The following is a 72089-nucleotide window of genomic DNA, read 5'->3' as shown; positions in this document are numbered from 1 at the left end:
AAAAGTGTCTTAAACTTGTTCATTTTTATAGCAACAAAAATTTGAAAAACACATTAATTGATATCATAATCTATAATGTTCTTTTTTTCTACTTAGATCACTTTCACAAATACATATATACCTCACATAATGGCATGATCTTCCATTAATGAATTTAACCCTTCTAAACAATTTTGATCTATAACAATCTTTAGTCTTTGAGCTATTCAACTCTATTTCTAAACATGGATAAACCTTGGTTGTGTGGTCAAGAGTTTACATGTGATAAGCATAGTTGTCTCAAATCTTGTAAAGATGTTAGGTTAATGACTTTAAATAATGTTAAAAGACAACAATAAATGTGGGTTATGTCTTAAAATTGATTTTAAATACTTCGTGATGTGTATGATAGATATTCAATCTTTGGTCGAGTGAATTTAAATACTATATTCTCTTATTTAAATGATTTAAAATTAGATCCGATCTTTAATGTATGTAAATAATTTTATTCTTTACAGATAACAACTAGATAGAAGGAAAATAAATAAACTTAAATTTTGAATTTAAATTTAAAAGTTCTTAAAGTTCTTAGGGGAAAGGACCTAGTAGTTGAGCATGTTCCAATTGTTGTGAGGGTTGTTGATACCTTTTGTTCCAAAAATTGAACAAATAAAACCTATTGTTTGAAACAAAAAATATCATTTTTTGTTAGGAAATGTACCAACAATTGTTAGGAAATGTACCAACAATTGTTAGGAAATGTACCAATAGTTGTTAAGAAATGTACTAATATTGTAAAAAGTAACCAATCAGGTGATGCCACATCAGCTGCACAACTATTGGGGTCTCTTTTGCACGCCTATTGGTCTCACTTTTTTTTGGGGTTGTTTTGGACACCTTGGCAAAAAGCATGTTGATGTGGCCCTGAAACCTTAGTTATAAGCAGGGGACTTGCCAAGTAAGTTGCTGTAAAAAAATCGGAGTGATTTGAAATTTCCAAGTAGGATTTTGAGAAGCGCGAAGTTAGGGTGCACAACTACTGGGTCCTTTCCCCTAGACCCCCTGCAAAATTGATGCTACCTCAAAAACAAATAAATTGTAAGATGAAAATCAATTTCTGAGAATGAATGCAAATAAGAAAAATATGCATTGAATGAAGTATCAAACTGTTGAAGTTCTTCTCATCCATTGACAAGGCTGCGATGAACCACGATCCAAATGATTCAGAAGAAGATATTTCTCATCGCTCCTACTGTCATCTCAACTCTGGCAAACAATGCCAAGGCTAATATCAAGTCGCTTGCAATACCCGATGCGAAGGAATCGAAGAGTGGAGACATCTCTACTCTGTGTAAACAGGGCCGATTGAAAGAAGCGATTGACGTTTTAAAGAGCATGGACTTCCAGCGAGTTTCTCTAGACATCTCAGTCTATATATCTCTACTACAGTGCTGTGCTAACACAAAGGCTCTGCTAGAAGGGAAATTAATCCATGCCCATGGCATGCAAGCAGGATTTCTTTCTCAGGTTTATTTAGAAAACAAACTTTTGATTATGTATATCAAATGCGAATGTCTGCTAGATGCACGTAAAATGTTTGACAAAATGGCTGAGCGAAATGTAGTGTCATGGACTGTAATTATTTCAGCTTATGCGAAAAAGGGGTTCGGGGAAGCGGCACTCAGTCTTTATAGCCAGATGAAATCAACAGGGTGCCAACCTGATCAGTTCACATTAACCAGCGTTATATCGGCATGTGGTTCAATGGCAGATCTACAACAGGGCAAGGAATTGCATGAAGAGATAAGAAGAAGCGGGCTTGTGGTTAATGTCTTTCTGGGGAGTGCTCTTATCGACATGTATGTAAAGTGCATGAGTTTACTCAATGCACGCGACGTGTTTGACAGAATGCCTCAACGAAACGTGGTGTCATGGACTAGCATGATTGCTGGATATGCTCGGAATGGATGCGTTGATGAAGCTCTGGTGCTTTTTGAAAAAATGCCTAGCAGAGACTTGGTTTCGTGGAATGTGATGATTGCCGAATATGGGCAACATGGACGATTAGAGAAAGCGCTGGAGCTTTTTCAGAAGATGCCTGAAAGAGATGCTGTTTCTTGGAATGCTATGCTCGCTGGGTATACACAGAATGGTTTTCTTGATGAGGCTTTGGATTTTTTCAACAAAATGCCTCAGAGAAATGTTGTCTCTTGGAATACCATGATTGCAGCTTATGGTAGGCAAAGCCATGAGGTTAAGGCTTTGAATCTCTTTAAGCAAATGTGGTTAGGAAGGTTTCAACCTGATCGGGTTACTTTCGTTGCTGTTCTTTCTGCATGTGCCAATTTGGTCATCCTGGAATATGGCAAGGAGGTTCACGGAGTTATAATTACTAGTGGGAGTCAGTCCAATGCACTCGTTAGGAGTTCACTTGTAGATATGTATGCCAAATGTGGTTGTGTGGAGTATGCAGGAAAAGTGTTTGACAAAATGCCTGTACAAAATATTGGATTATGGAATGTCATGATTGCAGGTTATGCACATAATGGCCAAGTTGATGAGGCTCTGAAACTTTTTCAGCGAATGACGGAACGAAATGTGGAGTCATGGAATTCATTAATTGGAGGATATTTACAGAATGGGTTTTTTGTTAGAACTGTGGAAATTTATCAGCAAATGCAACTTACAGGAACGAAACCTGATTTGGTTACAATTATAAGTGTTCTCCCAGCACTTGCCAACTTGGCAGCTCTCCATCTAGGCAGAAAACTCCATAAAGTTGTTTTGAGCAGTGGATTGATGTCTGATGTCTTTGTGGCGAGTTCTCTTGTGGACATGTATTCCAAATGTGGGAATATTTCTGATGCTCGCAAGGTGTTTGATGAAATGTCTCCAAAAGACGTGGTCTCATGGTCTGCTATAATTGTAGGATATGCAATGCATGGAAATGGTAAGGAGGCTCTCAAACTTTTCGAACAAATGCTACAGCTTAACTTGAAGCCAAACAGTATTACCTTTGTTGGTTTGTTATTGGCATGCTGCCATGCAGGCCTGGTGGATGATGGATGGAAATACTTCAATTGCATGAGTGAAGATTACCACATCACCCCTGGTATAAAGCATTATTGCTGCATGGTTGACCTTCTTTGCCGCAGTGGACGTTTGGATAAGGCATATGACTTTATCAACAAAATGCCAATAAAACCTGATGCTGCTGTATGGAGTTCTTTACTTGGTGGCTGCAGAATCCACGGAGACATAGAACTAGGTGAACAAGTAGCAGACCATCTCTTTAAGGCAGACTCTAAAAATCCTGCACATTATGTCTTGCTATCAAATATCTATGCAACGTCAGGAAGCTGGAACAAAGTAGAACATGTTAGAAAAATGATGAATGACAGAGGAGTGAAAAAAATGCCAGGATGTAGCTGGATTGAAATCAATGACAAAGTGCATGCATTTGTTGTAGGAGACTGATCACACCCAAAGTTGCAGGAAATTCGTACAAGATTGGAAGCCTTATCCTAGCAGAGAGACGAAAGCAATATATCTGAGATCAACATGGAGTGGCTTGATGTGGCAGAGAACCAAAAGAAATCTGGAAGACTACCTTGCATATGACAATGTGGAACTGGCCACTTCTTTTGGACCTTTGAACATACCCTCTCTGATGCCTACTAGGATTACCAGCAGCTTTGTGCATGGGGAAACTACCACTCTGCTACGAAGTTCATCTCTGAGACTGTTTCGAGTGAAATTCTTGTGAGGGAGGCCATCCGATTCTCTCGGTTTTTGGAAATGGACATGAAGATAAAACCTATGTATAGTAACAGCGAGAATAATAAATGTTGTCGTTCTACAACACTTATACCAGGTTCATCTGGAAGAGCAATGTTGATCAATTTGTTCCTAGGGATACAAGTTAATTCCATCATATTTTAAATGGTACCGTTGTTGATGCACAATAAGTAAAAAATTGAACAAGAGAATCTTTAATGAAAATGATGCCGGTAAGTATCATCGGTCCGAAATGGATTAGTCAAGTTGGTTAAGAGGACTGACAACCTCACTAAGTCACTTTGTTGAGAGCTACTAAGCGACTGGACATAAAAGAAATCCATTTTTATAAGGAAAACGATCAAACAGCGAGTTGAAAGGGACACGGCAGCAGGAAATAAGTACAGAGGTCACTTGGGTGATCCAGACACGCATGGAACTTCTCATCATTAAAAAAGCAGGCATCTAGGACGGGGTTGATTAGAGTCGAACCCATCATTGTTGAAACAGGGCATAGATGATGTGCTCGATCGCACTTGAACTCATTGCATATAAGCCAAAACAGCATGGTTGTGGCCTCGAGAGTTTTGCAATTCATATCTCGTCTCTTGTGGTTTCCAAGGTACGTAGACTTCTTCCCCTTATTATCTTGTAAATCATGGGGTTATAAACCGTTGTGAACATGTAGAAGGGGTTCTTTCAGTTTTTTGTGACTCTAATTTTGCATTTCTACAACATTCAGGTGGTCTTGAGCATGTTGTAACCGGGAAGGATAGGAAGTAATGGCATTGCTGTTTTGGTGTTTGGACATAAAAATCACTGTGTAAGATGTCCATGAAGGTCTCTAGAAAATAATAAACGTCTGTAACCAACAAGAAGATGGCGGTAAGAGAAGGAAATCCTCACTCTTCTGGGGTTTCACCCACATTGGGTTTTTCCAGGTTCAATTCTTGTGTTCTCACCTTTTTCATGCTTCCTTGAGCTCTCTTAATGCTGTTTCAATCTTCCTTATTGTTGTTTGCACTAAAGATCTTTTTTTTTTATCAAGTTTACTTCAAGAATCAGAAAGTAGATTAGTCAAGAATTGATTGGGATATTTGAGGTTCGTGTTTGATAGAGCAAAGACTGAAATATCCACCCTGTTCACAGATCAATTATAAGGGATCTTTAATAATTCACCAGGTTGATCTTCAAGATTGTTGCATTGAAGTTACAGATTATTATCATCATTTCAAGAATATGCAATCTAAAAAGATTTTCAGGGTGAGAATAAGCAGCAATCGACAAATACTTGCACAGTTGCACCAATATAAGCTTTATCCACATCATCTGTCTTCATTAAAAACCAAATATTTCTTGTAAATTACTATGCTTAAAAGTCGGGTACGCGTTTCATGATGGATACCTAGTACAAAACGAGGAAGATCTTCTAAACAAGAAGCTGGATGCTCTCTTCGCACTTCATCATTCGCAAGATCTTTTAAACAACAGGTTGAATACATCCCTAGACCCTCATGATTCCACCGTCTTACAATTCCAGCTAATAATAAATATAAGTCATCATGAATAAAGTAGAAAACGCCACATATATCTCATTGAAATTATAGACTATGTGAGTGTATATGTTTAAAACTCGATGGACTAGGTCGTGCCATAGAGATTGGTTTAAGATGACAAAAGGCTGTTGATTGCTGAGCAGTGAAGGGTTTGGTGATCGGAGGTGATGAATAAATGACGGATGCTAGGTAAGATCCAATGTATGTGCTACTGTTTAGTGGCACAATTATGCATTTATGGTATGTGTGCAAAATGGTCTAGAATTGTAAAAGTCCCTTACATTTTACCTCACTTTGGTGTGTGTATGAATGCGTATATGAATATTGAATTTTGGAATTACATTCTGTTCTCATCATTACCTACAAAAACGCACTGTCTTTGAACTTTCCACAGACTTTATTAGTTATGTTTGCATCAATTGTTATTGCTGAAATCTATAAAAGTCATGTGTAGAATGCAAAAAGCATAAAGTTAAGCTGTAGTAAAAGATAAATGTTGGAACAAGATGCGATGGCACATGTGGTTTGCGTGGAGATTGGAGGCCCCAGGTGACCTATAAATAGGGTTGGATATTCCACTCTATTACTCATGAAAAATAGATAACCCTAATAAAGTCTTACACCAATCCAATGATCCAACATACAACTGAATTACTGAATTACTAGTAGAAAGGATGTAAACCACCCTAACAATCTTTACACAAACCTGCAACTTGTCATATGCTCATATCATATAATTAACCTTTGCATAATAGTGCAAAGTCAACTAGAAGCTATTTAAAATAATGCTCTAACTAACTTGCAAATGAAATAAAACATGAAAGAATATTCACAATGTGCACAAGACACATGATTATAGATCCCATTTATACAAGTTTTATGGTTTTGAGTCTTCTTTAGGATCATCTCTTGTTGTACATTTTGATTCTTTGAGTAGGCTTTGGCATGAATGATTTGGTCATTTGAATCATAGGTGTTTTCAATAGTTGAGCACACAAGATATGGTGATTGGTCTTCTCAAGATTTCATGCACCAAAGGAGTTTATTGAGGTTGACTACTAAGCAAACATCATTAGGATCCCTTTCCCAAGCGTAATACCTTTCATGCCAAGACACCCCCTTGAGTTGGTCTTGGTGATCTTTAGTCATTTCTAACTCCATTTGCAAGGGCCGAGTATGTGCTCTTTATTGATGACTTCTTGTGGTACACATGGGTGTGCTTTCTCAAGTGCAAGATTGAGGTTTCAACTACTTCCAAGATCTTCAAAGTGTTTTTGGAGAAGCCATTTAATCTTTCTATTCTACATATACACAAAAATTAGGGATGATAGGGGCGAGCATGTGAACAAAACATTTAGGATTTCTATAGTGAGGATGGTATTCAACATTCACCCATAGTTCTTTGCACTCAATAGAATGGTGTAGCCAAGAGGAAGAACACGATTTAATAGGAGATCACCAATTGCATAATTCAATTCAACTAAACGACCACTTTTTAGATAGTGCTAACTACATTTATGACAATACATGTCCCACAAGTTACCACAAAATATGACTCTTTTGAAGGCTTGATCATGTCAAGCTTGATATTTCTTCTTTTTGAGTATTTTGTACTAAGGCTTGGGAATTCATTTTGAATGGTCAATTTAATGTTGTGGAGAAGAAGAGTCAACATTTGATTTTTGTTGGCTATTATGAGGATGTGAAGGCCTATAGGTTGTTTAATCTTATCACTCAAGGTGTTAATTTGTGAGATGTTCAATTGGATGAAAACTTCACACAAATGGACACACCATCATATATGTCTCCTTCACTACCTACTCTTCCATCTTTTGAGGACACTTTGGTTCTTAAGGATGGTGAAGACAATGGTCCTAATCCACAACTTTTGAATGCACAATCTATACCTTGTTGGGCCTAAACTACTCTTGAGAAGATTGTATTGAACCTTTGGTTGTTGTTCCTACCAATTCTCATTACATTTGTTCATAGACAACAAGTGTTAGTATTTTGAGTCATACACTTTCAAATGATTGTTAGAAGTTTTCAAATGCCACGAGCATTCCAGAGGTAGACAATACTATGGCCAAGGAGTATTCTTTTTTGATGAAGAATAATATAGAAGATCTCATCTCTCTTCCCAAGGAAGAAATTTGGTTTGGTGCAAGTGGGTATACTAAACCAAATTTGTAGTAGATGAGTCTATTCACAAGTATAAGACACGTCTTGTGGGTAAGAGATTTTTCACAAGTTAAGGGTATTGATTATTTTGAGACCTTTGCTCCCATCTTTAAGATGGATTCTATTCATTATGCAATCTCTCTTTCTACATCACAAGGATGGTTAGTTTATTAGATGGACTTGAAGAGTGTTATCTTACATGGTGATCTTCATGAGGAGATCTATATGGAGTTTGCCTTCAAGTTTTGTGCAAAACTCTTCATCTAAAATATGTTTTGTCATTCATTGTATAGTCTAAAACAATGCCCAAGTGATTGGTATGAGAGGATGTACAACTTTGTGTTTTCTTTTGGTTTCTCACATTACCATTTTGATGTAAATTTACACCTGGAAATGAGGAGCATCTTTTAATACTTGTTTGGTATGATTTTCATAGGTGGCTCCACTTTTATGATCTAATGTGTTCAAAGGGCATAGATGTATATTTATATATAATAGATCTCAACTTTTTGTATTTCTTCCTTGGTCTTTAAGCTCTTCAGTCTTTCAAGGAGATTTTCATTTGTTAGTAGAAGTATGCTTTTTATTTTCTTCAAATATTTGGCATGGATTCTCCCATTATCACTTTGATGATAATTTACACGTCTACATGATGACCATATTATGGTACTTGTTTGTATGTGGAAGACTTGATTCTCATAGATGGTTTCACCTTAATGATCGAGGTATTTAAAGAGCATTGATGGAGTAGTTTGATATAAAAGATCTTGAGGTTCTATATTTCTTCCTTGGGCTTCAAGCTCTTCAAATCACAAAGGCTATTTTTATGAGTAGTAGAAGTATGCCTTTGATTTGCTTTAGAGATTTGGTATGGATTATTTTGCATGATTGCCCCACTCCATTTCAAATAGGTGTCACACTATCTACTAGCTGCACTATACATAAATTTTATGCTACATTTGTATTAATAATTAGATGACAATCTTTTATCCTTGACATATGGTCATCTTGATATTTCCTTTGTGATTGGTATTGTTTCGACCCTTCACAAAATGCCCCTAAAATTTAAAATTCTGGGGACTCTAGCAAGTGTTTTTCATTTTGTATAGTCAACAATTACTTTATGTTTATTTTTTTATTATCCATTTGTTAAAAAATGAATTATCAAAGTTGCAAATACTTAACAAGACTTAGAGGTCATTTTGTTTTCATTTTTGCTAAGCTTACCAAGGTTTTACCTTTGTAAATTGTAAACCTTTTGTATTACCCAAAGACCTTTCACCTTTTGAATTACAAATTACAACAATTTTCAAATATATGTATTAATATGCAAACCCTAACAATTCTCTAGAACTAGTTGGTGAACATTAATGACACTCATGTGAATGAGTTTATAACACCAAGGTAGGGCCTATTTTACTCATCATTTTTTTCTTGGCAATCCACTCTAGACCTAAAACGACTTTACCCTCCCCCCTCTTTTGAGCCATTCACTAGACATTAATTGTGAATATTGGCTTTTCCTCAAATTCCTTTCCCTTTGTTATTTTAAAAAAACTTAAGGTTTTTTAAAAATGAAAATTTTGTTTTCCCTTTATTAAATTTGATCATACAAATGAGGTGTTTTACTTTTTTTTATATTTATATTTTTAGTTAAATCTTGATTAAATTAGACATTTCCAAAAGGTTGTACCTAGTTTTAGAGATTTTGTAAATGAGGTTTAAATTTTATTTCCTCATTAAAAAAAAGTAATTCAAAACTTCTTAAATTATTGATGAAACCTTTATAATTCATGTGAATTCAAGGAAATATGAATTTTACCCTTCTTGAGGTATCCCTCCTATTTTCAATTTTTTTAAAACTTGTGGATAGCAAACCAACACCACATGCTTGCATGTAAGGGTAACAAATAAATAACACTTAGCCAAATTTAGGACTCCTACAATGGGTAGGCTGATACTAGCTACCAAAAAGTAGAATGCAACGAAAGCAATTCAATATTGTGTTCCAACATGCAAGTGGAAGGAGAAAACAACATAGAAAAAATTAGTGCTTTGTAAAACACAAGATTGTGTCATGAGTCGATTCCCATCCTTAATTTTGCAACTCTTGCAAAACACAAGCTAGCAACTTAGGTGCTGAAATGCAAGAGAAAAACCATAGTTATTTTTCAAGTTGTGTAAAAAATAAATGGACCTTGCAAGTTGATGGGCAAGTGATGCCATTTTGCAACTTTGCAAGTTGCAACCTAGGCCCACAAGCCATAATGAAATCAAAATAAACAATGTTGATAGGAATGCCAAACAACATTGCATTTTGCAAGCTTTTGCAAACTACAACCTTAATCTGAAGTTCAATTTGCAACACTCTGGCAAAATATTTGAATAAAATGTTTTACCCTTATGAATAAAAAATAAATACTTTTAAACATGGATGATATTATAAATAACATAATTGAATTATAGATGTCTTGCTTTTCAAAATTGTTGCTCCCACTCTGTCTCAAAACGCGATCGTTGCTCCAACGACATTATTGAAGCATGGATCTGTCATTGGTGTGCCTACTGTTGCTCCAACAAAAGTTGACGCTACTATTGGTGTGTCTGCTTCTATGCATGAAGCTACTATGTCTGTTGTAGCGCCCCATGTGGGTTCGTTGGGGTCCAATGCTCCACATGGCCCCCTAAATGTGGGTGGGTTAGGTGTTGATGAGTGTATGGAGTTTTCTTATGCCTCTCAATCCCATGATCCTTACAGGACTTTTCAAAAATATGTAATGTCCCCTAATTAGTTATACTTTATATTAACCTAAATTTGCCCAAATCTAGAATAGGTAATTAAGTTTATGGGAGTACCTTTGTATATTGTTTTCTTGCAACACAAAATTAGAGAACACATATGAAGTAATACTTATAACTTGAAACATATACTAATGAATTAGATTGAATGATACAATTCTTTAATGTATTATTACCATTAGTATTATATTTGTTAGATAAAATCAGATTGTAGGTTAGTTGCCATTCTTTATTATTCAATTCTTAGTGCACTAGGGTAGGCTAGGTGGATGCTCGAGTGTCCAAGAAACCCTCCTCCCTAGGCCCAAGAGCAAATGCTACATCCGTCTCGACTCCATGTGGCAGGTGTTAAGCATCCATCATAGAGTGACGTACCTAGTGAGGTGTTCTATCGTCGTTCCCCCTCATCACAACTACCTCCTCTCTTAAGCCCAAGAGTAGATGCTCCATCCCTCTTGGCTCCATGTGGCAGGGGTTAGGCATCCACTATGGAGTGGCATACCTAAGAGAGGGTCCCTTATGAACCATCTTCTTTATGATATACCAATGAAATTATAGTCCATCATAGATATACAATTACTATAACTGTTTATACTTGTCATTGTCATCACACGTTCCATTATATTATGTTAGTGCATTATATCAAGTTATCATCAATGCTTTATGTTATCATCATTAGTCTTTTATTTGCCATCATTTCATTCTTTCCTTATTTTCTTATTTCATCCTTTTTGTTGTATTAGTAATGTTAACTTCATATATTTTCTTATTTTCTACCAATAATAAGTTAACATTATTAAATCTGATTATCTTTATAATCTTATGTCAGATATGAACTTGAAAATGATTGTTTTTGATTAAGTTAAAAACAGGTTTTTAAGGGACCCGAAACCCTGTACAAAATAGGTTTTAAAAGGGGCTCTTGCAACTCACAACATGAGATATTCATTCAGGTTCACAAAACGGAACATAACCAAGACAAGACAAAACAAAACAAAACAAAGAAAGGGTAGAGACCCCAAGGAGAAAAGCTGCTTAAAAAGTAAAACCAAACCATGAACCAACTGCAGGCAGACCATAACAAACAAAGGGTAGCAGAGAGAAAGTTCCAACTGCTCACAGGGTTAAAGACAACCCCCCTAACTTAGGATTTACCTATGGAACCCTTCTTGTGGGATCGAAGGGTCATGTAAAAAGAAGGCGGGGACTACTTAAAATTATTATTATTATTATATTTCCTATTTTAGGAGGCCCAACTTCCAAAGGCTATAACTTTTGAATCGGGAGTCTGATTGACAAACTATTTGAAGCACTGAAAAGCTCGTGACATGCTCTATCAAGCTATAACCTAGTATGTCAGTTAAAGACACTCTTGGGCAATTTTGGAGCTTCTAAGGCCCTCAAAGTTGACTCCAAAACTTTCATTTGCAACTTTCAAAACTAAAAACTTTAATATCTTCAAATCTAGACATGATCTTGTAACAAAAAACTATCAACATGGTTATCTAGCCAATCTAAAGCTTTGAGGAATTTTTTTGGAATAATTTGTGTTCAAGTGAGAACTTACTATAAATAGTAATCTTATGTAAAGACAAGGTTCAGACACCATTTCCTAACAAATAGGCCTTTGAAATGAACAACTGGGATGTTCTTGATTGTGGTAATTTAGATCATGATAAAACTCAAGAGGATCCTCAAGTTTATTCATGATTATCAACGAAGGTAACTTTAACCTTTCAAAGTTAGGAAGCAAGTGGAGCTTTAGTTGATCTATGAGTGCTATTTGATGCTTTTGTAGGATATGATGGTGGATATTTTTTTATGTTGTATGTTAGAATGGTAATGGCCATTTCAAAATTCTTGTGTTATGCCTTTATTTAAGAGTGAGTATATATATATATATATATATATATATATATGATTTTTGCCCCTAAACTAGGTAAAATTGGCTCATTAGATAGATTTTGTTCATTGCACAAATTTTCTTCATCTTCACAATTTGATAAATTTTGTAGTTTCAACACGCTAATAAATTAGTGTAATAATTAAATTTAAGTTTAAAATCACATTGTCAATGATTGCTAGATGAATGTTCAAAGCCATGTCCCACTTTTATAAAAGAAATAACCAACATTAATATTACTTTTTTAACTTGAATCAGCAGAAATTAACATATATATTTTAAATTTTGATATGATGTAAACTAATAAAATGCATAAATTTTAGTATTTTTTATATTCTATTAGTTTTATAAATAAATATTTGAATATATATTTATTAAATAAAATTGCTACTATAATTTAGTGCTTAATAAAATGGTAGAAAATGAGGCCAAGGGGAATATTAATTTTTATATAGTAAATTTTATTTTTTCTTTAAGTTTAATTTATTTCTTGAAACTTTAGTGAATTGATTAATTTTTGCTATTTTAAAAAAATTTAAAGTTACATGTAAGTTTAAAATGTAACAATTTCAATGGGATACAAATTTTTATCTTGACTATTTATCAAACATAGAATTTTTTTTATAATCTCAACATGGAATCTCTCATTGTGAATGGTATCTCAAGAGGATTTTTTGGAAGTGGAAAATGTCTAAGATAGAGAGATTCTATTTCTCCTTATTAATTTATCCTATTGTTGAAGTCCTTGGAAGGAATATTTCTAAGCTCATTGACTCATAAAATCTGATTGACCTATTAGATTTTCTCTTCATTAACCCCCTTCACATCAACATTTTGTTCATGACACCATTCTTTTTGGATCCTAATCAACTATTGAAGAAAAGCTATGGAAGGATATTCTTAATCAATATGCTGAAGTTTTGTGTTATAGTTGAAAAGCTATGGAAGGATATTCTTAATCAATATGCTGAAGTTTTGTGTTAGCATAGAAACTATGAAAATAGTTTTATAGTTATTTAGTATTGGTTGAAGTGCTTCAACAAAATATTGTTAAGGTCCTTGGGGTGTGAAAGTATACCTCCTAGCTTTTTACCTTGATATTCTATTCACTACTAAAAATATGACTAATAATTTATAGTATGACTCTGTTGAGAGAATTCGAAAGAAATTTAGTAGGCTAGAAGAGTAGGTTAATTAGTTAAGATAGGAAATATCAACTCTTGGATTCCCTTTAAAACATCATTAATTGTAAAAATTTATCTCTCTTCAAGATTCTTGAAAATATGTTCAAAAGACTAATCTAGAAAAAAATTCTTTCGATAAGGATAGAGAAAAATAAGAGGCTAGCATTGGTTATTTGGGAAATTGTTAAAAAAAAACAAAGAAATATGAGGCTAGGTGTCATAAGCATAATTTTTTTTAATAAATCCCCTTTTGTTAAGATGGGATCTAGAACTTAATTAATGATTATAAGGATTGGATTTTAACAATGAATGATAAATACTTCAAAATTAAAGACCCTATTTTTTTATTAAATGATCCTAACCCAAAGATTTCTTATCTAGAATAACTTGATGAAAATAAGAGGAATGCTCAAGAAAGGTATAAGATGGAAAGTGGGCAATATGAAAAAATCAAATTATGGGATGATACTTCGTTGGATTCTACTCCCCTCACTTCTCACTAGTAGTTTTCTAAGTTGATATACCATTTCTCCAAATTTTGTGGGAGTCCCTCGCTTCTCACTAGTAGTTTTCTAGGTTGATGTAACATTTCTCCAAATTTTGTGGGAGTCTCATAGAAGGTTATATTGACTATGATTGGCCACATTAAGAAGTGAAATGATTTTTAGAACCTTTTGGTTGAGGGGAATATTTGGAAAGACCTAATTGCTAACTTCCAATCGCACATTATCTTTTTTACTTCTTTTATCAAAGAAGGGAAGATGAAGTCCAATGATCTTCCCTTTCTTCTGGGAGTTATACTATTGCTTCAAGTTATGTTTGGTTACCACTCTTCTTGACACCCATTGTGATTAGAGGATTATCTAGAATCATAGTTACTTTGAAAATTAACATTTTCTAGTGGGTTTCTAATCATAATAAGATTTTTAATTAGGATAATATTATTAAACATGGGTTTGAATTCCCTGGATGCCTAATATTCTTATCTCATGAAGATACAATTAACCATTTTATTATTTTTCATTTTTTTACAAGAGAACAGTGGGATGTTTTCTAATTAATTTTGATATCTAGTGGATGATTCTTAATGACCTTAAGAATTTTGTGGACCATTGGAATGAAAATTATCCCTTTAAGCACTTTGTCATAGGATAATTGTGGAATGAATAATCGACTCATGTTACTTAGGGTCTATGAAAAGAAAGGAATAATAGATATTTTAGAGACACTAGCAACAATTTCTTAAATATCTTTCATCTTGTTTGCATAGCTATCCACGATAATGTGAATATTAATAATATTAACAGACCTTTAAAATGACCCACAACCTAGGAGATCATAACAAGTAAGAATTGGGGTATTCACAAGGAATTATTTAATGTTGACATTCAAATATTGGATCAAGAAACATATACAATGGGAATTTCCTCAAGAGAGTTGGATGAAACTTAAGTTTGATGGTTGTTCAAAAGGCAATCCTAGTATAGTAGTTGTTGATGGCATCATCAAAGAATAAAGTAGAACCAATATCTCTAAAAAAAGAATATGAACCACCACCTACAATTAGGAGTTAGGTTGCTGAGGAATATATTCTTAGTTTATTTTCCTAATTGTTGGTGGTAGTGGTTTACATTCTTGTTTTAGAGATGTTGGTTCTACTTTATTCTATATATTTCTACACATGCACGCACATGCGCGTGCGCACACACATTAATATTGTTGTTTTTTAATAGAGTGATTAATTTGATAGAGATTAATATAGATGTATAAAATTAGAGATCGGTATTTTTGATATAAATAGAGTCCATCCCTTATACAGTGAAAAATAGTAAGAAAATAGTTATAAGATAGTCAAAATACAACAAATTTACTTACATAATACATGGATAGATGACAACCAAAACACATGAGAAAAATAACAAAATAAACAAGAAAGAGGGAAAACCCCATACCGACTTAGATACTACAAAGTTGCCTCCCACTCTTCAAGACGAGTGTCAATGAAGATTACACTATTAGTATGGGGGCATGAGATACCCTTACCCAAACTTTCTCCCAACTGGAACCTACAATCTCCACCTAGGGATGACTTCTCACTTTCTTTTAGAGGAGATAAAATGCTCTCAATATAATTTTTGATAGATTTTTTGCTAACTTCAATGACCTTTAAAATTTCGCCAATATAGCACAACTCCTTTTCCAACACAACACTCTTTCCTCTAATTTACATTTTTGAATCTTCAACTCACTCATGGCTTCTATAATATTCCACATGTTGCAAATAGAACATAATTCATCCATTGACTAGATCCAACACTCATTTTTGGTGGAGAACTTGAGTTTGATTGCATAATTTAGTTTATTTTTTTAATATTTATTTTTATTTTGTTTTTTATGTAATGGTTATGTCTAAAATGGTATCATTTTTTAGAATTTGGTAAATTAATTATTTTGAGTTTGATTTAATTTTTATTTATTATTTGAGTTTAGACCCAATCTTTAGTTTATCCATCCATGATCTTAGTTTAGGTCTATTGTTATAGATTTTCAAACCAATATAGTTAAATCATGATTGTCATAAATGACACTTGTTATTTAAAATTCAAGTTTAAAACTGAGCACATGTTCCCCTTTTCTACTCGGACATTATTTGCTCACTAAAGCACACAAACATTTGAATTGCATTTTAAGGTTTTATATGAAAAGATAAATACTAAGTAATTTTAATCATCTAGCACATATGTAGCACACACACCTAGGACCTTGCATAAACTTTTGACACACTACACTATCATAAGAATATTGACATAAGTATTCTAGGGTAAACACAACTTTCTATTTATTATTATTATTATTTAAAACTATTAAATTAATATCTATAAGTTAGTTCAAAGGAAAACGATCTTATTTGAGAAAACTCCTCAAAGGTTTTTATGAAAACTACCAATTTATTTTCATAGGTTTAGACATCCAAGTGTCTTTGTTTGTAGGTGCAAAATAACCATAGTCAATAGGTTTAGATCCACGAGTCCATACAACATGTTCATATATGCAAAATTGCAAATATCAGATTTGTATTCATTGTAGTGAACATTTTGTAGTCATTATAGTGAACGTGAGCACTATAACATAAGTAAATTTTCTTTTATCATGAAACACTCGTTTGAAAAATATCAATTCTTTTGGTATAAGGGTGAATTGACTTTCAATGTTATCAAGCAAGAAACTATGTAGGAGGGTGAATTGACTTGCAACACCATCAAACAAGAAACTATGTATCATTATTTTATTATTTAAAATTTCATAATATCTGTTTCAATAATTACAATCCCAATTTTTATTATAAAGTATTTATTGATTTGTTATATTTATTATTTATTTATCTTATTATATATACATATTTTATTTCTCTAGAATTATTAAGATTAATTATACTATTAATAAAAATTCTATTAAGAATAAGGCAAAACTTAAAATCCAAATGAATTTAATGGAATAGAAATTTTTATTTCTTTTTTTCTTTAAATGTCTATATTTATAAAATAGTGTTACATTTATTCTGATAATGATAGATGAGATTCTTCTATGAACACTCTAGACCTTGCTGCTATTACACATATTCTGATAATGAGAGATGGGATCCTCTTATGAACACTCTAGACTCTGCTGATATTACAGATATTTAGATAATGATAGATGAGATCCTCTTACGAACACTCTAGACCCTACTAATATTACACATATTCAGATAATGATAAATGGGATCCTCCTATAAGCACTTTAAACCTTGCTAATATTACACATATTCTGATAATGATAGATGGGATCCTCCTATGAACACTCTAAACCCAATTCATATATATATATATATGATGCAAATCCCTAATCCTTGACTTACAATTGAAAGGCGACAATAAATATTACACCAAATACTACCCAGCCAAAAAATCAAATTATTTATCCTCCTTAGATACAAGTAGAAATAACATAATATTCTGTCAGTTCCAAACATTTACAATGGTGGTTGGACATCCACAATCAATGGAACACACCTCCATTACAAGGCAAACTAACTAAAGAAAACAAACATTGTACATAATCGAACATAGCCACGACTGCTTATTGCAAATCACAATGCCCTCACTCCAAACGCAGATTTGATGTTACTGACCAGCACTAGAAAAGAAAGTTGGTGATAAGTAGAGCAGTTGCAGAAACAAGCAGGAACAGATAATGACCAACACTACTCTTGACCAAAATACTTCCCCCGATCAAAGGATTCGCCCCAACCAAAGGCTGGTTAAACACCGGCTGCCCATTTGGTAGGTTTGCCTGCAGAGGAGATGAAAAAGCAGGCTGAATGAAAGGAAGCGATCCGGGACTCAGAGCAGTTCCACAGTTCTGATTCACCAAAGGGTCATCATTGCCTGACCACGAGCTCTGTCCATTGTTATCCACCATTCTCAATTCTCCACTCTCAAGCAAAACTAGAGACTGATAATTATCGGCTCCGTTGTTCCACACTTCATTGTTACCATCATTTATCTGCAACCCATCGTCTGTTAACAGAAGAATACATGGGTTGGTTGTGGTGACCGCCTGGCAGGGAGACTCCCAAATGCTCTGCTGGGCCGCCGTATTTATGACATCAACATAGCAGTATTCCAATCCAAGTCCTCCGAGGCCTGGATTTGTTTGCTTTCTCACAAGCATTGCTGTGAATGTGCCGGACTGAGAGGTTAAAAATGGCTGCGTTACTGTTAATCCGTTGCCTGCTGGGGTGTTTACTACAGAAGAGCCCGAGCCTTGTATTACAGGCACCGAATTCCCATTTGGGGTGTTGAGGAATGCCAGCACTTGCTGCATTTGGGTTCGAACTATGCTCCCAACACCAGCTTGGCATGACCCGCTGCTCAGCATATTTGATAAAACTAGCAACGCCAAAGCTATTGGGTAGATCGTCATCTCTCTGCTTAAAGATCAATCGATCCGTATTCTTTGGCTAATCTGCTGCTTTCAATGGAAATGGAATCTATGAGATTGGGCGATCGGTTTTCTGGGTTTATGTATGGCTTATAATAAAAGGGTGATCTATGGGTGATCTGTTTGGATCTATAGATGGTTTATAATATATGGACGATCTATTTTTGGTCTACATATGACTTATAATATATTGGCAATGGACGATCCATTGTTTGGTCTACATTTGATTTATAATATAGATAATCTGTTTTTGATCTACAAATGACTTATAACATAGAGATAATCTATTTTTGGATTTACAAATGACTTATAACATATGAAACTATCACTACTCTTAATATACTGAAGACATCTACCTGCACTTCAAATAAGAAATGCACATACCCTACCCTGCAGAAGAAAGCACAGCAACAAGCCCTACTTAAACATCAGGCAGTGACAGAAAGTATAATTTGAGCTACCTATTTCATTCAAGCAGAGGCAAGTAATTAACTTAAAATATTTGAATGACTCTGCCGGGTCTGCCCATGTTAGATCCTTATTTATATCTGAACAGAGAATTGGATTGATGAATGGAAATGGAGTATTTGGTGAAAGAGGTTGGAGGTGGAGTGGAGGGTGCAGTTGAATTGAACGTCAATGTGAGCTCATTCGAATTCTCTGCCAAGTCCTGCCCACGTAGGGCAGAGTTTCTTAATCAAGACAGACAAATTAAGAACCAACCAATGCTTAGATTAGCTTTATCGGCCCAGAGTTAGTACAATGCCTAGGCAATGTACAAGAAACTTCTGATAATTAGTATTTGAAAATTGAAACAGATCACCATGCTGATCATGCTTGTGGAATTATGAGGAATATTAATGTCAACCTGCATTGTCATACCACGCCACCACCCAGATAAGATTGGCTGAACGGCTTCACTTGCTTTCGATCTATTTTATTTTGCACTTAAAAGAGTAGTTATAATGAAGCGCCCTTACCCAATTATTTTAAGTCTTTTCATGAGCGCATGCTTTTGTTCACTGTATGTTTTATATGGCTCTTTTGTTTCACGTTATCACAATCAATTAAATTATTGATATTAACATTTTTTTATATTTTTGGAGGATTATATAGAGGATAATCTTGTCAACGCAATAGATTTAAAAAAAAATTAGTTTGGGAATGAAGGCCAATAGAGCAAGCTATAAGTGATCTTTTTCTTTGGGATAACTCTTACGAAAATGGTAGACATCCCACAAACAATATTATAAAAATGCCTAATTTGGTCCTCCTACCACGTAGTAATTTCTCTCTTAGGCCATTCCACTATGGAATTAGAAGTGAATGATCTTTTTGTTGGACTTCTTATATGGCCATTTTCATTGGCTACTATGAAACTAGAAGGTTTTTTTTTGGTTGGTTGGGTGAAAATATTTGAATTAGATAGATTTAGCATTTTTGTTTATATATAGTGGATTATAATATTATTATCTTTTAGATGTCATATTGTTTTTTCTAAGATATAAGTTGGTCTTGTGTTTTTTATTTATTGCAACATCTTTTAGACTCACTCGTGTGTATTTCATATCCCTTTAAATGACCTCAAGCTTCCATAGATCCATAATTTCTATTTAAATTGAAGGTATGATGGGGAATACCAATCTCACCGTGGCTCAAGAAACTTGGAAGTTTGTTTCCATGGTGTTGCATGAGGCATGTCCATTGAATTACCACCAAATGTTGTTCTATTCATTCAAGAATTTGATAGTGTATTCCATTAGTTTTTTGGATGGAGTTTCTTTGTGTGTATCAATTTGGTGTTAAGAACATCAGGCAAATGTTAAATATGGTCATCAATTCTTTGATTGTGAGACATAAAGATTTCTTGATTTTGACCTTGAGAGAAAAGATTTATATTCATATTTGGAGAAAAGTCTAGAAGATCCATGATATCAAGAGTTTAGAGTAGTTATTCACTCACAAAGGGCCCTTATAGGTAGGTGTTTTAACTATTCCTAGAGTCAAATAAATTATTTTGACATCTTAGTCATCTTTATGTTCCATTTTACAGTGATATTAATATAGTTGTGAAGATTGAGACACATTAGAAGTTGGATTAAATTAATTGATTGAGGGAGTGCTTGGACTTTTATTGAATTGAAAAATGAAGGCATTGAAGCTATGATTGGATTGTTTATGTATTTGATTCTTAAGAATTGATTGGTTTTATGTAGTTAGTAATTTTGTGTGCTCTAAATTGAAGGTATTTTCATGCTTTTAAACATAGTTTTTCAATTCTTTCATGCTCACTTAAGTGGTTATATATGACTTTGTATTAGTTATAAATTCATTAGATCTTGCAATGAAGTTTGTTGTTCTGTAATTTTTCTAAAAATGCCATTTCAAAGCCAAGAATATGGATTTTTTTAAAGAAGTTTAGAAAGTGAAATTGAGAGAAAAAGAATGATGTGCATGTAAGAATGAAAAGAGTATTCTTAGATTCTAGATTCTTTTTTGAAAAAGCTAACATTTGAGCATTTAAAAATGGCGGATTTAGGAATTTACTACTTTTCTCATAGAGAAAATTCTGCACAAAATTTTAATGTAGAATGATTTTGGATGAATTTTATTGGGATAAAACAAGTCTCTTATAATTTTATGTTTGGATTTTTTTTTGGACAATAGCTAATTTATTATCTTGGCTTTATACATTGGTTTTCATGTTACACCTATTTAGTGATTAGATTTGAGGAACTTAGGATTAGAGCTATAAACGGTTGTGAATGACTAGATCTCAATATTTTTGAACATCTCAAAGTTTTTTATTAAGGAAAAAGTAGGTTTTAAAGGACCCTAAAACCCTAATTACAAAGAGCTGTAGAAAGAAAACACATAGCCAACCAATAGCTCAACCCCAACAAAAAAGCACCCAAAGGACAGACCTCTAAAATAGTAGGCCAACAAAAGAAAATAGAGAAAAACTAACACAAATTCTTTAGGGTTCAAAAATCTCAACTTCCATTTGATCCATATTATGAGACAAGTTCTTCAAATCTTGCAATTGGAACTTTGCCTACTCCCTAGTCTTTTTGAGATGCCCATGAGGCTGAGATGATGAACCCACACTATCATCCTTAGCTTGTTTTCTCTTTTCAATGAGATCAAGACCAATTAAAATTTTGCCCCTAGATTTCGAAGCCTGCACATTCTACTAGTGATTCACAAGAGTTTTAATCCCTTCTATGCTAGTGTGAATGGTTCTATAGCTCATGTTAACTAGACTAGAGATATAATTATCATCAATTCTCTTCATCTTAGCTTCCAAAACCCCCAGCCTACCTTCATAGTCCATCTTCAAGTTAGTTACATCTTTGGCAACATTCTCAAGGATAGAAAGCATTCTATTTTTTTCCTCATCTAAAATCACATTGCCAACACCAGCCCTAGAGGCATCCTAACCATCACCCTACTTTAAACATGTATCCACTTTTCTTTTAATAGATTGAATATGAACACTACTCTAATTCATTTTGAGAAACTGTCATCAATAAAAACATCTCAAATAATCAAAGAAAGGATAGGGTGAAAAATAATCACCCACCCAAACCAAGATAAGTTAACCACCATGGAGAATGTCAAGTTTGATAATGTCCTCAATGTTAGGGGGAATAGGGTTAGTCCCATTCCAATAAAATCCCTCTCTTTTCAAAACACCAATATTAACAAAAGCATCCACAAGGGAATTACCTTCCCTAAAACTATGAGAAATATACACATTATCAAAATATTTGACAAGGCTTAATGAATTCTTAATTAGATCTTCAATGGACCAACTCAGAGTATGAGAGCCCTTTAAACAAATTAATGATGTTGAGTGAATCACCCTCAATCCAAACCTTTCAGAAGCCAAGATAGTGAGCTAGTTTGATGGCATGAAAACCAGCTGAGGCCTCAACCATGTGGTTAGACTTAAAAATCTTAAAGTTATTATGACTCTCTTAACTCATTAGCATTATAGCCGGGATTAAAATGAACCAACATGTAAGTTCAATGTCATACTCAAAGTGCTAGTGAAATATTAGTATGAAAGCGATCTTGTTGATTCAATGTTGTATATTGAGAGCTTCGAAAGCCTTATTATGGATAGTAATTATACCCCACACTCCAAGAGTGTTGAGTTATATAAGGTACTCTCACTTCATGATGGTAGTCATGTTCAATATCCTATAGTGTTATTGAGTTACTAGATAAGTCTCTTTTCGTTCCCCTAGTATCCTTATCTTTGGTGGTGATGGATTTTTTTAAATCAAAAATGGTATCTAGCTCGATCCATGTACATTATGTTAAGTTGAACATTGATTGTAGATGTGTTCATGCTTGTTTCTTATGCATGATGTTTGGTGTATGTGTAATCCATACTCCTTATATTGTGTGGCTATGTTTGTTGTATCACAAAATTGTCTCCTAGAATGGTGGAGTGGAGCTATGGGTACCAGATGGTTAGGTTTTAATCAACTACTATGAGGGACTAGTAGGTCCATGGAAATAGTATTTGATCATGTACACATTAGAAAATTTTCACATTCCAACTATTTATTTCATTGTATCAAAGTTCTAAAATGTATATAATTCATAACATTCGACTCATCTTAAAGGTAATTGTAATATTATATTGAGAGCTCCTAATTGGAATGATCATGAAACATCAACAAAAGTGAAGACATTGTGGTTAGTATTTTTACCATGTAAGACATTGGCATGTCAAACATATATGTTGTTTTATATATTATTAATATGATAAAATAAACATAATATGATAGAAAATAATTATTTATGATATCATTATAAAATATGTTTGTTTTGTCTTCCTAGTTTTGGGTTTTGTGTAAGGAACTAGCATGGGTGAAGTTTTTTTGGTTCTCCTCATGGTAGGAAGGTAAGTAGGATGTGTTGGGTTCCCCTTCATTCTTCATGCTCTTAGAATCATCTTAGAGTACCTTTAGTTACACTCTAGATATCTCTATAAATGTGCACTATGGTATCCCATTTATTTATGGTCATTTCAAAGTCTATTTTATTTTGTAATATCTTTCTTTGAGGCCTAAGTATTTTCCTTAAGTATGAGATATTGCTCAAATCAATCATCCATTTGGTCTTTGGTTGGGACTACAATGCAAAAATAGGAATAAAATATAGATTCTAGATTCTAGTGTTGAAGTTGGACTCTGGAGAAAATTTGGGATACATAAGGAGTGACTTTGTTGTTCCTTATTGGCATGCTATAGTCCTTCATTTAGTTAAGTAGTAGGTAATTCAAGGAGCTTCTCAAGAAATCTTTATATACAAAAGTTGTTCCCCTTGGGCTTGTGAATCTTCCCATGTTATCACTTTACTAAAAAATTGTCATTATTTAGAATTTATTCCATCTTTTACATTGAGAAATGTGTTCTTGCATGAAAATGAGTAATTGTCGTCCATGTTGATGAATGTCTTGTATCTACTAGTGGGGAAACTTATAGTAAATGTTTGCACCTTGCATTTCAATGTCTTTGGTTGTTAAATATCCCACTTGGCCTTAGGTAAGTGTGACTTGTATCCTAAGAAATGGTGGTCATTCATGTAGCCAGGATGTAATCTCTAGGTTGTCTCATTACATGTTAAGGTTTCCTATGATTTTTTGGGTGTTATCAAGAGCTTTTTAGGAAATTTATTTGCTATGAGTTTTTGGGTTTTATCTAGAGTTTTTAGGGAATGGATTTGAGGTAGATGGTTCCATCATCCTACCCTCATATTGAGTTTGCAAGAAAATATGATCATGGGGTTAGGACATGCTCATTTCTAGTGTAGTTCCAACAACTTCTAGTTTTATCATGGCAATTTCATCCCATGATAATGCCTTCTACGTGTTATTAATGTATAGAATTATAAATGATGTGAAGTGTCATGACAATGACTTTGCTATGCCTTGTATGTCATTGTGCTTGAAATGAAACTTGTGTGTGCATTGGTATGTAGTACAATACATTATTGTAGCATTTTAGTTGTTGAGATTTGTTCTTGTGATATTAAAAATATAAATGATTCTCTTCACTCATATCTCTAGTGTGTGGCATTACATTGATAGTATTTTGAAGAGATTCAAAACAATGAATTGCAAACCAAAACATCACTAGTTGCAACAATATTGAAATGATGCAAAGAAGATAAAGGCTATAATATAGATTCAATTTTTTATAAAAGATTTATTAGTAGCTTGATGTACTTGAAGGCCACAAGCTATAACATTATATATGGAGTAATCTTAATTTCAAGGTTGATAAAATTACCAAGGAATGTTTAGTAGCAAATTGGAAAAGGAATTTTTATATATATTAATGGCACAAAATAAAATATTTTATAACTTATAATTAACAAATTTGAGTTGATTTATTACACAAATAATGATGGAATAGGGAGATTTGATGATGGAAATAGTACCTCTAGATATATCTTATATCTGGATTTAGAAACAATTTCATTAATTTCAAAACAACCTATTATAATTCTTTCTAAAATAGTAATCAAATAAGTGACAACTGTTTGATATGGTTGTTTATTGTTGTTGCTAGGATATATTGTTTTAATTGTTGTCAACATATTCCTATGATTTATTCCGGTGAGATTGGGAAGATATTTTGATCCGGTTTTGTAGTTTGGTTTTGCTAATCATTGTTTTGTAGAATCTGGTATTTCCTTGGGTATATTCCGGTGTGATCAGATCTGGTGTTGAGTCTTTGGGATATTGTTCTAGATGATCTTGTGTATGTTTACTTCAGATGGTTCGTGATTTGGTGCTCTGCAAGTTATCTTTCTTCGTGGCAGTTGTTGATTGGTTGTGTTCTTGAGCTTCTAGACGTTGACAGATGAAGATTTGAAAAGTGGCATTGGTGCAACTATTCTGGATGATTCTAACGTGCTTTCTGGTGTTTCCTAGTCGTGTCCTATTTGTTTTGGTGAACCACATTGATCGTTGTGCGAGTTTTTGGTGATTTCTATGAATCGGTGGTGATTTTTGTGTTATGCGGTATTTCTGGTGGTGTAGCATGTTGTGCTTGACCGTTTGAAAATTTGAATTAGGTCCATGCTATGTAATGTAAATCATTATATTGGTCTGGTAATCGATATTTGTATCGTGCAATGTAATTTTGTAATTGTGAGTTGAGGGTTGAAGGTTTGGCCAACCTTGTTATCAAGGTTGATGATTTGTATATATAGGTGAGATATTCATGTAATTTGAGTATCTGTATAGTGTTTGCATTTTTAGAGAGGTGAATGTGCGAACACGAGATTTATCGTTCAATGAAGTGTTGAGGTGAGATTGGTGTTGTAGAGCAGACAATTGTGCTTAACTGGAATTGTCATCAGGCATTTGTAGATGCTATCATTGCAGTTCATTTCTTTCCGATTGTAGTCCGAATCATATTGTAAGTTAATGAGACTTCTCTGAGGGTTGTAGCCTTTCAGGCAAATATCTTTTGAGCAGTGAGCTCTAGGTAGTGTGTTTGAATGCATGTGCATTCCCCATTGTAATATTTTCACATACTACTGCAGAGTATCATCTTACTGTTGGTAGGTTCCCACCATGGGTTTTCCTTTAACTGGGTTTTCCATGTCAAAAATCTTGGTGTTGTGTGTTGTGCTGTTTAATTTTCTTATATGTCTATTGCTGTAGTTTATCAGTTTTGTTTTGGAGTTAAATTTTCTGGATTCGGAGAAGACTAATTCACCCCCCCATCTCTTAGTCTTCTTTCTTGATTGCTGCTAACAATAACTACTTTAGTAGCATGCCTATTGTTATTCTTGACTATTAATAGTTTGATGTATTTAATGGTGACAAGACATGGTATCATATATGAAGAAAGCTTAGTTTCAAAGTTAATGGAGTCACCCAAGAATTTCCACTAACAGATTAAAAAGCTAGAGTTATGTTAAAGAGATTTTACTTTGTATCTAATGAATTTGTATTAATTGGTTGCATAGATGGTAATTTGAGAAAACATGATAATAAAAAGAGTACATTCGAAATTATCTTTCATCTGGATAATTAAATAATTTATGTTAATTGGTTGCATAGATGGTAATTTTGAAAAAAATGATGATAAAAAGAATACATCCCAAAAAAATGATGCTAAAAAGAGTACATCCCAATTTATCTTTCATCTGGATAATTAAATAATTTATGTTAATTGGTTGCGTAGATAGTTACATGAACTTTCAAAGAAAACCCATCATAACTCTTTCTAAAATGAAAGTCAAATATGTGACAACACGTAAGTGGCGCGTCAAAGCCTGTCGTGACTCTTCTATTCTATTTTGAAAAAATCTCAACCAGACAGAAGACTAGAGCATATACAAATCAAGAACAAACAGTAAATACATGTAGATACAAAGCAAACTTGGATTAGCCATTAAACAATAATATCCATTAAATAGTCAAGTATTCAAATTACAGTGAGATGAGGCATGCGATAAAAGATAAACACAGCACAATATTGCTGCTTTCTTTGTTTTCTACTCCAATTACAGTTACAACCATTAATTACAGTTACAACCATTGAGGCAAGCGGGTTTGAAATCAAATGTGAATGTAATTCAAAATACAAATGGCAAGAAAAAAAATCAATAAAACGAAAGCACTTCAGAACTGTAAAACTTAGAGACCATGAAACCACAATCCTAATTACAGTCACTCCTCCCAAACCCTAACACAATGATATCAACTGCTAGCAATAGTAGAAAACAAAGATGCCGATCAGAACCAGGGACAGATAATAACCAACACTATTCTTCACCATGGCACTTCCCCCGATCAATGGATTCGCCCCAACCAAAGGCTGGTTAAAAACCGACTGCCCATTTGGCAGATCGGCCTCCAGTGGAGATGAAAAAGCAGGCTGAATGAAAGGAAGCGATCCGGGACTCAGAGCAGTTCCACAGTTCTGATTAACCAAAGGGTCATCGTTGCCCGACCACGCGCTCTGCCCATTGTTATCCACCATTCTCAACTCCCCACTCTCAAGCAAAACCAGTGACTGATAATTGTCCGCTCCGTTGTTCCACACTTCATTGTTGCCATCATTTATCTGCAACCCGTCATCTGTTAACAGAAGAATACATGGGCTCGTTGTGGTGACAGCCTGGCATGGAGACTCCCAAATGCTCTGCTGGGCTGCCGTATTTATAACATCAACATAGCAGTATTCCAAGCCAAGTCCTCCTAGGCCTGGATTTGTCTGCTTTCTCACAAGCATTGCGGTGAATGTGCCCGATTGGGATGTTAAAAATGGCTGGGTTACTGTAAATCCATTGCCTGCGGGCGTGTTAACTACAGAAGAGCCTGAGACCTGTACTACAGACACTGAATTCCCATTGGGTGTGTTTAGGAATGCCAGCACTTGCTGCATTTGGGTTCGAACTATGCTCCCAACGCCAGCTTGGCATGATCCCTTGCTCAGCATATTTGACAAAACAAGGAACACCAAAGCTATTGGGTAGAACAACCGTATTGTCATGGCTACTTACGTATAAGTTTTGCAGAGGGAAAGATATAAGAGAGCAGAAGCAAGTAATGAAGTCAATATAGCCTAATGTTTGAATGACTCTGACCATGTTAGATCGTTATTTATATCTGAATACAGAGTTTGATTAATGAATGGAAATGGAGTATTTGGTGAAAGAGGTTGCTGGTGAAGTAGAGGTTGCGGTTGAATTGGAATCCAATGTGAGGTCATAATAGTTGTATAATCGAGAGGTGGGATTGGTAGATAGCGGTTGAATTCTTCAGGGCCTCATGACCTTATTAGATTATTTAAAATTTTACAGTTAATTTATGGCTTACCTGAATGTCAATTGGAAATGTTATAGCAGAAAATAGCCTTAGGCGACAGCATAGTCAAGCATGGTTGTTTCACCCACGTAAGCATGGCTAAACCACTACTTTCTAGACTATGAATGGACTCTCTTATGCCGACCCACCAATAAGCCAATTCAATCAAATGTAAATTTCATACTGTCTTGGAGACTAATTGTACAAATAAATGTAATTATTGATGTAAATAAAAACTAATAATTTAAAAAAATTAAATCATCGGATGCCTTTCAGAAATTTGTGTTTAAAATAGGTTTAAAAACACACATTCACGATCGTTTGATATGCTATTTTTATCTATAAGATGAGTGTAAAGGTCTTTAATTTTTATAAATCAGTAGGAAATTAATTAGATATAATAGTTTGTCTATATTTATGTATTATCTTTATAATGTTGTATAAACAATTTGAGTAATGTATATATCACAATAGATTAGTAAGTTAGAATTTTGAAGAGTCAATATTTATATCATTCACACATTTAGTATAGTCTATATGTTGGTTTGAATTGGATCATGGAATGACAATAGCATATTTTCAATTATTTAAAGTTCTTGTCAATTGAATTGCTACGACTATAAATTTCTTAACTTCTTGTTAATTAATAAATTACCGATTAATGATTTTTAATAATTTTTAATACTATTTTATGTTTTAATGTTTGGTCATCACATTTCTTATGAAAAAATATTTTTATATTTTTTTAATAAATTATCATTAGGTATTGCTTTTTGAGTTATAGATTATCAAAAGGGAAAACATTAATAACAAACTGCAATCAGGTTATATGAACTAACATGTAGCCTTAAAAAGGTAGAAAATAGTAATAGGGAAATGCCTAGCTAACAAAATTCTTTGATAGATGTCCATGCCTTGTTCCAAACCTTTAATTTTGACACATTTATGCCGAATGCTATCAATTACAAAAATGCCATTTTAAAGCTAAGATTATGGGGAAAGAAAGGAAATTGAGAAAGTAAAATTGAGAGAAAAAGGATGATGTGCATGTAAGAATGAAAAGAGTATTTTTAGATATATTTCAAAAAAGCTATAATTTTCAAGCATTCAAAAATGATGGATTTGAGAATTTTCTATTTTTTCATGGAAAAAATTATGCAATTTTTTTAAATTTTAGAATACTTTTTGATGAATTTTAATGGAAGAAAACAAGTCTTGTTATTATTTTATATTTGGAAAATTTTCAAACAATGTATTATTTGTTATCTTGTCTTTATCTATTTTTTTTTGTGCCACAACAATTTAGTGATTTGGTGCGAGGAACTTAGGATTGGAGCTATAAAGGGTGGTGAAGAAATTGATCTAAATATTTTGTAAAACCTTGAAGTGATTATGAGGCTCTAACATGTGAGACTTATTCATTTAAATTACATAGGAGATTAAAATGAACCCAGATGTAAGTTCAATGGCATATTAAGAGTGCTAGTGAAATATTGGTATGAATGCCATGTTATTGATACTTGCCTTATCTTGAGCACTTCTAAAGATTTAGTATGGATGCTAATGATATTCCACACTCCAAAAGTGTAATGTTAGGGGGTATTTTCACCTCATGGTAGCAACCATCTACTCTATCATATAGTGCTATAAAGTTACTATGATGGCACTCTTTGTCTTCCTCTAGGATCCTTGTACTTGGTGTTGATGATTTTTTTAATCAAAAAGGCTACTTATCTTTATTGATGTAAATTGTGTTAAATTGATATATTCATTGTAGAAGTGTTCATGCTTGTTTTATATGCATAGTTTTTAGTGTAAGTCTCCATACTCTTTATTTGGTGTGGCTATGTTTGTTGTATAATGCAATTGTGTCATAGTATGTTAGAGTGGGCCTCTGGATAACACATAGTTAGGTTGCACTTGACCACCATTAGGTACCAATAAGTCCATTGAAATAGTATTTTACCATGTTCATATTGGAAAAGTTTTACATTATAATTATTTATTTCACTATATCAAAGATTTAAAATGTATAATTCATGACAATGGAATCTTTTTATATAATTGTAATATTCTATTGAGATTCCAATTGAAGTGTGATATGTGTTAAAATTAAATTCTAGGCATACAAATACAAACTAAGATCTCAAATCTCCATTACATAATATTGGAACATGAATAGGCTTAGCTATAGTCCTAAAAGGAGAGCTAATCATTTGATTTTTCTCCTTTGTTACAATGGAATTGAGATTGAAGTGTGTGTTCAAGATCTAGGCTAAATGATATTTAGTAATAACACTAAATTATAAGACATAAAAATAACACAATAGGCCAAATCTATAAATGAGATGTAGAGAGGAACCTGTAGCTACAATATGGAGTTTGAAGTGTAAGACCAATGTGCTAGGTGCCCTAGTCCAAGAGGTGTCCAAACTAATAAAAAGGGTGGACATGTAGTTGGGAGGTCTTGTAGGAATGTCCCAAAAAAATGTCAGTCATGAGTGCTAAGTGTCCCAGTCCTTGTGTTTTTTCATATTCAAAATTTAAGATTGACTATCACTTTCTATTCTACACTCTTGTAATACTGTTTATTGCCAAATCTTAATTTGCACACATGAAAATGTGGAAGAAAGGTTGTGTTATATAATGGATTTCCTATGTAAAACCTTGTGTTGGTGTTCACACCACCACAATGGCTATGGATGATTTAAAATAAACATTGTTTTAGGGAGTATAAAGGTTAAAACAATCATGGAAATGCTAAAATGAAATGATTAGACCTTAGGTATGAAACATATGGATTTTCACATAAAGGCTATGATACAATGCTCTTTAGAAAATTTCTACAAGTGTTAATGCAATAACATGATAAACATAAATCACAAAACATGAAATCATACTTTAATGTTGAATACTTTTAGTCTACTACTCCTTGTTATTAGATCTACTTTTTTAGTGTTGTATAATGTATATTGCTTGCTTCTTAAGAATATTCTTATGTCATCACTTAATTAAAAATATCATTATTTAGAAGCTACGCAATCTTTTACATTGGGATTTGTAGCCTTGCATGGAAATGACTCATTGGCATCCTCATTAATGAATTATTTGTATCCCATAGCGGGGAAACCTCTTGTAAATATTTGTTTCTTGTGTTTAAATTTCTATGGTTGGTAAATATCCCAATTGTACTTAGGAAAGTGTGACTTGTATAAATTATGAAATGGTAGTCATTTATCCATGCAATATGTGATATCTCTAGGTTGTCACATTGCATGTTAAGGTTTCTTATATTTTTTTGGGTGTAATTAAGTATTTTTAGGGAATGCATTTGAGGTATATGGTTTTATGATCCTACCCTCATGTTGATTTTTTGAGAATATGTGATAATGGTATTTTGATCATCTGTAGTGTAGTTCCACCCTCTTTCATGTTTGTCATGGCATTTCATCCCATGATTGGTAAGTATTTTACTTGTGCCACATTTATTGGTGCAATGGTACTTCATTGTAAGTGTTATTGATGTTTGGCATTATGCATGATGTGAAGTGTCATTACAATGTCTTTTTATGCCTTGTGTGTCATCATGCTCGACTTTACACTTGTGTGTGTATTGGTATGTAGTGAAATACATTAGTGTTGTACTTTAGTTGTTAATATTAGTTCTTCTCTTAAAAAATAAGTTATTCACTTGAATCATACCTTAAGTATGTGGCTTGGGGAATTACATTGATAGGATTTTGAAGAGACTCAAGATGATGAATTACAAGCCAAAACACCACTAGTTGCCATAAGATTGAAATTGAGCAAACAAGATTAGGGCCAAAATATATATTTGATTTTTTTTATGAATAATTGTTAGTAGTTTGATGTACATAAAGGCCACAAGACATGCCATTATGTATGGAGTAAGCTTAATTTCAAGGTTCATTAAATTATCAAATATTTTTCATTAGAAAATCAAAAAAAGAATTTTGAGATTTATTAATAACACAAAAATATAGAATATTTAAAAATATATATAAAATGAATCTGAGTCAATTAATTAAATAAGGAATGGTTTGATAAATGACTTTGATGATGGAAATATTACCTATAGGTATATCTTTTATCTTTTCCTCTAAATCAATCCATTATATTTTTTTCTATAATAGAAATCAAGTATGTGATAATGACAGTCATAACATATCAAGCCTATTGCTATTATTTAATCTTAATACTTGATGCAATTGAAAACCACTATCAACCCCTTAAATTCATATTTGTTGATTATCTTTCTTGACTATTGCTTCACTCTTTTTTTTTTCAAGTACAACTGTGTTTGCATGTTAAGATTATAGATACAATACTTAAACACCCAAGAAATTCAAGGTTGATGATTCACCCAAGAATTTCAAAAAAATAAAATAAAATTTTAAACATATTTTAATGGTAAAAGAAATAAATATATTTTTTACTTTGTATATACTGAATTTGAGTTACTTGGTTGCATAGATAGTAATTGAACAGGGAGCTAAGATAATAGAAAGCGTATGTATCTGCCATCTTGATTCAGAAGAAGTATGATGAACGTCCAAAAACGAACCCATTTTAAGTCTTCCTGATTCTTGGCTCTTCTATTCAATTGAAACGATCTCAACTAGACAGAAGACTAAGAGCGTATACAATACGAGAACAACAATAAATACATGTAGATACAAAGCAATTTTGGGTTAGCTCTCGGAATATAAAATGCATCAAATAGTCGAGTATCCAACATACATTGAGATGAGGTATGGTATGGTATAAACGATACATAGAGCACAATATTGCTGTTTTCTTTGTTTTCCACTCCAATTACAGTTACAACTACTGAGGCAAGCGGGTTTGAATCCAAATTTGAATGTAATGAAACACCAATAGCAAGAAAAAAATCAATAAAACGAAAGCACTTCGGATCCGTACACCTTAGAGACCATGAAACCACAATTCTCATTACAGCAACAACTCGATCCAAACGCTCACACAACGATTATAAAAGCTAGCAGTAATAGAAAACAAAGATGGCGATCGTAACCAGGGACAGATAATGGCTGGTGTTTTTCCTCACCATGGGACTTCCCCCGATCAGAGGATTTGCTCCCACCAAAGGCTGGTTAAACACCGTCTGCCCATTTGGAAGGTCGGCTTCCAGTGGAGATGAAAAAGCTGGCTGAATGAAAGGAAGCGATCCGGGGCTCAGAGCACTCCCACAGTTTTGATTAACCAAAGGGTCATCATTGGCCGACCATGCGCTCTGCCCATTGTTATCCACCATTCTCAACTCTCCACTCTCAAGCAAAACCAGCGACTGATAATTATCGGCTCCATTGTTCCACACTTCATTGTTACCATCATTTATCTGCAACCCGTCATCTGTTAACAGAAGAATACATGGGCTCGTTGTGGTGACTACCTGGCATGGAGACTCCCAAATGCTCTGCTGGGCCGCCGTATTTATAACATCAACATAGCAGTATTCCAAGCCCAGTCCTCCTAGCCCTGGATTTGTCTGCTTTCTCACAAGCATTGCGGTGAATGTGCCCGATTGAGATGTTAAAAATGGCTGGGTTACTGTTAATCCATTGCCTGCGGGCGTGTTAACTACAGAAGAACCCGAGCCCTGTATTACAGGCACTGTATTCCCATTGGGTGTGTTTAAGAATGCCAGGACTTGCTGCATTTGGGTTCGAACTATGCTCCCAACGCCAGCTTGGCATGACCCATTGCTCAGCATATTTGACAAAACGAGGAACACCAAAGCTAATTTGCAGAACGACTGAGTTGTCATGGCAACTTATGTATAAGTTTTGCAGGGCAAAAGATATATGAGAGAAGAAGCAAGTACTGAAGTCAATATAGTCTAATATTTGAATGACTCTGACCTTGTTAGATCCTTATTTATATCTGAATACAGAGTTAGATTAATGAATGGAAATGAAGTATTTGGTGAAAGAGGTTGCAAGTGGAGTGGATGTGCGGTTGAATTTGGAGTTCAATGGGTTGGGTGGATAGCGGTTCTATTCTCCCGGGCCTCATGGTTTTATTAGATTATTTAAAATTTTACTGTGAATGAGTTAAAAGTATGTGAAGGATTATGGAGGCAGCCCTAGCGTGGTTTGAATGCAAGACCCTGAATAAGTAATAGGAAAGATAATTAATTATGGATGAGATAGTCTTCTTGCCTGCGTAAAGGACGAGGACTAACAAATACATGAAATGCTTTTCGTTTCTTTATATTAAAGAAGCATAATTCTATGACTGACCTGAACGTCAATTGGAACTGTTCTGGTACAAAATTTCTTTTGGCTATAGCACAGTCAACCATGGCTGTTTCACCCACGTAAGCATGGCTAACTACTGCACTTTCTAGACTATAGGATTGACTCTCACATATGCATACGTGCTACACAGATTTTAGTAAAGGAAATATAAAGTTTCCTTATGTGCAATTATGGCTGTTTCACCCACGTAAGCATGGCTAACTACTGCACTTTCTAGACTATAGGATTGACTCTCACATATGCATACGTTCTACACAGATTTTAGTAAAGGAAATTTAAAGTTTCCTTATGTGCAATTTAGGCCAACTCAACTAAATGTACATACCAATAAATGGTTGTTAATGTATTCCCATTTTAATAATTTGTAACAATAAACATAAATGTTATGTTTGATAATAAAAAGATATTAGGGTTACCGTGGATTTAAATTTTATGTTTTTTTGGGCATAATACATAATAAATGTTAGATTGTAATTATCTAAGAATAAGATTATTTGATTGCAATTGTGTAGAGCTTAGTGTGACTGTTAAGAATGAATGAACAATTGTAAGCTTGTCATATACTCTCAAATTTGTCATAAATAAATTTTAGATTACTTTCTTTCTTTTACCTTATGTATGGTTGTTTGCTTAGTTCTTGGATATCTAAGGACTTGGTAGTATTTAGAACTGGGTTAAGGGCTATTGATTAGTTGTGGGTAGTCAAGATTGACTATGTTATGTATAAATACTACACAAAATTTTGTAAAGGAATTATATTATGTGGGAAAAGAATTAGGTAATTTGAAGCATGTTTCAAAGTTGTGATAGATTTGTTGATTTAGCATCTATTTTTTTTAATAATATAGCATTAATAATTGTGACTTAAAAGTTGTTAATGTTGATCATAAGTACTTATAACTAAATGAATTGCATTCCTTATATCTAAAAGGCAACAAATCATTTGATGTCATAACAACAGACCAATAAAATATGACTTCATGCACAACTGTTGGCCTAATGTTTTTAGGACTTTTTGGATATATGAATAGAAAACATGTCAATGCGGCATAATATTTGATGATGTGGCCCTAAAACCTTAGTTATAAGAAAGGGACTTGCCAAGTAAGCCATTATAAAAAAATGGGACTGATTTGAAATTTGCCATAGGATTTTGAGAGGCCCCAAATTAGAGGGTCTTCTCCCCTAATTTGAGCCAATTGAACCATATGCAAATAAAGAAAAATAAATTATGATAACAAATGGTAGTTAAAGTATTTCTATATTAATAATTTGTACAAGTTAATAAATGTAAATAAATAATTTTAAAAAGTTTGATAATCAAAAAGTTATTAGGATTAATGTGGAAATGAATTTCATGTGTTTTGGTATAATAAATAATAAAATTTTGATTTTAATGATCTGCGAATAAGAATATTTGGTTGTAACTATGTAGTGATGAGTTTGGTTGTCCAGAATGAATCTACAATTGTAAACTCGTCATATGTAACTTGTAGTTTTTTTTCCATTTCACCTTATCTATAGTAATTTACATAGTTCTTGAACATTTTAGGATCTTTGAATATCTAAGGACTTTATAGTATTTAGAAATAGGTTATGAGCCATTAATTAGTCACAAGAAGTCATGAACTCCTAGATCGACTACCAAAAATTGAATAATGACTAAAAACAACAATCTTCAATCATCCAAAATATTTGATTGATTGTGTTGAATTATTTTGTATTTTAAAAATGTCAATTGATGTGTGAATTGATTGCTTGATTATGAGATGATTAAGATATTATTCGATGGTTAGAACGAATGCATTGAATACCTTTATATATAAGGGAATTATAATATATTACATAAAAATGTGCTTAGTCAACCATAGGTAGGAACAATAAAGATGGGAAGTTAGTCACATTTGAATCTAAAACCTAGAATTTTTACAATCACAAGGATGACCTTGGGACTGTAAACCAGTTTTTGGATTGAAGAGGGGATATATTTTAGTGGATTTAATATGTGCATAAAAATAGCATGTGCATGGTGGTGATAAATGTCATGTCCCAAATATACACACCTCATTTTGTTGATGGAAAAATTAGGAGCTCCTTGTTTTTAGTTATATTTTTATATCATTTATGTTTTCTTGTTTGCTTCTATAATTCCCCTTTAGGTTTGAAATTCTTTATTTTTCTTTTTTTGCATGGCTTTCTCTTAGATCCATTTTATTTGGTTAGAATTTTGAGGTTGGTGATTTTGGAGTTCTTTCTAAGATATCAAAAACTCTTGACATCCCTTTTGATCAACCCATCAAAGTTATTCATCTATACAAGGTGTCATGACCTTGACCTACCACTCATTTTTTGTATTTATGTCCATCTTCTTAAAAATGTGCCTTTTCCTTTTCGTTTTTATTGTATATTTTATCTTGCTTCATTTTCTTTTATTTTTTATTTCTCTTTTCTTCTACCTTTTTATTGCTCTCATGTTCCAAAAATATAAATAGTTCCTTGCACTCCTTCTGATTGGCTAGAAAAATTCACTAGTAGTAGGATTTGTGCATTGCGTGTATGCTAGAAATTGAACCTATTTGTAAACCCTAAAAAACTCAACTAGTAGTCTAGATATACTAAACTCACCAAACAACACTAATGAAGTACTCTATCATGCATGAAATTAAAATGAAACAATAAAACCATATACTTCACATACACAATAGGCTTTCCTCCATTGTTCTCCTAGCCTCCAAGATCTTGTAAAAGTGGTGTTTTCTCTTAGCCTTAAGCACTAGCGCAAGAGGTCATGAAAGCATGGAGTATTTTTTAGGTACTCTAATGATTGTGGATTGATAATGAAAGGGAAGAAGCCTCTTTTATAGAAATCTCCAAGAGAATCAAGGGATTCGATTAAGAGGTTAAAATATGAATGGCCATGATGACATAGTTAGAAGATAATCAATAGCATTGAAGGGTAGGTAAAGGTGAAGGGATGAGATAAAGTGGTAGGTGAGAGTGAATAGATTAATAGGTTGATTTGAATGAAGGGATAAGATCGAGTGGTAGGTAAATGTGTTACCATGTAAGGAGAAGGGAAGATAGAAGACAATAAAGAGGAATGAAACACTTGTCAGATGCCTATGAATTGAGATTATGGTCCATGTGAACAAGTTGGATAGCAAGGTTTAGAAAGAAGAGGATAAAAAATTAATTAATTAATTAAAAAGTTACATAATTAATAGAGAAAAAGACGGGGTTAGGTTAATTTTTTTTTTTGGGATCAACAAAGGGCCAAGGCTGGAGATATTATATTTATACAAGTAGAAAATACATATATAAAGTTTTAAAATAAGTCCGAAGAAACAAGCCCCAAATAAATTATACAAGAAATGCCCAGAGAACCACATGGGCAAACCAAAAAGCCATCTTCAAACAAGAGTTTGACGGATAACCAGAGGAAATTCTAAGATATAGACAAAAAAGAAACGCAAACTAGATAGCCTAACCCGACCATGAAGAGCCAAAACCGATCGAAAAGTTCATATCACTGGAGAAGTGGGACTAGAGGCTGGCAAAGTAGGAGTAGAGATTATTGAAGTGTCTACCCAATGGACAATCGTCGGAATCCACTTGACCTAGACAAGTTCAAAAGGTTTGGGAAAGCAGTTAGTTTTTTCCGTTGGCTTAGGGCCCCCACGAGCAAATATTTCTTTCAATTTAGCTTCCCAGTTGTCCACTCTCTCAGATGGAGCTAATTCTATCAACCCATGAAACTATAAATACTTCTTTATCCAATTTTTCTCAGGGGATTAGGTTAATCAAATAAATAATAAATATTTAATTAATTATTTAATATTTATATAATTAATTGAATAATTAATTGTACTTAATGACATTATCCCATAATTTTAACCATGAGCTTGTAGCATCTTACTTTAGTATTCACTCATATTCAGATGAATCATCATCTATATAGCTGCATTAGCATATTACGTTCTCTATCTTATGCAATTTTAGACTTGCCATATCCACCATAGGAATTGAATGCTATAATATATTGGTGATCATTTTTTTATCATTAAAAATTCCCTAAAGGTTCTTTTCAACACTAGTAGCTCTCAAAAGAATGTATAAACATTGACGAATAAATTAAAAAACAAACAATTAAATTTTTTGTAGTGGATAAAATTGTCCTAGGAAAAATTGTACATAAACTAGAACATAGGTGCAACCTATTCATAGGCCTCATAAATTGTTATTCATTTCTAAGCTTGGGTTCTTCCTCACACCTATCTAGTACTAATTTCTAGGTTCTATATCGAAGTCATAAGATCTCAAATAGTTAAAGTGATCCAAGTTGACAATGCACCAAAATTTTCATAAGCTCTATTTTTGCATTTATGCTGTCATTATTATATCTTACTTCATATTAATCAATCTCAACTCCTTTAATTAAATCAAAATTTCATCTATTTAACACTTTTCTTTATAGAGTGTGTTTGATTTTTCATCAACTACAATATTATTATTTTTAATATGGTATAACTTATTATGATTGTAATTAATCAATAATATATTAAATTTTAGGAATACAAATACATAACAATCAATTCTATATCTCATTATCTAGACTCATTGAAATTCAGCATATGTAAATTAATTAATTATTTTTAATTTAAAAAATATTTTAATCATTGAAATTCAAGTCATTAAGAGTTTAAAAATAAACATTAAAATAGTTTTCAAGAGTAGATTGGATGGTCAAGCCATTGAAAGACAAATGATTGATTGGAGGTTTGACCCCTCTATTTACCTCTGCATGGATTGTGGTTTGTTCATGAAAATGGATATTATTGTAGTGCACATTAGGACTTCACTTCGCAGGTCTGACCAAATATTGATTGCATTGTTTAGAAATAAATAAATAAATAAAAATTAAATAAATTATATATAATTTAGAAAACAACTCAATAACTGTCTAAGTACTTTCTATTAAATATGGACGTAAACCACACACATTAGGCAACATATTAAGCCTACATAATGCCAGTCAACTCTGAGTGTTTAACACTTTTAAGTCTAAAAGTCAAAACTTAATGTATGTGATTTAAGCCAACCGAACATTTAATCATTAATAATATTAAATTTACTTTAAATTTACCGTAGAGTAACGATTCAGACAGGCTATAATAGGAGAAAATCCTGAACGCAAGAAATAAAGATATCATAAATGCGAAAACTGAATATACTACACAGAAATAAAACTACAAAAAAATGTATCACACTTTAATTCAAAAAAAAATGACCAACATTGTCACATTCATATTAAAACCTACTTTGAATACACCATTGCCTCCCTTATCTATCTTCCACCTTGATCATATGTAGAGATTACTGCCAGAGTCCAGATACAAATAGAATGGAATACCTAAAGTCAGCTAGAAAGAAAGAAAATGTAATCTAAATCACAATCACACTCACAACTACAGAATACTTATATACACTCCCTGGTTTCCCTATAAGTTCAGCACACTTTATCAGCTAAACCAGAATAGCACACAATTACCAACTGGTTACAGCTAACCGAAACTTTACTCTCAGACCAACTGTAAAGACCATTGTTCAAACTCTCAATAGAAAAACACAGCAATTACTAGGGCAACTCCAGATGCAGCCAGGCAGATATAAGAGCTACTCTCTCTGGGCATATGACTTCCTCCAATCAAAGGGTTCGCACTCACCAAAGGCTGGCTAAACACCGGCTGCCCATTTGGCAGGTCGACCTGCAGTGGAGATGAAAAAGCAGGCTGAATGAAAGGAAGCGATCCGGGGCTCAGAGCAGTTCCACAGTTCTGATTAACCAAAGGGTCATCATTGGCCGACCAAGAGCTCTGCCCATTGTTATCCACCATTCTCAACTCTCCACTCTCAAGCAAAATCAGAGACTGGTAATTATCGGCTCCATTGTTCCACACTTCATTGTTACCATCATTTATCTGCAACCCATCGTCTGTTAACAGAAGAATACATGGGCTCGTTGTTGTAACTCCTTGGCATGGAGACTCCCAAATGCTCTGCTGGGCAGCCGTATTTATAACATCTACATAGCAGTAATCTAAGCCAAGCCCTCCTATGCCTGGATTTGTCTGCTTTCTCACAAGCATTGAAGTGAATGTGCCCGATTGAGAGGTTAAAAATGGCTGGGTCACTGTAAATCCATTTCCTGCTGGTGTGTTAACTACAGAAGAGCCCGAGCCTTGTATTACAGGCACTGAATTCCCATTAGGGGTGTTGAGAGCGGCTAATACTTGTTGCGTTTGAGTTCGCACAATGCTTCCAACGCCGCCTTGACATGCTACACTGTTGAGGAGAGCTGATAAAATTAGGAGCTTCAAAGCCATTGATTCTAGAACCCGCATAGCCTTTGTCATTGCTTGATACTATTAATTCTAGCAAGAAAAAGTATTTGGCTCTGGATTGCTTTCTTCTTGGATGATATTCAGTTACCCAGTTGCCTATTTATATGTTGATCTGCATGAAAGTGGGTGGATGGTTGCATTGAATTCAACGTGAGTTCAGTAAGTGGGCTCTGTCTAGCATGAATTGTTATATAATATACTGAATGCTTGCCTAGCTTTTGTTCGCCCACACTAAGAAAAAATCATAACTAATGCACTGAAGTTTAAATTAATAAACTCAGTAGGAGGGCTGGTATTTTAGGTGAATGAAATGTGGGGATTGATTATGGTGTAATCCGAGATCAGGGATATATATATATGACGAAGGCAGTCAATGAGAAGTGAATCACACATATTAGGTTGGCTAAACCATTATCTTTCCTATATTGGGTTTTGTCATTCTCAACTACTCTCCGCTCCTTGTCAATGGCGACAGTCTAATGAAGTCATTATCTCTTCTGCCTAATCTCTTGTACAAAGGTTTTGAACGCTTCCTTTGGTAACGCTTTCTTAAGTGGTGCAATTCACTTTTAGTTAGTTTTATTTTTGACTTAATAATTAGACAAAGGTAATTGGGGCAACGCCTATGGAGCATACATGATGTAACCTTATCATGATTATTAATTAATTAAAACTAAAAATATATTGTATTTTCATTTTTAATTAATTAAAATATAAGTTAGTTTTGGTATAGGGTGCCAGCAATGTAATTGTTTGCGTAGAGTACCACTTCAAAACTCGTTTTTTGGTAACACTTTTTTATATAAATGCAATTCAGTTTTAGTCAATTTTAATTTGAGCAAAAGTTGAAGTTATATCTTATCAATTATCTTTTGGTTAGGGTGGCAACGATCTAATTATTTGTTTAGAGTGTCATTTGATATGTTAATATGTTAAATATAATTGTTGTGTTTTTTTGTTTGTGTCAATGGTTTGGTTTTCTAAGATGTTTACTTCTTTCTTTTAACTATCTATTAGCAGTTATCATTTTGGTTATATATATATTGAGAATTCGATATGGAAAGGGAATCTCAATAGATACTGATTGTGATATGTGTAATCATTAAGTAATTGATTATTTTATTTGAAAGAGTTGATTTATGATAAATGTTGAAAATATATCAAATAAAGTGTTACAATTACAAAAGGAAGGATACCAATGTTTACTTTTGTAGGAAATATATCTAAGATCTATTGAAATACACGTTTTCATGATCTAATTGAAGCTTTTGTTATTAGAACTAGATAGTGGATCTTGACAAATTTTCCAATAATATTTACTAGGTTATTGGTCAAAATTATATATGTGACCCCAATCTAAACAAATTCATTCTTGAATATATTTTGTGACTTTAAATAATGATTTTTTAATCTTCAAAATCCTATTTCCTTTGTGTTCCTAGGATTAGCTAGAAATTAAAAGCACCTATAGAGATTACTATTTAGCGAGGGAGTTTACACCTTATATTTATCATAGTCAAGCCTTGTTACACTGCTTTAATGATCTTAAGAAAATTTGAATAGATGTCAAGTATAATGCAAATGCCTATGTATCTATCCATATAAATGTAGATGCTAATGAAATTCTCCCTATGATGAGAAAATGCATAATTTTATGTTGTTCTTTCCACATATAGTGCATTTTTCTTATCTCTTATCTTTTCCCTTTTCCTTAGAATTAGGTTTTTTTTTCCTATGAGGTTGACATGTATCTCTTCTTACAATCTATTCAAAGAAGGTGATAAGTTTTATTCACTTGAGGATGATCATTAAATTAGTTTGTTGTTTAAATAGTCATTTTGTATTTTTAAAATTTTCCACATTGTTTGAAAGACTATTGTACATTTACCTAATCTTTTGAAGTCCTTGTTTGTCCCACAAGAGTTCTTGTTATGTGACCAAATTATTTTTTCTTCATTATTTAGTTGCAACATTGGATATATGATGTAGATCTTGTTGGAATCAAGGAACACTAAGAGGAGGGGGTGAATCAGTGTTTTATCGATTAACCAATTTTTTGATTTAATTTTAAAGCATCAAAAGAATAAGCATGAAACTGAAATGCATAAACTCAAAACAAGCAACCACAAAATCATAACACCAAGATTTTTACGTCGAAACCCAAATGGGAAAAACCACAGTGGGATTTGAACCCACAATGTTATTCCACTATGATCAATAGAAAAACAATATTACATGAAGGGGAATGCACAAACATTCAGACACACTGCTTAGAGCTCACTGCTCAATTACAATAAGGGCTACAACCCTGGAAGGATCACTGCCTTACTGATCAATTAAATTGATGAAATACAATGAAAGAACTCCAAAACATCATCTAACAATTAAAAGATGAGTTTTGGTTAAGTGCCAAATCTCTGATTGTATCTGCTCTACAACTCTGCTTTGTTTCATGTCTCAGCCAGCTACCGGATCAAGAATGCACATGTGAAACTGTGCTTCAAAGGATTCTCGATCATCACTCACTCACACATCAATCATACCACACACCAAAAAGTTCTTCTACACTAGTCTTATATATCCACACAAAATAATCATTTATCAAGTCCGCTTATTGATGTAGCGTGTAATCATGAGTCAATTTGATCGGATCACTAAAAAAAACGTGGATCACCAAATTGATGATAAAATGATGTCTCTATGTCGGCCCAATAATCCCATGCATGATTCACAACACTATAATCACCTAAAAGCTTCCAAACCAAAACTGCTCTGCTCAACCTGAAATATCGGTTAACTGGCTACTGGTTGACATCTGCTTCTGGATATCAAGATCCATGATTACCAGCTATGAATCTCAAGAAGAGTTACCATCAATGAAAACACTAAACCACTAATCAAGCATATATATCCACCATATGAGTGTCAATTGCCAACAAATCTCCCCCTTTGGCATTGATGGCAACACTCATGAAAAATGACTAAGTGTTGAAACCTGTACAACGGATTAAAATTTCTAAGGCTTCCCTTTAGACAAAGAATTATGAAACCTTTATCATACTTTATACATTACACTCTTCTACTATATATTTTTTACCTTTATTCTCCCCCTTTGACAACAATGCCAAAGATGGGGTGCTATCCAAAACTTAAATATACAGAGATATCTACTAGAGACTTTACAAGTATTTGAAGATATCAACAAAATATTCTTCAAAAATCCTAGGTGAGTGTCCCACCCACTCTTCAAGTTGTCCAAGATTGTAATGAATGCATTGAAAAACATATGCATGAATCTCCACATCCTCTAGTTCAGATGGAATAGGTTGTCCCATAACCTTCATACAGTCAACCTTATTGTTGAACATGGTGTCCGACTGGGGGGCAATCAAATTCCAGAGTTCACCAACTCTCCTCAAAATTCTATCCTTATCCATATTAAGGCTCGAGATTTGATCATTGAGAGCCATTATTTTCCTTGAACTACACTATTGGTTAGGGATACATTAGGATCAAAAGACTATGAAATACTAGCAAGTTTACCCTGACAAACAATTATTTGGTTGTTTATGCCTACAGTGAACTTTGGTAGAATTAGACAAGGTTTTTATATTTTACCGCTTTCAACCAATGTATCTGAAATAGGTTGCAGACATTTATTCAATCTTACTCTATCATCTTCTATCATTTTCAGAATGTCTTCATTCTTACCTCCTTGAATATATCTAATACTCACTTAGTAGTAGACTTCTCCAAAGAATCAAAATTGGCACATTTACATTATTAATCAATTATAATAATTTACTAGAGGGGTTAGAATTGGGATCTAGTTGCACTCCTAGAGCCACTTTTTGTAACACATCAATAGACATCAAAATAATATTTTTGTCTTCAAACTCTGAATTGACCAGATCATGATTGGGTTGAGCTTGTACAACTGCTGCAAGCATCAACTTTTCAACAAGAGACATTTGTCCAAGATCTAGAGGACCATAAATATTGACAGAGATTTGGGGTAGGCTCCTTTTGACTGAAGGAGTTTCAATTGCTGGATCAACAAATACCTTCCCTTTATCTACCTCTGCATCTCACACCTCTGACTTCTCTAGCTCCTTTACCTCAGCACCATCCCCTTTATCCTATGCACCGGTGTTGCCACTTGGTGCAGTATCATCCTTTTGAATCTCGGGAACTTCTCTAGCATTATCTAACACTAGAGGATTTGTACTGATCTCAGCATCAAGTGTTGCATTTCCTTGGTCTTCTGGATGCTCCTCGATCTGAGTTTCATCCATTTGATCGCTAGAGACACCTTCCTTTACTTTTCAATGGGAAGTCTAAACTGCATCACTATATAAGGGGTTGTTCTTCATGATTATTCTCTAGATATCCTCAGTTTCTTTCCTCACCTCTTCAACCCTGCGAATCATCAACCTGTTCACCCTATTTCTTCTTTTTAATTCCTTCTTATTTTCTTCCTCAATGAGCCTTTTGGCTTCATCTTGGGAGATACAGGTGCAAACATTAATCAATTCTCTCTCTTTCATTTCCTTATCAATTTTACTATCAGTCAGTCTCCTCGCATCAATACTATTGTATAGATCCTTAGGGATACTATGCTCCAATTCAATTAAAGTTTTTCTAAAGTTATGCAAATATAGAACAGTACCTTGTTTAACTTTTTTCTGATCTTCCTCATCTAGATTTTCATAATATGCTCCAATATTCTTCAAATTTCCAGCCATAATTATCTCTTCAATCAATTGATCTATTGTCATTGAAGGAACAAATGCATATTTACCTTGTTGATCACTAGATTCAAGGTCTTTATCAAGTTGAATTCTAATCTTCCTTCCCCGGGCAAGTGCACAAAGATGGTGGTCAAAAAGGGGGGTATAAGTGGACACTTTTTTTTTTCTAAAATCAGGTGAACCTGAACTTGGAGGCAAAATTTGAAAGTCATCCACTCAAGATATGAAGATAATCAAAGAACAAATATTGTAGTACTATGAATCTAGTTTCCAAACTACTAAACTTTTTCAAAATTGGATAAGATTAAGGGGGTCAAATCCTTCACGAACGAAAAACTGACCCTGATTTTTTCTGAAAAACATAACATAGTGTTTGATGTGCGCATCAAAAAAGTCATAGTTAGATTTAGTATTTTGACAAATCCTTTGGTACAAAGATAGTTAAGAGTGAGCACTAGAAGATGTGTATTTTTTGTAATTTTTTGTTGAGTGTTTTTTTTTTATGATTTTTCCAATCGAGCACATCTTGAAAATTAGGTACCTGTTCATAGCGCGAAGTATAAGTTGCACTAAACAAATCGAAAATGCAATTTTTTTTAAAAATATTGTAAAGAATCAAGTGCACTACAATAATATATAAAGTTTTTTAAATTTGGATAAGTATATCAAAAGTTATTCAAAAAATGGTGCACCTATGTTTGTGGGAACTATGGAGACACTGGTAAAAGAAATTCAATAATAATATGTTATTGTTGTTCAAATTGAAAAAAAATTATATGGTTAGAAAGCTCAGAAGATAGGTGAAAATATGCTGGCAATTTTAGAAATACCCACTTGATGAAGTGTAAACCTGATGATGACAAAGTTGATAAAATAAAACACATCAAAAATGAGAGAAATGGAGGGAAATCAAACTTCCAAATCGTAGCTTTGTCATCCAGGCCTATTTTCCAAGCCTAAACAGTCAAAAGCGCGTACGAGGTACTACAAGTTTAAAAAGCACATATGGGGTGCCTATGGTGTAAGCAGCGCGTACTCACTCGTTTTCCTATAAACAACGCGTACATGCTCTTTTTACTATAAATAGCATGTACACGCTATTGTATAATATGATATTCTATATATAATATGTGTATATACATATAATGTATGTAATATATAATATGTGTATAATATGATATTGTATATATAATATGTGTATATACATATAATATATAATATATGTATATATACTATAATATATTAAACATATATATACACATGTAAGTGTATTGTCTCCCCCTCTCAAACGCATACAAGGTGCCTCTCTCTCTCTCTCTCTCTCTCTCTCCCTTCCTCCAATACCCCATCCCTCTCTCTCTCCCTCACTCTCTCCCCTTCTCCCTTCCTCCATACCCCATCCCTCCCTCTCTCCCCCTTATCCCTTCTTCCATACCCTATCCCTCTCTCTCTTGCTCTCCTCCCCTTCTCCCTTCCTCCATACCCCATACCTCTTTCTCTTCTTCTCTCCCTCCCTCTCTTCATACCCCACTGCAATTGTGTCTGCACTTCTATAGAAATAAGTAAATTTATTTCTTGTTTGCAACTTCCTCTTTGATTTTTATCATGTATGCTCTCCTAAGAAAATTGACTGATGGATTTGTGTGTGTATATTGAATAGGAGGAATAGGGGTGTTAAATTGAACCACGGGTGTATTACCATGACAAAAAGGGAAACCCGCAACAATATTCTTCTCGAATGTGTTTTTAATGAGTAGAGCAGATGTGGAAAATCATGTCAACAAAGCAACATGATGAGTCAGAGTACCTATAATATGTTTTTCAGAAGGAAACAATAGGTAGGAAGAGAAAGAGGGATAGTAACACAGATGATGTCCTGTAGAATGATAGTGGTGGGTATGTGAGAGTTCCCATGATGTTACACAACGCCTGTCACCTAAAGAAATTAAAGTTTGTTGTATGCATGGCAGTGGTAGTATATGATGATCATCATTTGTCAAACAGCTTGGAACGGTACATACCTATAGCATCCTAAAATTGTGACACTTGCAATTTCGACTGCATTTGGGTCTTCACGATGGCGGCGCAACGTTGAACCTGAATGGAGACCCCCGAAACTTGCTTGTGACATCAAAAACCTGCATCTTTTTGCACCTTGGCCTGATCCTTCCTTGCACCCTGCTGTCCCGGGAGGTGGGACCATGGTGCCCAGCGCCTTGGTCCTTCAGGACTAGGGCGCCCAGCGCCCTAGTCCCCCAGGACCATGGCGCCCAGCGCCCTAGTCCCTGGCCTATTTTGGGCCCGGTCTCCTTTTGGGCATCGGGTCTTGAAGTTTGCAAATTGGAAAATAATGCTTCTAGGTCGGCCTAAGGTCGGAAAAATCAGTCTCTCAACCCTAATTGACAAGTATATAAACTACTTTTCCTCTCCTAGAAAGAGGGGAAGAAAATAAGAAAGGGCAAGACGCGGAAGCGATATTCAAACATTCAAACATTCAAGCATTCAAGCATTCCTTCAAGCAATTGAGCATTCTAAGTCTCCATTCAAGGCTAGGTGTTGCATTCAAGACAAGGATTCAACCATTGAAGAGGAGATCACATACAACATATAACATACTACATACATTACACCTTCGCATGTAAGAATACAAACATTCTTACAACAAGGTATCAGTACTTATTTACATTACAAACATTCTCATTTCTTGGTTAATTCCAAAACCGGGGTTTGACCTAAAGGCAAACCCCTAATCCCTAACCAATCATCCTCTCTTTTCTGTGTGTAGGTTGCAGGTACGCGGCTGTAATTGAAGATCTGGAATCCTTGTGCAGAGACGAACAGATCCCCCTTCGTTTCGCGGATTTTTTCGGAGGACCGTGTGCACTCCGGGCGCCATCGTCTCGTCAACTTTTGCTCAAATTTGCAGAATAACACCGTCTCGACATTTTACTGCTAATTCCAGGTCCGCAGCTTCATCCCGTATCCCTATCTCTATTTATAAGCGAATCTTTCTTACTTTACATGCATTCCTAGTTTCAATCTTTCTATCTACATTCTTTACAAAAGAGGGTATCCTTGATGTCTCAACCCTTGAAACTCATTAGAATCCAATCCTGCATTGTGTGGGATTGGATCTTGTGGGTTTCAACCCCTCTTTTGAATGTAAAGTCTCTCCTAAGTGAAAACCATCAACCCTAGTGACCTCCCTTCTCTCTCCTTGGAGTTGGGGAGGGGAGAACAACTAGGGTTCGATTTTTCCGCTTTACAATACCCATGAAAAGAATCAAGTGTGTAATTCCTATAGTCACAATCGAGATCAGTCTTATAACCTTGCAAATTTAATAACATCACATGTTTTAGAACTTAGGCAATACTCTTAGGGTTATGTCAAGCTCTTACACTTGCTTTTTAGCGAAGCCCTCGTTGTTTGTTGCTTGGAGTCTCGTTGTATGATGTTCTATTCATAAATTTAAATTTAATATATCATTTTATTAGCCACCATATGACCCCTTAGGTGTCATTAGAGGTCACATTGTTTCCTAAGAGGTCATATGGTGTCCTGTGACCCCTTAAGACCCCTCGGGACACCAATGACCCATAACAACACCATATGGGTGTTCTAAAGGGTCCTATGGTGTTCTATGACCCCTTAGGACACCATTGGGTGTAGTTATAGGTCCTAGGGTAGGCTAAGGGATAATATAGTGTCGATATGACCCCGGTAGGACACCCTATGACCCCTTAGATGGGGGGTAGGGGGCGGTGGGGGAGTTGGGGGCTTTGGGGGGCAGGTGGCCTTGTGCAGAGGACGCGACCAGAGGGTGCCAACCAGAGGAGAGAGCGAGCGACATCCTCTCTCTTCTCGCTCTCATCTCTCTCTCAGCTCTCTCTCTCTCCCCATACCCCATCCCTCTCTCTCATCGCTCAACCTCCCCTTCTCCCTTCAGCCATACCCCATCCCTCTTTCTCTTCTTCTCTCCCTCGCTCTTCGAGGGAGAGAGGGGGTTGGCAGATCAAGATCATGCATGATGGTAGTCCTGGGTGCCAGGGGCCGGGCGCTCAACCGCGACCGCACGGACAAGACCACAGAGCCGAGCCCGCGCCGAAGCACGCGTACGCTCCCTCTCCTCTCCTTTCCTCTCCTCCTCCACCTCTCTCTCCCTCTCTCTCCTTCCCTCTCCTCCTCTCTCTCTCCTCTCTCTCTCTCTCCTCTCCCAGCGCCCCAGCTCGGCTCCCTCAGCTCCCCCTAGCTCCTCCCTCTCCGCACCTCCCCCCCTCTTCTCTCCCGCTCTCCCTTCCCTCCCTTCCCTTCTTCGGCCCCGCCCTTCCCGCCTCTCTCGCCTCTCTCTCTCCCTCCCTCTCCCCTCCTTCTCTTCTCTCTCCCACCCTCCCCCCTCTTCTCTCCCTCTCTCCCTCCCTCTACCCTCTCTCTCCCTCTCGCCCTCCCTCTCAGGCGCCGACCGCCGCCGCACCGCCCCCGCACGCGACGCCGAGCGCCGCTCCCGCCAGGCCCTCTGTCCCCGGCGGCGCTCACCCTCCCCTCCTCCCGCGACATCGACCTCTCTCCGCTCTCTCTAGATCCCTCCGCTCGACCGCCATCTCCCTGCTCCGCCCTCTCGCTCTCTCGCGCTCCGTCCTTCCCTCCCGCCCTCTTCTCTCCCTCCCTCCCTCCCTCCCTCTACCTCTCCCCCCTCTCTCTCTCTCTCTCTCCTCCATACCCCTTCTTCTCTCCCACCCTTCCCCCTCTTCTCTCCCTCTCTCCCTCCTCTACCTCTCTCCCTCTCTCTACCTTCCCTCCCCCCCCCCTCTCTCTCTCTCTCTCTCTCTCTCTCTCTCTCTCTCTCTCTCTCTCCTTCCCTCCCCCTCTTCTCTCCCTCTCTCCCTTCCTCTACCTCTCCCCCCCCCCTCTCTCTCTCTCTCCCCCTTCCTCCATACCCCTTCTTCTCTCCCACCCCCCCCTCTTCTCTCCCTCTCTCCCTCTCTCTACCTTCCCTCTCTCCCTCCCCCCCTCTCTCTCTCCTCCCTCTCTCTCCCTCTCCCTCCTTCCCTCTCTCTCTCTCCTCTCTCTCCCTCTCCCTCCCCCTCTCTCTCTCTCCCCCCCTCTCTCTCTTCCTCTCCCTCATTCCCTCTCTCTCTCTCTCTCTCCCTCTCCCTCTCCCTCCCTCTCTCTCCCTCTCCCTCCTTCCATCCCCCCTCTTCTCTCCCTCTCTCCCTCCCTCTTCCTCTCCCCCCTCTCCCTCTCTCTCTCTCTCTCTCTCTCTCCATACTCCTTCTCTCCCACCCTCCCCCCTCTTCTCTCCCTCTCTCCCTCCCTCTACCTCTCTCCCTCCCTCTACCATCCCTCCTCTCTCTCTCTCTCCCTCCCTCTCCCTCTCTCTCCCTCTCCCTCCTTCCCTCTCCCTCTCCTCTCCCTCCCCCCTCTCTCTCTCTCCCTCTCCCCTCTCCTCTCCCTCCCTCCCCCCAACTCTCCCTCTCCCTTCCTCCATACCCCTTCTTCTCTCCCACCCCCCCCCTCTTCTCTCCCTCTCTCCCTCCCTCCTTCCCTTCTTTCCCCCTTCCTATCTCCCTCCACCCTACTCTCCCCTCTCTCTCTCTCTCTCTCTCTCTCTCTCTCTCCTCTCCGTTTTCATTCACATCTTTTCTAATACCAATAGCGTGTACGGGGTACTAAAACTATTAGTTTCACTACCCTGCCATACACTTTTTAAGGCAAAGGAGCGCGTACGCGGTACTTATTACTTGTACTGAGCTCATTATTCGTTACCTCATGATAACATTTTTTAGGCTTAGGAGCACATACGTGCTACTTATTAGTCCACAATGGGAAAAAATAAACCGTTGGGCTTGTCAACATTTTATGGACTAACAACGCGTATGCGGTTATTAATGTAGCGCGTACATGGTTTATAGACATAGTTTTAGTTGCCCAAGAGCCTAAACGACCTCAAAAGAAGTTTTTGAGGTCATTGAAGGCCCCACTGGAACTATGTCTGCACTTCTATCACTATTTTAAACATAGAAGTAAGTGAATTTTTTGTTTTTGCATGATTTCAAATGATTGAATTGTTGCTCTTATTAGTTTTTGTGAATAGTATTGTGATTGTTTAATAGTTTGATTCCAAAAAATAGTGATAAGATGCATATTTATGGTTATTTGTTTGTTTATGAACTTTTGTTTACATTGTAGCATAGAAATTAGGAATCATCAAAACAAGTAGATCAATCAATCAAAACACAAGACATTATAACTCAATCAAAAGAACACTCATTGAAATGAACCTAATTCTAAGCACACTCAATAGAGGTATGAAAACAAAGCATTCAAAGATGAAAAATTATGCAAACCAGATATAGAATTGAATACTCCTTCCATGTGGCTCCATTGTTGTTCTTTCCTCTTCAATGGGTTTGTGGATCTCACCTACAAGTGCACACACAATTGAAAGCAAGATTGATGAAAAGTTCAAGAGTACTAGAAGCATAAGTTCGATAGTTTGATAGAAAATTCGGATTCATGAAGGGTTCGAAGGGTCAAGGGGTTGATTGAAGAAAATCATCCAATTTATAGAGAAATTGGAGAAAAGACAAGATTAGCATGACATTGATATTTTGGCAATTGATTTCAAAATGGCAAAATTTAGTGAAAAGAAGAAGGTTATGACACCTTCTATGTCATAAATTATGACATATTGCCAATGAAAAGCTTAGAGGACTAGAACCTTATGACATCTTGCTATGTCAAGAGTATGACGCATGAAGCACAAAAATAGGAAGCACTAAAGACAATTTAATTAGGTGGAAATTAAATGTGACAAATTAGAAAATAGGTGGAAATTAGAAATTAGGAAATAATGAAAATAGGAAATTAAGAATTAGAAATGATGAAATTAGGAATTTAGTGAATTAATTAATAATTTCTCATTTATTAATAATTCACAAAGAGGGAAAATTGATGAAAGATTAGGAAATCAATTAATAATTTTTCATTTATTAATTAATTCACAAAAAGAGGAATAATTAGCCAGTTAAATGAACATTTAATTGTAATGAGAAGACTTAGGATAAATAAACAATTTATTAATCCTAAAGGAAGAAATGACACACACAAGGTTAAATGATTAAATCACGAAACCCTAGAAGATGAATTAGGTCTTGAAAGATAATTGACTCGATTCGATTTGATTTTGGATTGATAAATGACCAATGTGATAAAATGATTCGATTGATAAATCATTTGATTGAGATTGATTGACAAAAATCAATGACAAATTGACCAAATTGACATGATTGAAAAGGACAAGGATCGATGACGAATCGATCACAATATGACAAGATTGACAAGGACAAAGATCGACCAAAATCATGACTGAATGTTGTTGTCGACAAGACCAAATTCGAAAGCGAGACAACTGAAGAATGTAGAAGAAAGACTCGATGCTCGCAAATGATAAAGACAAAGTGCGTGACATAGGAGAAATGTTAATGCGATGCAAAAACCTAAAATGAGGCAATGCGCAAATGTTAAAGTATGACTCCGCAAGCGTTGACCATTTTTGGGTGTCTACATACATATATATGTAATATGATTCTATTTAGGACAACCGATATCAACCATGGGAAAGAACAAGCAAGGAACAATGGAACAACAAGAGGCTCAAAAGGAAAGACAAAGGCAGCGTATGAAGAAATTGCGTGACATAAGAACAATGGGAGAAGAAGTTATGTCATTCTCAACATCTCAATTCGATTTACCAAATGAATATAATGCACCTAATGCAATTGAAGAAGAGACATTTGATTTACCGTTTGAACCTAATGCAATTGAAGAAGATAGCGCATTGAATAATCAATTAAATGATGAACATATTACACCTTCTCTACTTGATGAATTGAATGTACATAATGCACCGATGTTAACACCTCCTAGAATCATTCGTAGGAAACCAAAGTATTTGATGAGAATATATTGAAGTCAATGCCCAATAAAATGAATGAACGAACTTGTAGGAGAATGGTTAAAAGAATATGGAAAAACTATTTTAATAACTTAAATCAAACCGCAAGATGTCAATTAATTGTTCAAATGATTAAAAATTTGAATTTTAGAGAGACAATGAAAATTCTAGGCCTAAGATCATCTGAAAGTAACAATGTAAGAACTATTGTGAGAAATATATTTGATGCATATTAAGCTATTGGTTCAAAATCATGTACTAAAGATTCTAATGCTACTCGACGTGTCATTACATCAACCATAATGAGCAAGAAAATAAAAAAAAATCGTTTGATAAGAAAAACAAGTCATTAAATGTTAGTAGAACAATATTAAGTAAAGCATTAAAGAGTCGAGAAAAAATAGAGGAACCTAGCAATAATTCTCTTTGGGCATTCTCAGGTAGACTACCACGCAAAGACAAGGTTGTTGTTGATGCACTAAAAATATTAATTGAATTTTTTTGGCATGACAACACAAGAGTTTCGCCCAACCAAAGAGATGTTGTTAGAAGGCGAATTGGGTCTACAAATCATGAGCTACATGCCAAACACTATTTGGATATGACTCAAACTAAATTTTATGAAAGATTCCTTCAAAAGTTTCCTCAAATATTTTTTGAAATGGCAAAACCTTTTTATATTAAGATTAATCATGTACACACCACGTGTTGTTGTAGGATGCATATTGAATTTTCCATGCATTATGATATTTTTTGTCATATTTGTTCTACTTTGCACACTAATGATGTTTTGTAGGAATGTAATATACAAGCACCTCCTAAGTCGGTAAGAGAATTTATTTCAAGTGTGCTATGTAATAGACATGATGGTTACATTTATTATAAGATGCCTTGTTTGGAAGGTTCTTGTGCTATATGTGGTGGTTTGCAACATTTACCAAGATGCGTACATTTGGAGAGCACACATGAAATTGGTACGAAGCTAGTTTCTTTCAGAAAATACAAGACAATCACATATGGAGTTAAAGGTGGAATAGATTTGAAGAGATGTGAGCTAGTAAAAAATGATATATGTGTAGCTCAATTTATGAAAATATTTCAAGAGAAACTAGTTTATGAGCACATAATGCATACACATAGAGCTCGATGGTTAGATGAGCAATTCAAGTTATGTAAGGACACATTTCCTCTTGACACCATTGTCTCTATCATTGATTTCGCTGAAAATTATACACTACAACCTCAAAATGAAGTGCAATCCATGTATTATCACTCTACACAAGTTTCTATTTTTGTACACACAACATTCATGCATGTAGATGATAGCACAAAGGAGGATAGAAAGGTTGTAAGAGAGTATCACTTCTACATAAGTGATGATCGTATTCATTAATCAGAGTTTGTACAAGGATTCTTTAAAGTTTTCTTTGATAGTTTAAGGGAAAGGAACATACGATACAACAGACACTTAATATGGTCAGATAATTGCACCGCACAATTCAAGAATGCAAGGATGTTTTATTTGTTGACAAGGATGCATATGACAAGTGGTGTACAATTTTTTTGGAATTTCACTCAGGTTGGACATGGTAAGGGAGAGCACGATGGTGTAGGAGCATGTGTGAAAAGAGCCCTAGCTAGGAAAGAATTGAAGTACGAAGGTGGTGCTGAGTTGATAGATGCAGAAACAATTGTGCGATGGTGTAAGTCTACGATGGGTCCAGGTAATCCAGGTACGTCAATGGTTCATAGATATTTTTGGTTGATCACTGAATCTAACATTGAAAACTATCTAAATTGTTGTACAGTTGTAAGATCGAGTGACATGCACTCATTTATGAGTTCAAATTCAAGTTCACTGGTAATTTATACAAGACAGATGGTATGTTTTTGCTCTTCATGCATGAATTGTTTGTGGGATGAATGTGAATCACAAGAGTGGGTTGACAAATGGTCTTGTAGACCATTGGTTCCCATTGATTCATATCAAATTACCAAAGCACTACAACTGAGCCAGATGGAGACATCAATGAATTTTGACCATGTATCCGACCTAGTGAATTCAGGTGATTTTTTGAGTTAATTTTTTTGCAAGTATTCTTTTTGGTTCATTTTGTTGTACGTCATACTTTATTTTTAGTATTAATTGACACTTTATAAAATGCAGGTAATGTGTATGCAGTTGTTGTAGAAGAGAACAATGAAGAAGGAAAAAATTACTATTTGTGTCATTGTGTTGAGCCTAAAAGAAAAATGACAACCACAATCATTGATGAAGAGGGTATTGAGTACCCAATAGGGTCTGTTGTCGTGACAGGAACATGGCTTCAGAGATACCCTATCAAGAATTCTGATGTTTGGTTGTTCAAGGACTTTGAAACACACAGACATATTCTTCATTTCTCTAACCTTGTTGTTGCAACAAATATTCATTTGATGAAGTATCATGGTAGTCCTCATAACAAGATTTTATGGAAAGTTCATGAATCTGACCACGAGGCAATACTTGACACAATACGAGTTAGAGCTGATGCTGAAGGCTCACTTGATTGATTCTATGGTTCATAGTAGAATGATTTTGAGAATTTTGTATAAATCGTCGACGAATTGTTCTATATTCATTTTTTGTATATATAAATGCCCATGAGCTGATTTTTACATGTTTAGGGGCACAATTTTGTATATTTAAATGGCAATGAGTTGATTTGTACATATGTACATGCCAAATTTTGTATATTAAAATGACGATGAGCTGAATTGCACATATTGTAATGCCAAATTTTGTATAAAAGCCCATGAGATGATTTGTATATTAAAATGGCGATGAGTTGAATCGCACATATTGTAATGCCAAATTTTTTTATAAAATCCCATGAGATAATTTATAAGACATTTTTTTGTATAATCAAATAGCCAAGAGATGATTTGACCATATTTAGAGGCAAATTTTTGAATAATATGTGACAATGTTTTGTGACTATTCTGTGTCAATGTTTTGTGACTATGTTTTGAGTATATGTGATGTGTCCCTAGTCAATCATGAGCATTATTGATTCATGTATAATCATGGAGAATTATTTGAGTCATTATCGGATCATAGGGGTCATAGATTGAGACTAGATACAATTTGAGCAAAAATTGTCAAAAAAGTTGTCAAGCAACTTCTACATTGCGTCGGTAGGGTATGACACTCAACATTTAGGTGCTTTGGGATGCAGGAAAGGGGAATGCTTAGCATAAAACTTCCCACCCAAATGTGCTCGTGATGTCAGTTTGTGCACACGACAAACCAAATCAATTCTAGCCAATCTTGCAACTTTGCATTGCATGCAACTGACGACTTTTGCAGCAAGCGAAAAAATGCTACCAATTGAAAATGGTCATGAGTCGTCAAAAACCAAAATAGGACATTGTAGAGGAGCCTCACACGACCCCACAGATCGACCATATGTGTCCTGGATTGGAAGAAATAGTCCATCAAATTTTGATAATTTTTTGGACTCATGGCACTTGAGAGATCGCCTCGGTACGGTATGACTCTTGACATTCCGGTGCTTTGGGATGCACGACAGGGGAATGCCTAGTGTAAACCTACCCACTCGGATGTGATCACAATGTTGGTTTGTGCACATGACAAACCGAATCAATTCTAGCCAATCTGGCAACTTTGCATTGCATGCAACTGACAGTTTTTGTAACAGGTGAAAAAAATGCTACCAATTGAAAATGGCTCCGATTCGTTAAAAACTGAGATAGGACATTGTAGAGGAGCCTCACACAACCCCACATGTTCAAATGGATTGACCATGTGTTTCTTGGATTTGAAGAAACAGTTCGTCAAATTTTGACAATTTTTTGGACTCAGGGCACTTGAGAGATCACATCGGTACGGTATGACTCTCGACGTTCCAACACTTTGGGATACACGACAGGGGCATGCCTAGTGTAAACATTCCCACCTGGATGCCCTCGCGATGTTGGTTTGTGCACAAGATGAACCAAATCAATTCTAGCCAATTTGGCAACTTTGCATTACATGCAACTGACGGTTTTTGCAACAGGTGAAAAAATGCTACCAATTGAAAATGGCTCCAAGTCGTGAAAAACTAAGATAGGCCATTGTAGAAGATCCTCACGCAACCCCACGGGTTCAAACAGACCGACCATATGTGTCTTGGATTTGAAGAAACAGTCTGTCAAATTTTGACAATTTTTTGGACTCAGGGCACTTGAGAGATCGCACCGGTACTGTATGACTCTCAACGTTCTGGCACTTTGGGATGCATGATAGGGGCATACCTAGCATAAAAATTCCCACCTAGACATGCTCGCGATGTCGGTTTGTGCACAAGATGAATTGAATCAATTCTAGCCAATCTGGCAACTTTGCATTGCATGCAACTGACGGTTTTTTACAGAAGGCGAAAAAATGCTACTAATTGAAAATGGCTCTGAGTCATCAAAAAATGAGATAGGCCATTATAGAGGAGCCTCACTCAACCCCATGGATTCAGCTGGATTAACCATATGTGTCCTGGATTTGAAGAAACAGTTCGTCAAATTTTAACAATTTTTTGGACTCAAAGCACTTGAGAGATCACATCGGTACGGTATGACTCTCAACGTTCTGACACTTTGGGATGCACAAAAGGGGCATGCCTAGTGTAAATCTGTCCACCTGGATGCGCTCACGACATCGTTTTGTGCACACGACGAACCAAATCAATTCTAGCCAATCTGGCAACTTTGCATTGCATGCAACTGACAGTTTTTGCTGTTGGCGAAACAATGCTACCAATTGAAAATGGCCTCGACTCGTCAAAAACCGAGACAGGTCATTGTAGAGGAGCCTCACACAACCCCGTGGGTTCAAACAGATTGACCATATGTGTCCTAGATTTGAAGAAACAATCTGTCAAATTTTGATAATTTTTTGGACTCAAGGCACTTGAGAGATCGCACTGGTATGGTATGACTCTCGACATTCCGATGCTTTGTGATGCACAATAGGGGCATACCTAGCATAAACCTACCCACCCGGATGTTCTTACGATGTCGGTTTGTGCACACGACCAACAAAATTTGATCATTGCTAGCGTGAGGGTGCTCTCGCACCAAACACATGTATTGTTGTTTATATTCATATTGTCGATTTTTATTGTTTATATTCATATTGTTGATTACATATTCAAATATTCATTTAAATTTATAAAAGGGCAACCACCAAATACAATGAATACACAATAATGAACTGAATACAAGGAGTTTTGTAGGGTTAATTCAACATTTTAGAAATTTTATCATCATATTCCACGATCGCAATGTTTTATATCATATATTTTTGTTGTTTATATTCATATTGTTGATTACATATGCAAATATTCATTTAAATTTATAAAAGGACAAACACAAAATACAACGAATACAAAATAATGAACTCAGTACACATTTATTGGATCGAATATCGATAATTATATATATATATATATAAATAAAGGCATGTTTGCCAAGTCAATACAAGTATTACAAAAATGTGGCATATGCCATGTCCAAATCGATATACAATAAAAATGTAGAATATATCTACATGTATTGGTCATTCTATGACCAAAAATAACACTATATGATCCTAAACTTGTGGTGGATCATCAAAATCAAGCCTCTTCGATGCAGTACGCAGCTTTGTAGATGGCTACAAAGCCACAATTCAAAAGCCAAGTTAGAATTCTTTTGTAGAAAATAGTTCACAATTAACAACATAACTATGCATTTAACTTTAATTCCTTTGCAATTGAAATGTAGATTACCTCATCGGCTGCTCTAGGAGCTAATGTCTTCGCTCTCCTCTCCTTGTCACTCTTAGGAGTTTTCTTGAAGACATACTTAAATGGATCCACGTTATGGCCATACTGTGAAGGGGTCTATTATAGATTAAATGTACAATTAATACAATGTACTAACATAAATATATCAAAAACACTTAAAAGCTATAATATAGAGAACAATGACGTACCTGTGCCTGAGATGCTTCTCCAATGGACTGAGGATGGCTCACCATCAATGTAGAAACTGTCGCTATTACCTATACAAAAAATGTTCAAAGATTAAATACAATTAATATGATGATAAGTATTGAAGGTTAAAAACAATTGTCCAAGGGGTTGAGATTAGTTGGTTAAAGCATTGAGTTCTCAATGTAGAGACCCAAGTTCAACTCCCATGAGGGACATCTTTGTGGAATTCTAAGTTGTGACTCTTGGTCTTCCATTGGTTGTATTTGTCACATTGTGTAAAGTGGATTTCTAAGTTGTGACCCTTGGTCTTCCAATTGTTGTTTCTAGTTTGGTGCTCGAAAGGAGCTAGTATTTGTAATAAGTTTGCTTGAAAGGAGCTGATATTTGTAATAGGTTTGTAACGTGGATGCTCGAATGAGTAAAAAATGAGATTTGTGATTCTATGATACTTAATACAAAAAAAAAGTTAAAAACAATTAATTTTACATATCAAACAAAAGTGTACCTAATCCTGAGATGCTTCTCCAGTGCACGGAGGAGGGTTCACTATTGATGAAATAGGTATGGATATTTTCTGTATGAAAAAATTATCAGATTATAATATATCACAAGTTAACATCTACACGTGCATATAATCATGAAATCAAGAAAATAAAGTAGAGATACATACCTCCACCCTCTCTTCATCCACGGGCAAATCAGGTGCATTCAACAAATCCACATAGCTCAATGGCCATTGTACATGTAAAATAGACAAAAAACACTCATCAATCTACAAACCCCAACTAATACTTGATTTCAAAATTTTCACGTTTTGGCGTCTTCGAGGAATTCTTTTTCTTAGGACGAGCCCTAGACGCCGAGGGGGTACCCTAAAAAATCAAAATTAACATGAGATATTAGTACAGATAATAAATTAAACATAATTTTTAAAATCTAAAATGAAATGACTTTCATATTCCATCAAAACAATACATAAAAAGGGTTGTACAAAATATGATACCGTATAGCCTTGTAGGCCAAAATCGATCGCTAAGAGTGTGATGTCATGAATCTGGGACATTTCATCCCCTGTCAACACCTACAAACTCGAAATTGGACCAAGCATTAAAGATAGTTAGTATATCTTGTATTTTTTTGAATTCAAAGTGTACTATTCTATTTTAACATGTTACAAAATTTATACCTTAGGCATCGAAGTTGCAGCTATAGTAACTGGGGGAGGCGTATGGGATACCACTGTTGCATCCTGAAATACATATTATTTTTCTCAATTTAAATTGATGTATAAATAAAAATTCATTTATGTAATTATAAATTTAAAGTGACTAATAAATAAAATGATATGAATTCAAATCAACACACCTATGTCTGTGGCTCATGGGAAAACACCATGTCCATCAACTCATCTGTCAGTGTGAAATCCTCAGTCGTGCGGGCCTGATATCTACTCCTGCAAATCATGCATAGATGAGATGAGAATCCATCTGCACCGGCTGCATCATCTATCCCCGAGCATATCCCCAAGCAACTAATACACATATGCTGGATGGGCTCTCTGTCGCCACCTAATGGCTCATCATCTAATACAATAGGGTGTGCTAATGATGTCCCATGCTGGATGATGGCACCGGTCAATGCTATGGCCACTTGAAGAGTCTGTAGCTCCATCGAATCTTTTAGCTCTACTGGGACAACCATATACACCTTAGGTTTGGGTGCTAGGGGGTAGCGACTCTCCGCGGGTAATCACCTACGGGCTCCAATTCTATCTTGTGTAGAGCCACCACCTCTACCATGGAACTCTCTCATGTCAAAATAGTTTGGGCGCACATTGAGCACAAACTCACAATATACTTTTTTTAAAAAATATAATGGCACCTCATAATTATTACAAGGTGGATCATCAAAGACCATCCACCACCTCTGCCAAAAAAGAGTCTTCATCTGTACATTGGTACACCAATGTATGGGAAACCTATTTGCATTAAGAGGTAATGACTGACCAGTTTTGGGATCAATGAAAAGGGCACATATTTGTTGTTTAGTAATATTTATGTTATTTAATCCATCGTATGATAGCCCATTAACATAGAATTGACGACACCTATCCCTAAAGCTTCCCCATTTGGTAATTTGTGTGGAAACCACTATGGCACCACCAGCTAATGTTTCTAGGCTAGTGGCGAGGGATTGATGATGCTCAAGTTTAGAATTTTTCAATTTAACAATTAGTCTATTGATTTTAGACATATTTTGTCCTAACTAATTAATTAATTGCTCCTGTCTTTCGGGTGTGTAGTCAAAAGGAGGAATTGGGGGTTGTTTTTGTGTATTTTCAGGAGGTGCATTTGGTTGTTCTTGTGGGTTTTCAAGAGGTGAATTTGTTTGTTCTTGTTCTAGATTAGAACAATCTAGTTTTTGAAACAAAAAATGAAAAAACCTAATCAAAATTAATGAAATTAAATTCAAAATGTAAAAAATTTTGAACAAACGGGAAAGAAAGACAAAAATAAATAAAAACTAACTTTGATCCATAGCTTGGAGGACATATCTAGCACCCCGTTCACGGTTTAGGAGAGGAAATGAAAAAAAATGAAGTAAAAAATGCGTTATTCATGGGTAAATGAGACCCAGTTTTTTTTAAAAAACTTTTTTTACCAGGCACCGCGTACATGGTTAGATTTGGATTATTAGTGCGTACGTGCTCATTTTCCTATGACTCATTTTCCTAGGCGTAGCGCATACATGCTCATTTTCCTAAAAGTAGCGCGTACGTGCTATCTTCTCTAGGCTCGGGAAGAACAAACCTAAGCACGTACGTGGGAATTTCAAATTTTAAAACTACGTACGCGTTGATTGTTTTTCCATGTTTTTTTGGGTGCTGTCCACTTTTCTGACCACCATCTTTGTGCACATACCCCCCCTCTTGGGTCTTTTGGTAAGGGTAGGTTTAGATTTAGCTTTCTTGCTCTACTCCATACCACCAGATTGTGGTTTCCTCACAACTCTAACAAACTCTCCTTTCTTCTTGGCCTTATCTAATTCTTCATCTGATTCGGTCTCATAGGCCACTAGAGATACAACAACATAGCTTCGTTTAGGCTTCTCCTTTTGCTTCAAAATTCCCTTTCTAGATGAGCTTTGTCTTGATGATGGTACTACGGAAGTAGGGGCAGACTTGGTCTCTTTTGGCTTGGCTTTAGAGGGAGCCGGTTCAGACTTAGGCTTCTTGGATTCCTCCTTGGCCTCCATCTGAGCATGTTTCTCCCTATCTTGCTTCACCGACTTCTGGGTAAATCCCATCTACACTGCCACTTCCTCAACCATCTTAGATACTTTCCTCTTCCTTGCAGGTGTTGTGAACTACTTGTGCAACTCTATGTCCTTTTCCTTGAAGGTGTCAAATCTTCCTTCTTTCTTATCAACCGACTGACTCAATATATATTGAGCATAGGCATCAAGGGTAGCAGCATCAACTCCATAACCCATTGGAAGAATCCACACAATCCTTGGCTCAACTGATTCCATTAGACATTGGTCTTTATCAACCATGAAGAAAATTGTTTTCTTATACTTCTACACTATCTCTTTTAAGATTCTTTCTCTGCTCTTCATTGTGGCTTGAAAAGTTTTGAAATAACCCCAGAGAGTAGATATCGTCATTGTGTCATCGCCAATCCCCATAATACCTTCCTTGATTTGCATAGCAGTTGACTTGTCATAGGCCCATTGGACATTTCCTTAAACACCGGAGATTTCATTCATGAAATACAGAGCCAAACAGATGACAAGGGTGCAAAACTTAAAGGTGTGTTTCTTGTCTTGTTTAATTTTCTTCAAATTTCTCAATAACTCATTCAAGAGAACCGTACATGCATCATACCTATTATCTTCCTTCAATATCTGATAGGCATAGTATATTGTTGTACTAGAGATAGAGTTTTGTTTGCTTGACTGGTATACTTTATATCCAACCACCATTGATAAAAACTTGACATCATTCTCTAGAATGTCATTGATTGTCATCACTCTATTGTCAAATTAAGAACCAGTGGTGACAATCATAGTGTTGTTTGATATTTTCCTTAAGATAGGAACTTCACTGGATGCACTCAGACAAGTCATGACCTAAATTACTTGCTTAGAGATCTTGTAAGGCTTATCCAACCACATAAATTCATTGTGAGTTTTGCTGAGTACGTACTGGATCCATTATTCTGGTTCGCGATTCCCCAAGTTGTCTATTGGATGATTATTGTATAGGGTCAACATGTCAACACTGCTGAGTTCATCAAGATCATAGTGGATATATGCCCCAATGTCCCCATTATGAAGAATGTCATTGGGTACAAAGGAAAATGCTCCTTTCGGATCATCCTCGATAGATTTGAAAGGATGTTTCCTGAAAATGGGTCGATCCCTATCCTTGATTTCCACAACTAGCGGGGTAGCAATTTTGTATAATGATGTCATTGAGAACTTAGGGTTTTCAAAAACCGATAGCTTGAAACAAATAAATACCTCAATTCACAACCGGGGTTATAAATTCTCTTTAGGATCATTGTAATCACTGTTAAGATCACCAAATTACTTTTCTCTATTGCTATGCACTTTCTCGTGATTGCATTGTGAGAAATAAAGCTTTGAAATTCATTTTTAACCTTCAAAAACCTAATTATGCAATTTAATAAATGTTGCAACTAGTTTCCTTGATTTTTCATAAAGTTGCTTATTGGAGCATCAAATCTTCACTAAATCTTTCAGATAACATATGCATACATGATTTAAGCCTTTTGTAACCTTCCAAAATCAATTGCAGATCTCTAAAGAGGGGGTTCCTAGAATTTGCATGAAGAGTTCCCCCTAAGGCAAAACGCCATTGTTAGTGGATGAAGATCTTACATTGGATTCAGGTGCAAATCCATTGTCTACCTTGGATTCATCTTTTTCTGACCCACATCTTCTCATTCTTGTCTCTAATCTCCTCTACCTTTCCCTTGCCCTTCTCATCTGATTTATTCTTGTCTACCAGAGCACTCTTATTCACATTTTTGCTGCATTCAAGTTTCTCTTTAAGGAGCTGATCTAGTTTCTTGTTGTATCAAGATCTTGAAGTGCCACACTAAGCTGTCTCTGAAAACTAGAATCCAGTGATTCAATCTCCTAGACCTTCCTCAAGCAGTTAGACTTCCTCAAAGAAACTAGGCTTTGATACCAATTGTTGGAATCAAGGAACACTGAGGCGGGGGGGGGGAGGGGGTGGTGAATCAATTTTGTACCAGTTAAAAAAATTTCAGGTTTAATTTTAAAACACCAGAAGCATAAGCATGAAACTAAAATATAGAAACTCAAAACAACCAACCACAAAATCATAACACCAAGATTTTTATGTGGAAACCAAATGGGAAAAACCGCGATGGGATTTGAACCCATAATATTATTCCACTATGGCCAGTAGAAAAACAATATTACATGAGGGGGAGTGCACAAGCATTCAGGCACATTGCCTAGAGCTCACTGCTCAATTATAATAAGGGCCACAACCCTAGAAGGATCATTACCTTACTAATCAATTACAATGATGAAAAATGAAAATACTCCAAAATAAAATCTAACAATGCCTAGATGAGTTCCAGTTAACTGCCAAATCTCTGAATGTATCTGTTTTGCAGCTCTGCTTTGTTTCCTGTCTTTATCAGCTACTGGATCAAGAATGCACATGTAAATTTGTGAAACATAGGATTCTCAATCATCATTCTCTCACATGCCAATCATACCACACACCAAAAATGTACCAATCTTACATACCCGTAATCACAAAATAATCATTTATCAAGTCGACCTATTGATGTAACGTGTAATCATGAGTTGGCTTGACCGGATCACTAAAAACAAATGCGGATCACCAAATAGATGATAAAATTATGTCTCTATGTTGGCCCAATCATCCCATGCATGATTCATAACACCACAATCACTAGAAAGCTTCCTGACCAAAACTACTTTGCTCAACCTGAAATACCGATTAACTAGCTATTGGTTGAAACCTGCTTCCAGATCTCAAGATCCGTGATTACCAGATAGGAATCTCATGAAGATTTTCCATCAATGACAATCCTAAACCACTAATCAAGCATCGATATCCACTGGATGAGTGTTAGTTTCCAACAAATCTAATTGAATATACAAACTTCTAGTTCATTCTTGCATCATTTCCCCACAAAAGTGTAAGTCAAAATGTTAAAATCCTTATAAAGTGAAGTTTATGAAATCTCAAGCTAATAATCACATGATTTAATTCACCCATTTTTATGCCCTATCATCATAGATTTCCACTCAAAACATTTGTGGATGGTTCAATAATTCATTTATTTCAATTTTTGTCTTGTGGAACTCTCTTACAAAAAAAAAAAAAACTAGATGTGGAGCTATTAAGAATGTAATGTCATGTCAAATTCGACTCTCTTTTCCAGAAAGTGGTCAAACTATTCAAAGAGTGAAGCCCAAAAGATGTTTTTTTGTAAAATTATAGAGATAAATAAAATATTTAATATCCACTCATTTATTGATTTCCCATTAAGGAAGTCTATGCATTTATGTGTATCTACAACTTCTCCTATATCATAAATGGTCACATGTATTAGTGTATAATGAGAGGGTATAAGTCAAATTCTATTCATGATTTTCATTCTTTCTAAACATAATCCTGAGCTTATGTGACCTCTACAACCCCTATGACCTACAAACACAAGAAGGAACTAAATCGAATAGTTATAAATGAAGGAAACTAAATGAGATATATTAGATTGATTTGATTTATGAACTTAAATAACCAATTTAGCCTATACACATATAATAAAAAATTGTAATGACCTATAAGTGTAACCACAACAATTGTCAAAAAATGTAATAATATAGTTACACTAACATTCCTCCCTTATTACATTGTTCTTGCAAACGTACACTATATAAAACTCAAATTACCTTGCCAAAGGACTCCCCTTAAGGTTTACATAATATAAATTGTTGATTACAAAATAAATAAATATTTTTGAGAACATTCTTTGAACAAAGAAATATTGAATCTAGTGGAATTATGTCAAGTTTCCTCACGATCCTTAGAAGGGTGTAGTTCTGAGTAAATTTATTGAGTTCTCTTTTCTCTAAAATCTTGAATAATAGAAAACTGAATTATTGGACAATAATCCATATTATGATCTCCACATACAAAGATCCATAAAGTTGTCTCTTGACCCTCATAAGAGTATAATTATTGCTCACAATCTCATGAACTCACTGGACAATAATACATATTTATCTCAACTCCAAATCTATTACCTATCTACAAAAAGGAAACTCCACAATATATGCATTCTTCAAATCCATCAATATCAATAAAGAAAGCTAAAAGGAAATAAAAATGATTGTCATATAACACACCATTTGAAAGTGAGAAGTTAAAATGAAATGATCGAAATTCCTCCAAGCTTTGATACCACCAACCTTTGATATAGGTTTAGTCCTTTCAAGATAAAATTAGTATTACAATCTTCCCAAAAAACTCTTAGGTATAATATCAATCATACAATATCCATATGCACATGAATAACATAATGTATGTTGGAATTAATTTCCAACTGCCTCGTTGATTTCCCCATATACTTTTTCACCTTTCCTTTGTTGGCAAGAGACACTGTTCCAATGAAGATTGATGAATAAGATATTCTTAGGAGTTGTCATTGATGGAAACTTAGTTTAGAAATCATATCTGGTATGTGTAGATTTGATTTACTAGAAGTTGCAGTATTCATAAGGCATAAGTCTGGAAGGAGGAATATAGCAACCGATAGAGCATGAGTACAATGTACATATCTTGATTTTGGTTGTGCTATTTTGGTTGCGGTAATAAGGCAGATGATTTGAGGTTTGAGGTAGATTATTATTTAGTCCTGATACTCAATGTTTATTTATGATCAAGATTGAAGGTCTGGTATCCGATAATTCAGGTAGAACAAAGTCATGTTTATGTAATGTGTGACCTAGAATCTTTGGGTTGATTTCGGTGATTAGTTTCGAGTTCAAGGAGATTGAGTCAACATGGGTGAATCTTTTTATCATCTTGTTTAGGTCCTCATATGGATTTGTGGATGGATTGAGCTGATTCATTTATTACACATTTTATGTTGCGTGTTATGCAATGAATGTGATTGAAGATTTTGGTGCTCCGTTATATGACAGAGCAGGAAAATAGAGCAGAGAGACAAAACTGTTGCAGAAGTCAAATTGATCCTAACCAGAACTACTATTTGGAATTAGTAGATGCTATTCTTTAGTTCACACATTATTATAATCATTTGTAGGACAATGAGTCCTCCGGGTTGTATCCCTATTTTTTATTTGAGCAGTGAGCTCTAGGCAGTGAGCCTGAATGCAAGTGCATTCCTCTTTTTGTAATATTATCATACACCCAATCAAAGTATAATAATATTGTGGGTTCAAATCCCACTGTGGCTTTTTCCTTTCCGGGTTTCCACATAAAAATCTTGGTGTTATGGTTTCATGGTTGATTGGTTTATGTTTCTGCACTTTACTTTCACTCTTTTGCATCTAGTGGTTTAAGAATCAATTTAATGAGTTTGTAAATTGCAGAACACTGATTCAACCCCCTCTAAGTGTTCATTGATTCTAACAATTTATATAAGAGATTAGTTCCTCAGAAGAATTCTAATAGCTTGAGTAAGATCTGGAAGATTGAATTATTAGACTCCGATATGTAGAAGCAACTTACTGTGACACTTGACGATCTTGATGCAGCTATGAAAGAGAAAAGTAGCCTGGGGATCTAAGTCTAGAAGCAGTTGAAAATTTTATTGAATCTCTAAAAGAATAAGTCAACACTTTCAGAGAAAAGAGAAGGGAAATGATGGACAAACTCAAGAAGAAAGAAGAACAAACCATTGAAAATCAAGCCCTACAAGACAAGACTAATGAATGTAAAAAACTTGCTAGACATAATGTAGTCCTACAGAATGAGATGCAATCCATTGTGATGAAGCTGACAAAGGAGATTAAAGACATAAAGAAGAATGAGGAAAATCTGACTCAGTCATTGCAGGATAGATATGATGAATGTTGCAGATTGAACTATGAGAATGATCATTTGAGACTTGAATTGGTGCAATCGAAGAATGATGGGCAAGAACTTGAAAGACAAATCATAATTCTCAAAGATGAACTATCCACTACTAATGAGTACAAAGGAAAATTCAAACCTAGCTCAGCTAGGATAGATGAGATGCTAGAAAGTCAGAGAAGTGGAAAAGACATGCAAGGACTTTGATATGAGAAAGGATAATCCTCCGGTTCTAGACAAAGCAATCATCAAAAGGATAAGAGACCTCTGGTAAGACAACCTAAGGCTTATAAATTCAATGGTAAATGTTTTGTTTGCAATAAATTAGATCATATGGAAAAAGAATGTAGAAATAGGATGATTTCAAATAATGGTTCTACCTTTACCAATCAATATTTCAAATGCAACAACTTTGGTCATAAGTCAAACATGTGCACAGTAGTGATGAACAATTTCCAAAATAAGAGATGTTATGCTTGTGGAATGTTTGGACACATTTCTAACCAATGCAAGATGAGAAAAAATTAGATGAACTTTAGGCCTATGCAAGGAAGTGTTGTTTGCTATTCATGAAACAAATCCAGTCACATTGCAAATTATTGTAGAAGCAAGAATGTGAGAAAGAATGCTCCAGTAGAGAAGAATAGATCAGATGAAAAGGGTAAAGTGATGGTTGAAGAAGTCAGAGAGCATCATAAGAAGATGTGGGTTAAGAAGGAAGATTCAATTTCTCAGAATGGCTCCGCACTTGATTTCGGTGTTGGAACCTCATCCAGTAAGTAAGGCCCAAAGGCTTGGGGGAATATTTTCATGCAGATTATTAAAACCCCCTTTCAGAGATCTATAACCGATAGAGAAAGGTTGCAGATGATTGAGATCAGTTGTGCAGTTGATATCCAAAAGATATTTTTCTGGCAAGTTATCATTTCTGGAATGTGGGATAGTTTTCTGGCCTGTGCACCAGAGCTGCTTGGAACTATTTGCTAATGGAGAATCTTGCGGATCCTTTCTGTATCTTGTAGAGAATAATTTTGTATCCTCCAATGTTCCTTGATTTGTGGTTGACTTCCCCATAGGTCTGCACATCATTATATGTTGTTTCCAAAGGAATTCTTTTGGCGGATGTTGACTTAGTTGTTCTACACTTTATATCCTTCTTCATTGGTAATTGTTTTCATCTTTGGTTGACATGGATAATCTTAGAGCTATGAATATCATATGAATTTATGTAATTAAGTATATGGAAGACAAATCATAGAATATGGAAGAATAATAAATTTTTTTGGAGATCCGAAGTTGGCTCACATTCTTGTTTGAGCTCGGATACTGTATTTTGAGCATGCATGTAATTAGGCTTGTGTGCTGAATTTGAAAGCTCGCATGTTGCCAGCCAATTTGTATTTGAATTTCATGATATAATATAAGTTTGATTATGCATTGCCACCATCACACTGTGTTGCTTTGTTGTGTTTACTCTTGCTGCACAGACCAACTGTTCTCCTTAAGGACCCTACTACCATGACTTCACCAAGCACAATATGATATTGAAATTGTCTTCCATATAAATCTACTTAGGATGAGTAGTTGATAGATATTGAAAGTTTATCATATGAGTCATATCTTACAGATTTGGCAAACACTATTGAAATTATTTATACTCTTTAATGTTAGCTCCTATGGAGTTGCATTATCTTCATAGATGTTGTTAGGAAACCTTTATCTACCCTCTTGTTCATTCTCTATATTACTATTTTTGATGACTTAAAATTTCTACAGAGGTTATTGAGTAGAATTAGAAGGAATCATCTTTATCTTTGAATCGTGTTCTATATCTATTTCTACAAAGTTCAGGATTTTCATCGTTATTATTGTGGTCTTCAACACCCAATTTCATCTTGGCAAATATTGACATCAACATGATGATACTTGAGTAATATTCAAATACATCATATATATTAATCTTTCTTTCCTCCTATTGCATACATTCTTAGCTTTATTTAGTGGGAGGAATTTTATTCGATGGGATTGCATCATCTTCAACATTGATTTTGAGCATAGATTGTAGGAAATTCTAGTTTTAGGGGGGATACATGGTCTCTATTTTTTCTCTCTTATAGGGTGTACCTTTTCCTCATAAGGGGTTTTATAATTCTTATTATTTTAGAGATAATTTTATCTCTCTTTTGGGGAGGATTTTTATCCCATTGACTTTTCTCCTTACTCAATTTATGAGAGATTACCTTGTATATGAGTACCTAACATAGACTCATAGCTAGTATGCTTTCTTAATTAATTTCTTTTTGCACATTCTCCATAAGTTATAGTTAAGGGACTTGTTGTCACAAAAGTTGTACCCTGTGATGACCAACCTTGATCATCAACCTTGTGAAACATGGAAACAACCTCTCAAGTGTGGAACTTGCATAAGTGAGGTTGAGTCTTCGGAGAAGGTAGACTTCCTATTCAATCAGATGCAACTATTGAACCAACCCAACACTAATTAATATATTCTATTGTCTTGAAATGAAAAAGGGAGAAAGAGGGTATGCATGAAAGAAGGGAAATAAGGTTTGGACCCAAACTGAAATGTTGATCTTCTTGCTTGTAACTGCACAAGACATCAATGAAATCAACCAAGAATATGCACAACTTCCTATCCTAGTTAGCTTCCCAAAGCATGAATGGAGGTTGGAATTCTTATGAAAATAAAAAGGAACTGTAATTAGCTCACAGATGAAGTTATAAGAGGGATCAACACAGTCGTACATACTAAGAAAATAGACAAGAATGCATCTCAATACAGAGGTAAAAGCTATTACAAAGATTATCAAAACTGAAAGTAGGCAAGTTAGTTAACTTTATTAATGCAAAGGCAAGACAATATTTACACTTGCAGACAAAAAAATTATGCAAGAGAAAAGAAAGAAGATCCTGAGGAAAGATATAAAAATTGTCTTTATAGTTGAGGCATAACTCAAAAAATGAAATCACAGTTGGAAACCCTAACCCCTATAGGGTTAGGTTACAAAAAATCAAAAGGAACACCAGATCAGATAATGATTTGATGGTGTGTGATAACAGCCCGAGAAAAGGTCCATCATCCTGAAGAAAAGAAAACTATCCCTACAGAAAGGGGAAATATCTGTGAATGATGTGTCTGAGATGGCATCTGCAGGAGCAACAAAGTCTTAATTTCACACTGAATGAGCATGGCAATATTAAAAAATTAGTCTATAAGGGTCACGTCTGGATTAACTGGAGATGATCCCAGGTGGTTGGATGAAAGTTTGATACAAAATCGGGCATCGATCGAGCAAGAAA

At 35.1% G+C, this 72089-nt stretch overlaps 4 protein-coding genes across 5 annotated transcripts; 1 reads left to right on the top strand and 3 right to left on the bottom strand.

Annotated features, from left to right (window-relative positions):
* The first annotated feature begins 1027 nt into the window (after positions 1-1027).
* Positions 1028-5700, top strand: LOC131070085 (pentatricopeptide repeat-containing protein At2g20540). 2 transcript variants are annotated; one of them, XM_058005612.2, is made up of 3 exons: positions 1028-4378; positions 4499-4697; positions 4906-5700. In XM_058005612.2, exon 1 carries the CDS (start codon positions 1198-1200, stop codon positions 3454-3456), a length of 2259 nt encoding a protein of 752 aa, XP_057861595.2. In that variant the 5' UTR covers positions 1028-1197; the 3' UTR covers positions 3457-4378; positions 4499-4697; positions 4906-5700. The 2 variants fall into 2 exon arrangements, with proteins under 2 accessions (XP_057861595.2, XP_057861594.2); XM_058005611.2 differs by having other exon boundaries at positions 4499-5700.
* An 11855-nt stretch (positions 5701-17555) lies between these two features.
* Positions 17556-18344, bottom strand: LOC131070079 (uncharacterized). The gene has a single exon (XM_058005605.2). It carries the CDS (start codon positions 18342-18344, stop codon positions 17556-17558), a length of 789 nt encoding a protein of 262 aa, XP_057861588.1.
* Positions 18345-27106: 8762 nt separating this feature from the next.
* Positions 27107-27895, bottom strand: LOC131070080 (uncharacterized). The gene has a single exon (XM_058005606.2). It carries the CDS (start codon positions 27893-27895, stop codon positions 27107-27109), a length of 789 nt encoding a protein of 262 aa, XP_057861589.2.
* A 5334-nt stretch (positions 27896-33229) lies between these two features.
* LOC131875076 (uncharacterized) lies at positions 33230-34018 on the bottom strand. Its single transcript, XM_059219096.1, has one exon. It carries the CDS (start codon positions 34016-34018, stop codon positions 33230-33232), a length of 789 nt encoding a protein of 262 aa, XP_059075079.1.
* Between the last annotated feature and the right edge of the window lie 38071 nt (positions 34019-72089).

The sequence above is a fragment of the Cryptomeria japonica genome, chromosome 4 (genome assembly GCF_030272615.1).
Source record: "Cryptomeria japonica chromosome 4, Sugi_1.0, whole genome shotgun sequence".
NCBI lineage: Eukaryota > Viridiplantae > Streptophyta > Pinopsida > Cupressales > Cupressaceae > Cryptomeria > Cryptomeria japonica.
This window is presented reverse-complemented; position numbering and strand designations above follow the sequence as displayed.

What these genes read in the sequence shown, in the direction of transcription:
- LOC131070085 (XM_058005612.2), top strand. Translation starts at nt 1,198, where the DNA reads ATGATTCAGAAGAAGATATTTCTCATCGCTCCTACTGTCATCTCAACT.
- LOC131070079 (XM_058005605.2), bottom strand. Translation starts at nt 18,344, where the DNA reads ATGACGATCTACCCAATAGCTTTGGCGTTGCTAGTTTTATCAAATATG.
- LOC131070080 (XM_058005606.2), bottom strand. Translation starts at nt 27,895, where the DNA reads ATGACAATACGGTTGTTCTACCCAATAGCTTTGGTGTTCCTTGTTTTG.
- LOC131875076 (XM_059219096.1), bottom strand. Translation starts at nt 34,018, where the DNA reads ATGACAACTCAGTCGTTCTGCAAATTAGCTTTGGTGTTCCTCGTTTTG.